This window comes from Exophiala oligosperma (genome assembly GCF_000835515.1).
Source record: "Exophiala oligosperma strain CBS 72588 unplaced genomic scaffold supercont1.12, whole genome shotgun sequence".
NCBI classification, from domain to species: Eukaryota; Fungi; Ascomycota; class Eurotiomycetes; order Chaetothyriales; family Herpotrichiellaceae; genus Exophiala; species Exophiala oligosperma.
In genome coordinates, this window is record NW_015622829.1 from 568379 (window position 1) to 637053 (window position 68675).

General features: G+C 49.7%; 12 protein-coding genes across 12 annotated transcripts; 7 read left to right on the forward strand and 5 right to left on the reverse strand.

The window, feature by feature from the left end:
- Positions 1 to 7352: 7352 nt before the first annotated feature.
- On the forward strand, positions 7353 to 9461 carry PV06_10346 (uncharacterized protein; the record flags this gene model as incomplete). The annotated part of the gene is made up of 1 exon (XM_016411890.1): positions 7353 to 9461. The coding sequence occupies one exon, from the start codon at positions 7353 to 7355 to the stop codon at positions 9459 to 9461; it is 2109 nt and encodes a 702-aa protein (XP_016257931.1).
- A 70-nt stretch (positions 9462 to 9531) lies between these two features.
- PV06_10347 (uncharacterized protein) lies at positions 9532 to 10507 on the reverse strand (the record flags this gene model as incomplete). The annotated part of the gene is made up of 4 exons (XM_016411891.1): positions 9532 to 9710; positions 9771 to 9996; positions 10061 to 10397; positions 10449 to 10507. 4 exons carry the CDS (start codon positions 10505 to 10507, stop codon positions 9532 to 9534), a joined length of 801 nt encoding a protein of 266 aa, XP_016257932.1.
- A 523-nt stretch (positions 10508 to 11030) lies between these two features.
- On the forward strand, positions 11031 to 14116 carry PV06_10348 (uncharacterized protein; the record flags this gene model as incomplete). Its single annotated transcript, XM_016411892.1, has 6 exons — positions 11031 to 11665; positions 12729 to 12916; positions 13057 to 13125; positions 13258 to 13462; positions 13513 to 13677; positions 13777 to 14116. The coding sequence occupies 6 exons, from the start codon at positions 11031 to 11033 to the stop codon at positions 14114 to 14116; spliced, it is 1602 nt and encodes a 533-aa protein (XP_016257933.1).
- A 567-nt stretch (positions 14117 to 14683) lies between these two features.
- PV06_10349 (uncharacterized protein) lies at positions 14684 to 16796 on the reverse strand. Its single transcript, XM_016411893.1, has 9 exons — positions 16615 to 16796; positions 16374 to 16560; positions 16301 to 16320; positions 16114 to 16250; positions 15672 to 16062; positions 15343 to 15621; positions 15216 to 15295; positions 15061 to 15167; positions 14684 to 15009 (listed from the first exon to the last, which is right to left on the reverse strand). Exons 1-9 carry the CDS (start codon positions 16744 to 16746, stop codon positions 14765 to 14767), a joined length of 1578 nt encoding a protein of 525 aa, XP_016257934.1. The 5' UTR covers positions 16747 to 16796; the 3' UTR covers positions 14684 to 14764.
- A 969-nt stretch (positions 16797 to 17765) lies between these two features.
- PV06_10350 (uncharacterized protein) lies at positions 17766 to 19710 on the forward strand. Its single transcript, XM_016411894.1, has 6 exons — positions 17766 to 18142; positions 18197 to 18384; positions 18434 to 18558; positions 18608 to 18919; positions 18964 to 19528; positions 19584 to 19710. Exons 1-6 carry the CDS (start codon positions 17944 to 17946, stop codon positions 19707 to 19709), a joined length of 1515 nt encoding a protein of 504 aa, XP_016257935.1. The 5' UTR covers positions 17766 to 17943; the 3' UTR covers position 19710.
- A 5698-nt stretch (positions 19711 to 25408) lies between these two features.
- On the forward strand, positions 25409 to 25698 carry PV06_10351 (uncharacterized protein; the record flags this gene model as incomplete). The annotated part of the gene is made up of 2 exons (XM_016411895.1): positions 25409 to 25509; positions 25560 to 25698. The coding sequence occupies 2 exons, from the start codon at positions 25409 to 25411 to the stop codon at positions 25696 to 25698; spliced, it is 240 nt and encodes a 79-aa protein (XP_016257936.1).
- Positions 25699 to 35160: 9462 nt separating this feature from the next.
- Positions 35161 to 36903, forward strand: PV06_10352 (uncharacterized protein; the record flags this gene model as incomplete). Its single annotated transcript, XM_016411896.1, has 5 exons — positions 35161 to 35232; positions 35292 to 35820; positions 35898 to 36084; positions 36139 to 36681; positions 36735 to 36903. The coding sequence occupies 5 exons, from the start codon at positions 35161 to 35163 to the stop codon at positions 36901 to 36903; spliced, it is 1500 nt and encodes a 499-aa protein (XP_016257937.1).
- An 8697-nt stretch (positions 36904 to 45600) lies between these two features.
- PV06_10353 (uncharacterized protein) lies at positions 45601 to 45984 on the reverse strand (the record flags this gene model as incomplete). Its single annotated transcript, XM_016411897.1, has 2 exons — positions 45601 to 45863; positions 45906 to 45984. 2 exons carry the CDS (start codon positions 45982 to 45984, stop codon positions 45601 to 45603), a joined length of 342 nt encoding a protein of 113 aa, XP_016257938.1.
- A 1192-nt stretch (positions 45985 to 47176) lies between these two features.
- On the forward strand, positions 47177 to 48580 carry PV06_10354 (uncharacterized protein). The gene has a single exon (XM_016411898.1). The coding sequence runs from the start codon at positions 47272 to 47274 to the stop codon at positions 48514 to 48516; it is 1245 nt and encodes a 414-aa protein (XP_016257939.1). The 5' UTR covers positions 47177 to 47271; the 3' UTR covers positions 48517 to 48580.
- Positions 48581 to 49219: 639 nt separating this feature from the next.
- Positions 49220 to 49975, forward strand: PV06_10355 (uncharacterized protein; the record flags this gene model as incomplete). The annotated part of the gene is made up of 1 exon (XM_016411899.1): positions 49220 to 49975. One exon carries the CDS (start codon positions 49220 to 49222, stop codon positions 49922 to 49924), a length of 705 nt encoding a protein of 234 aa, XP_016257940.1. The 3' UTR covers positions 49925 to 49975.
- A 1258-nt stretch (positions 49976 to 51233) lies between these two features.
- Positions 51234 to 52909, reverse strand: PV06_10356 (uncharacterized protein; the record flags this gene model as incomplete). Its single annotated transcript, XM_016411900.1, has 4 exons — positions 51234 to 51876; positions 51956 to 52151; positions 52212 to 52666; positions 52722 to 52909. 4 exons carry the CDS (start codon positions 52907 to 52909, stop codon positions 51234 to 51236), a joined length of 1482 nt encoding a protein of 493 aa, XP_016257941.1.
- Positions 52910 to 56379: 3470 nt separating this feature from the next.
- Positions 56380 to 58482, reverse strand: PV06_10357 (uncharacterized protein; the record flags this gene model as incomplete). Its single annotated transcript, XM_016411901.1, has 3 exons — positions 56380 to 56620; positions 56716 to 57123; positions 57173 to 58482. 3 exons carry the CDS (start codon positions 58480 to 58482, stop codon positions 56380 to 56382), a joined length of 1959 nt encoding a protein of 652 aa, XP_016257942.1.
- Positions 58483 to 68675: the final 10193 nt, after the last annotated feature.

Here is a 68675-nt window from a genome sequence, read left to right on the forward strand (position 1 = left end):
CAAGAAGGATTTCACGTCATCCTCCCTGACTACTTCGAAGGTGAAGAATAAAACGCCCCTATAACAGAGCTATGCTTGACTTACTCATAATAGGGGATGCATTACCAATTCAGATATTGAAACAAGACCGCAGGCTGTCCGTAGAGGAACAGCCGTGGACTGAAGAGGACAAGCAAAAGCTGCGAGATCTTGACTTTGGCGCCTGGCATAGGCGACACAGTCCGGCGCGTGTATCATGGCTCCTTGATGAACTAGTGATTGCACTGCACAGTCTGTACAAGGACAATCCAATATTTGGAGTTGGCTATTGCTTTGGAGGGAAGCATGTTTTGAGAATGGCCAAACAATCAATACGAGCCGCAGCAGCTTTCCATCCAAGTTTTGTTGAGTGCGCTGACCTGTCCAATATCAAGGCTCCTTTGTACATTGGCTTAGCAGAACACGATGACATGGTACCTGCTACGCTCCCGGATGATCTCAATCTCTGGGCATCTAAAGGATTGGTGGAGGGCGTCTCTTTCGATTTAACCATTTACCCGGGAATGGGACATGGATTCGCTGCGAGGCCCAATACACAAGATTACGGCATACGACAACAATACGAGAGGGCATTCAGAGAAACTATAGTACACTTCAACAAATACTAGTGAGAATATGCTGCGTGAGGAAACTTGGGCAGCGTCCTCAAGTAGAGCATCTCAATAGCCCAATTTTCGAGAATTCAACCATGGGGTGATGACCGGCAAGGAAAAACTACCATAGGTGACTGCGAAATGGGTCAATGTAGTGATATATGTAGGGGAGTTTTATCCCAGAGGGTGACGGTGTAATATTGCTGTATGTGGGTAATTATATAGAGATGAGATGTCATGTGTAGAGACAGATCTGCCTCATACACGGTTTGCGACTAATCATGGCAAAGATCTAGTCCTCTTGGGCATTCACCTTAGCAAGCGGGGCCTTGATAACCTCCCACTGCTCCCATCGAATTTTGCTCAACATCCTCCTAAATTGCCACCAAGTCCACGGCATAGTATAAGTGTTCCATCCCGCATCGTTCTTGTAATATGTAACGCAGTCAGGCCGCGCCCAAACGAAAGTTCCTGACTGACCACGTTGCACCTCATCGTTGTACTGTCGCTCAATCTCCAGCTTTGGATGTACTGCGAGCTTTATGCCTTTTCGAGCTTGCAACACCGCTTCTTTGATGAACTTTGCAGCCAGTCGTCCTTGTTGCTCCCAATTATCCTGCTGTGAGGACCAGACATGAGCTGAATTGGGTCCGAAGCAATAGAACATATTCGGAAATTGGTTGGATGCTAGACCGTACAAAGCCTCAGGGTGGGCATTCCACTTCTTCTGTAGGTCTAGGCCATTTAGCCCTATAACCTTCTCGTGCTCAAGAAATTGTGCAACGTTGAAGCCTGTTCCGAAGATAATAACATCGTACTTGCGCTCAACCTCTTCTCCCGTCTCTTTGTCAGTAGACACGACACCATCCTCACTGTAGCGAACCAGGTTCTCTCTGAGGACTGTACAATTAGTTTTTGCCAGGGAGGAGTAGAAATTATCTAGCCTCAAAGGTCTCTTGCAATAATCTATGAGCGGTGTGTCAGTATTCAATTGCGAACATTGTGATCAAGCATCTCACATTTAGAATAGGGACGGACTTTCTCACGAAGCACTGGATCCGCGATTTGAGATTCCATAAACTTGACGGCTTGTTTGGTCATTGCATCGTTTAGTGGATCTCCGTCTGTGGCCATTTTACGGCCATATCTCATCATTCGAAGGTTCATGCGCATACGGATGAACCAAGCGAAAAGCGGAATCCATTTGATGGCGAACTGAAACAACCTACAGCAACATCAGCATTATCCCCTACAACTGTCAATGGAACATACCATGAGTAAGCAAAATCGTTTCTGGCAACACAAACCGGGGGAGTGCGCATATATACAGTGAGACTTTTGGTTTTGTCAACGATCTCGGGGATGATTTGGGCTGCACTAGGTCCACAGCCGATGATTGCCACCTTCTTCCCGGTTAAGTCGTAGTTTTGGTTCCAGTGTGCAGTATGCCAGATGATGCCCTTGTAATTCTCTCGCCCTGGTGTATTTCCCCATTTGGGTCTGTCCAAGGAACCAATGCATTGGCAGACGAAGTCGGCCGTCCAGTGCTCGTTCTCCCCAGTACTCTTGTTCAGCACACCAAGATGCCATATCATGTGTTCTGCATCCCAAGTGCAATACTTGACTAGACTTTGAAACCGAGTACAGTTGTCAAGATGATATTTGAGCGCAAAGCGAGTGTAATAGTCCTCGATTTCCGCTCTCTTCGCGTAAAAATGAGTGTAATCTAGATATGTTAGCTTACACAGCAGACATGCACCGTTAGAACACTTACTCCTATTGATATAGTACGAAGTAGTGTAGATCATAGCAGGTACATCACATGCGCATCCCGGATATTTATTTTTTTGCCATACACCCCCGTATCCCCCAAGTGCGTCAAAGATCTGTATGTCTTGATGGCCGACGTAACCATCTTGAATCAGAATAGACGCTTGTTGGATGCCATTGATACCTGCCCCAACGATGACAACCTTCTTGCGTCTTTCGAGGGGCACCGATGCGGCTGGAGCAAACTGTGCTTCCTTCTGTCCATCTTGGCTAAAACCCGTGAAGGCACCATATTCGTCTCCATCTACTGTTCCAGAGTCGAAAGTTTTTACTGGTTGTGGCACAGTTGCTGTACTTGCTGTGCCAGTCACAGCTTCTGCATCTTCCGCGTGCATAATCAGGTCGTCTTGTCTTCAGGAATGAGTTTATTTCTTTCTAAAGCCTTCCGCACTGGCTGCTTCAGACACTAGGCCGGCAGTCGTGAAGTATTCGGTCTTCGTCTTGATCGTCTGAGTTGCCCAACTATATTCAAATAATCGCTCCTAACAAAAGTGGTAAGCATGAGTCTCATTCTAGTATGTCAGTGGCTTTTGCTGTAAATTAACGGCCAGCACCAACGCTGTCTCCACAGTATCGATTCACTAGTGTCCGGAGCGCATCTTGAAAAGTTACAGAGCGGAGTACACGTAGCGTGGCAAGTCCGAGTCCGAGACCACTTTCTTCCCGGATAACGTCCGCATTCCCGAGGTTACTTCCCCAGACCTTCAATGCAACGAATTATGGTGCTCAACTGCTTCGGAGTGGTTGTTTCCTTAGTACTCAAAGTTGGCACAGCACGCTGGGGCCCCGGATTCCCCAGGAGAGCCCCTGGTCTACAAAAGGAGGGAGAGTGCTCTATGAGAAGAGCTTTCAGGAGATTCTTTGAGCATATTCTTAATATTAGAAAACCTAACTTGAAAATGAAGCTACTGGCTCTCCACGAAATTGAGTACAGCCATGGCACCGTACACCTGATATCCGGTATGACAACACCCTGGGAATAATTTCGTTCTTCTCACCATACAACAGGCAGTACGAATGCGAAGCATAAGAAAGGTACATCTATCGTGTTAGTGCCTCAACCTACGAACGACCCAAATGACCCTCTGGTACGTCTTCTCGTTGGCTAGGGTGTGTGCCAATCTGAGTAAACATATAGAACTGGCCATATGCCAAACGAGTGGCTGCTTTCTGGTCTGTACTGTGGTTGTCAGGCCTGTGCAACTTCTGCATCACTGGCCTGGCTCCAGGCTTTGAACAAATCATACCTGAGTTCAACATCAGTGTTACGCAGGCTACCTGGCTAATCTCGGCATGTCTGCTGGGCGAATTCATGGGCTGCTACACTATAGCGCCTTTTGCGACTAAGTTCGGGAAGCGCCCGGTATGGTTAATCATCGGAGTCGTCTTCTTCTTTTGCAACCTGTGGGCATCTGTTGCAAAATCCTATGTTTCCCTACTGCTGGCGAGGTTTTTTGCGTCTTGGGCAAGTAAGTCACATTGCATAATCACAACCTGAAATCCCTGTTTGAAATGATTTAGTCTAAGTTCTCATCTAGGCGGGACTAGCGAGCCTCTCAGCGTAGATACTCTTCACGATCTCTTTTTCTTGCATGAGAGAGGGACACACGCAGGCGTCCAAGGTATCTGGCTCAGCTGGGGTAGCTCATTGGCTCCAGTCATCTGTGGCTATTTGATCGAGCGAAAAGGATGGCGTTGGTATCATTGGCTGACTACCATCATGGCTGGAGTTGATCTCATACTAATCTTCTGCCTCACCCCAGAGACGCAATATACTCGGGATCTACATACAGCTCTTGACTCGGTTGGTCCTAATGATGAAGATCCCGATCAGATGCCCCCGGAAGTTGATCGAACAGATGACATGAAGCCAGAATCTAACCTCGAGAATGCGGAAATCTGCGCGAATGAAACTATATCTCCTCAAAAGAAGACATGGGTGCAAGAATTGAAGCCATGGTCTCCGGTTCAGAAAGATGTAAACTTGATCGGCTCATTCGTACGGCCTTGGGCAACTTGGTGCTACCCAAGTGTCGTCTGGTCCGTTTTATCTTTCTCGATCCATGTGACTGCGTATGTATACCATCGAAATCGAGTTTAGGATATCCACACCTTGTCTGAGAATGTGGCTAACTCTGCACAGAGTGGTGGTTTTGATTACTACAGTCCCCGTCTACTTCAGTGCTCCTCCCTACAATTTTGGAGCAGGACAGCAAGGTTTAGTCTTCCTTAGCTCCTGCATTGGGAATGCTTTCGGTTCAATATTCTGCGGCTACGTCAATGACAAGGTTAGTCAATGGTCGACCCGTCGAAACAATGGTGTGTTCGAGCCAGAAATGCGACTACCTCCTGTTATTTTCCCAGCCGTACTTGTGCCTGTTGGGCTCATAATGTTCGGGGTTGGGGTCAACAATGGTATTCACTGGATTGTGCCGGTGATTGGAGTGGGCCTTGTCGGCATTGCACTCACTGGAATCGGCTCGATAATCCAACCTTATCTCATGGACAGCTACACGCCCGTACTCTTTGATTGTCTGGTGGTGAGTACCTTCAGTATCAATAGCTTGTCATGCGACAGCCTACTAATGCCTCTGGTAGACTTTCAACGGTTTCAAGAACCTTGTGTCGTTTGCGATAGGATTCGCAGTTGTTCCCTGGCTGGAACAGAATGGTGTTGTCACCGTGTTCTGTATTCTTGCTGCGCTGGTGTTGGCCATTGACGCAGCAGTTGTCACTATATACCTTTACGGGAAGAAACTCCGACAACGCGATTCTCGACTGAAGATATTCCTTTTCTGACAAGGTCACGATAATTTGTCATGATTACCGACATGATCACAGTATACAAAGGCGCTATCTCAGAAACTATAAGCAATTGAGGATAATCTGCAGTTGATCACAACTGATAGTCGAACAAGGCATTGAAGGACCGTGCGTTCAAGAATGTTAAATTTTGATCATTTCTGTCATTTCTAATTCATACCATACCAAAAGGACCTCGCTTTGCGATGGTGTAAGATTCTCTTGGAAGAAGTAATGCCAGGGAATCCAATGGATGCTCGAGGACTCTATTGAAAATCTCAGTTATCTTGCAACGTGAATCAGAGACGCAATTCAAGGCATCACAAATCCTCCGTTGACAGGAATGCAAGCACCTGTTATCCATCCACTCCTTTTCTCACACAGAAAAGCAATTAGATATGCAATTTCCGAGGGCTCAGCCATCCTTGGTCCCATCGGTGTCGCGTCAAGCATAGGTTGAATCTTTTCCAAAAACTTTGGGCCAGCATGATTAAAGCCATGTGTATTCGTGGGCCCTGGCTGTACCGCGTTTACAGTGCAGCGAAATCGTGGCCCCATCTCCCTGTAAGATAATTAGTCGTGACTGATTATAAGAGCTTCGACCACGCAACTGTTACTCACAATGCCCAGCATCGAGTAAAAGATTCCACCATAGATTTCGTACCGTTGTAAATGGTCGACCCTACGTATCCCTGGCGAGCGCCAACACTGCTCACGTTGACTATCCGACTCTCTTGGGCCAGGTGAGGCAACACTGCTTTAGTGAGGATCAACATACCCCTGACATTGAGGTTCACTTGGGAATCCCATTGATCCATTTCAACGTCGCCCAGAGGTCGCATTATAGCGATGCCGGCATTGTTAATTAAAATGTCCACTTTCCGGCCAGTCAGACGAAGAGTCTCATCCACGAGAACTTGAGGCCCATCGAGGGTAGATAGATCGGCCTCGATTGCTAAACACTGTTCAGCTGCCACGGCTTTGGTACTTTTAATTTGTGCTAGCACGTTCTCCGCATCACTCTTCTGATCAGGCCAGGGATAGTTTACAACGACAAGAGCTCCCCTGCGCAAATACTTTTAGTCTTTGTTTTGCAGTGCACGGGTAGTATTCACCTAGAAGCCAGCTCTATGCAAGTTGCAGCGCCAATCCCCCTGGCACTTCCACTCACGACTGCCAACTTTCCTTGCAAAGTTTGCTCGACTGCCATCTTACAAAATGCAATCTCTACCTTACTCCCATGCAGATGTTGCTCACACAGCGATTCATATACGTGGAGCGAATCTTTTAACGATGATTTTCGCCAAGCACCACCCAAACTCCGTATTGCTGTCGCCAGGATTCCCGAAAGCCATGTTCAAGCTTTCTCAATGAACTTCTATTGCCGGAGTCCGGGAAGACCACACTAGGCGCTGGAGCGGCCACCTTCAAGACCCGAAGTTCCTGGGGTGTTGGGAGTCGCCGGATACTCGGGTGCTGGTTACGGGACAGGCGGGGGATTTGAAGCTAGAAAGGCACTAACCCCAAGCCTTGGCGATGCCGGACGGCCCCCCGGTCGTGGCACATCTCAGACATCTTCTTGATTATCGCTTCGAGTCATGCGTGTCATGCGTGCATCGTACTCGAGAACGCGGGACTGCCATTTCACGTTGTTCACTCGAGCATCTGCCTAAAGATTCATCTGTTAAAGTCATCACGGCGGACCCCGGAGCCATGAATTTCACTGAGGATTCGTCCTGGCGGTATGCGCGGTATCATTGCTCAACATGCTCGCGCCCGTTTGACCGCAAAGACACTCTTGCAAGGCATATGCAGGTCCACAACCGACGAGACAATGCAGAGAAAACCCGGCGAAAAGCCTGTATCTCGTGTTGCCGATCAAAGACTCGTTGCAGTGGTGAGCGACCTAAGTGTGCATCATGTGCACGGCGCGGCATAGACTGCGTTTACGAAGGTCGCGCAAGAAATCAGCAACAGGCGGAAAGAAATCAGTTTTCACCGCCAACTAGGCAGCCTGACGAGGCTAGATCACTCTCTTGTGAGGGCGACTGCGCTAAGAATGTATCAATATTGAATTCCAACTCACCCATGCCACCTTCTCAATCCCCAGACAGCAGCCTTGCCCAAGTCTGTATACCTGCAGTCAGTGGCTCCTGTTATGTTGCAAACGAGGCTGCGACCTTGGATGCAACACCAGGTCTACAACCTCAAGCTCCCTTGGAGAACTTATTGTACACGACTTTTGATGACATGGATTTCAATTCGAATCTTGATTGGATGCTGGATGAGAGCGACACCGGCAATAACCTTTTCAGTCCATCCGACATTTTTGGTTACTCTGCTTCCAGTGACACCCAATGTTTTCAGTCATTCCTGATCTCGGCATCCCAGACAGCAGTCTCATCACCGAGGCACTTTGACGTTGTCGACAGTCATATGAACACTCCAGATCAAGCCCTGGGAGGGCTTCTAACACCTCAACCACAAGAGACTTGCTACACAGGGGACCCATGGCCCGTGGAAACACCGAGACCGCCGCAAAGACAGATTTCACTTCCGGCGCTGGGACCGCAGGGTTTTGCAAATCGCGCAATCACTCGCTTCTCATCAATAACGGCTGTGGACACAAGAACCTGGCATGGACTCCAAAAATGCCTCATGCTGCCATTTGAGCACAACAGGTTCCAATCCCTTGATATTGCGCAGTTCCCTGCGAAAGAAATGCTTGATGACTGTATTGACCTTTTTTTCGCACACTTTCATCCAATGCTCGATGTTGTCCACCAGCCCACATTCGATCCTTCAAAAGACTTGGTGGTCACATTGTCCATTATCAGTGTTGGTGCTTGCTACTCAGATTTTAGTGGTGCCAAACTGTTCTCCATTGCGCTATCGGAGTTGGTCCGAAAACTACTGGTCTTTATGGCTGAGTCAGACCGCCGATTTGTCCGAACTCGATCTTATGTTACTGCTCAACTCTTGCAAGGAACTCATGGTTACTGTAGTGGGAGCGAGCGGCTTTTTGAACTCAGCGAGTCATGCCGTGGTACCATCACTCATCATGCCAAGTGTATGGGGCTCTTTCGAGCTGATAATCCTGAGAATCCAAAGCCTGGAAAAACTCTTGACGAAACATGGAGAGCCTGGGTTGACGCGGAGGGTCTTCGCCGATTGGGCTGGGCCGTGTACAAATATGATGCTTCAGTAGCCTATCTACACAACAATCGGCCATTCTTGAGCACAGGCGATGTAAACCTGCCGCTACCAGCATCAGTTGAACACTGGGGTGCCGAGTCGGGTCAAGCATGGGCAGCACTCCACCCCTGGTCACAGGTGTGTCCTTCCAGCCCACGACTGCGTCCTACCATTCGATCCTTTTTCGACAACACGCAAAGGCCATTAGAGAATATTGTAGTTGAAGAACATATCTTCCTGATTACCCTGACTTTGGTTCGGATGCTGTGGACACTTAAGGAGATCCGCTCATCCCCTATTAACGACCTTGTGTCGCCTCCAGTGTACGACAATGGCCGTCAGACCCTTCTGCAAGCGCTTGACGGCATGATGGTGTCCGTTGTGCCTTTCTCAAAGCTCCATACCAAAGCGGAGATTGATCGTGTGGTGCATCGAATGCAACTCATCCATGTGGCTCATCTATATGGGGCAGGAGACTTGATGAACTGGCTCTGGCCATCCCTTCGGGACGGCCCGGAAGCAGAAAATGCCAGAGAGCGCATGAGACAATGGAGCAATGAAGACATGCAAAGAAGTCGAAATGTGGTATACCATTGTGCTCAGTTGCTGGGGTTGATCCGGCATTACCCGAATAATATGCCATTCGAGGTGTTCTTGATATTTCATGCCGGCGTGGTGCTTTCATGCATAGTGCCGCTACTCGAAGCCGAAATGTTTCGAGAACGAACAACTGTTCTGCATCTTGATCAACTTGACTCCGGAGATGAGCTTTTGTTCAAACGGCACGATGATTGGGTCAAAAACGGCGGCAATACTCAGCTATGCCTGACTGGTGTTCCTTCCTTATGCTCTGCAGGCGCTCGGCGAGCTATCCTCGATCAAACAGCTTTACTGCTGCGGCGCCAGAAGGTGTGGGGCATGGCACGTAATTTAACGAAGGTAGTCCTTTCTCTAGGAGCCCGAAGTGCAGAGATGCAAGCTCCAGAGGAGCAGTTGATTTGATGAAAGCTCTTCCTGTGGGATTTTGTTGCTCATCTGCAACCCCCACAATGCTTAAATTCATGCTACAGCCTTATTCATCGTCTATTCTTGGATCGTTCCAGGATATCACCATTCCATTCAGTACCTTTGGAATACCTCGTAGGGCGAGCTTTGCAAACGAGTTGGCGGGCTGTTGTGGCCTGAGCAGTTCTCCTTTGGTATGCAGAGAACTCAACCACTCGTGCTGTTGTGGGGTCATATTCGACTTGTCTACACTTAGTGTCACAATGATGCTCACTTCCATACAACTTCGCAAAAAGGCGTTCTTACGTTCTTCCCTTGCCTGGCCTTGCATTCCCGAGTCGACAATCCCTGGGGTCACGCAAAGGAATCTCACCTGGTCTTCCTCGGTGGGAAGACAACTGCATAAGCAATTCATGGCCGCCTTTGAGCATGCATACGGAACCCAGGATGGAAACGGCCGCAATGATACACCCGAAGATGTCATCAAAACCTGACCATTTACTCTTCGTAGGTACGGGAGAGCGAGCTGGATCTGGAAATTTCAATCATTAGCAAAGCTCTTTAAGTAGTGCTGAGCACTGGCTTCTACTACTCACAGCATGCACAAGTGCAAAAAAGTTTATGTCGAAGAGATTCTTCCATTCTGCTACTGCTGTTGCCTCGACACGACCAACCGGGCTCAACACGCCAGCATTTAGAATGAGGCAGTCAACTTTTCCCCTCCGGTTAAGAGCTGTTTCGACCGCCCTTTGACTCACTGATCGGTCCGAAACATCACCTTGGATGACTGTAAGCCTTTCCGAATGCAAGTCTATCAAGGCCTTGAGTTTTTCCGTGTTGACATCTATGGTAATGACCAGAGAAGTCGCTTCATCATCCAATAAGGTATTGGCAATAGCAAAGCCTATTCCGGCACCTGCACCTGTAACTATGCTAATCAATCGGTTGTGAGATACTTTCCTAGAAGTGCCAGGAGATACTCACATTACTTTGCCATTTGCACTATTGAAGCTGCCCAATGGCATTGAGGAGGAGGAGGCCATATTTCATCAGAAGGAGCAAAGAATCTTCTGTGAGCTCATTCAAGTATCTGCAGTATTAAAGAATCAATTCTGATCTTGCCTCAGTTAATCAAATACTGCCAGATGAAAAGTCGCCAGAGGCAAAATTATTGTAGCTTTATGTGTGAAGATAGTGCGGTCTAGAATGTGGAAACATATGCTTGTTTTTATTCCTAGTAAGCATCGCTGAAACGGAGTTGAGATCGAGTCAGTGGCTGCATGGGGACTCGTTCTGTGACAGGAGAGGTTACCGGACCTTCGAGCGGGACCTCCGTGCAATACTACGCGAGTGTTGAATTCAAGAGAGTACAACGTACGAAAAGAATGTGGAGCTAGAACCGTGAGCGGACTTCCATGCGGTGGTATCGGGCAAGAGACATGCTCCATATGAGCCCCAAACGAGAGCACAGGTTCTTTGTGATGGTTGGGAGACATTTTAGCACTCTCAAGACTGTGCCCTCTTGGAATGTCACATATACCATAATATGATCAAGAAGTAACCAGGATGGAACAAGATACGAACGGACTTGAAGTAGCCCAGGCCAGGGGATCCGATCAGCATCAGCCGAAACAACACCTATCCCAACACGAATCATTATTGGAGTTGCCACCGGCCCCAGAGCCAGGCACACCTTATATATCACAAACAATCTTGTGCCGGGTACCAGCTACCAAAGACTACGTATTGAATCATGTCGCTCTTCAGATCGAGTCTCCGGCGTCTTCATTGGCCTTCTACATCGACTTTCTCGGGATGAGCCTGATATTTGTTGTCAATACTGGACCATTTACTGCTTATTATCTTGGTTATCCCCAGAAGTCCGACGTGTCTCCAGCGGATATGGCTGCAGAAACAGGTGTAAGGTCAGGACTACTCGAACTCATTTCACTGCATGATAAAGTCGACGACACTCCGGAAACATCGCCGAGCAAGCGACGTGGTTTCGCCCATCTCGGCATCCGTGTGCCCGACGTGAGTGAGACCTTGAAGCTGGCCAAGGAGAAAGGTTGGAAGGTTATCAAGCATTTAGACAATGTCGAACCTTACGACATGCCTTTACCCGGAAAGATTCACGGAGCCTGGCAGGCCGGCTTTGACCAGACATTTGCGCAGATAGGATTTCTCGAAGATCCGGATGGGTGAGCATGCTAGTACGCCCCAATATGCAAAACTGAATGACTGACTCGTAGTAGGAATTCGATTGAGATTCTACCTAGGCAGCTCAAAAGATAAGCCAGACTTGCCATATTCTATAGATAGACAGTGCCTAGCTCGAACGACATAAGAAGGATGCATAGCAACAAGACTTACACCGCAACTTTGGAGAGCTAAAATGCTCTCTTGTACTTGAGACGAGTACACCGAAAATGGTACCAATCACGAAGCACTTCGAAACCCTTGTCGATGAGTCAGAATAGAACTATGTTAGTAGCCGCATGCCGAAGGAGGTATGGTAGATATTATGGAATAACTAGTTGTAAATCTCTAGTCTGGCGCCTTCTAGAGCAACGAGAGGGTCTCGGGGCTAATAATATCGAGCCACCACTCGGAATACCACAACCGCCTTGCTGCGTGTGATCGTAAACCACCTAGGGTCCGAGGGAAGTAGCGTGTCACAATGGGCGTACTATCACTCTCATAATTACCCTCCATCACTCCCACAATTACTCTACATCGACACTGCAAGCATTGTGACTACCGGATATCACTATGGGCAAGAAAGACAAGATCTTCTGGGAGGAAGATACTGTCATGGATATAGTGGTGACCAATAGGAAGGTTACATCTCGTGTGGGTTTGGAGTCCTTATAAAGACTAGGAGCTCGTCCACAAGAGTAGCGCACCGTTGAACCGCCTCGACACCACTAGCTTGAGCTCCTATAACAGCAACTCTCTTGCCGCTTGCGTTGATGCCTTTGTTCCGGAAGCTAGAATGGATAAGCTAGGCCTTGCAGGTGCTCAAGCCCTTGAACTCCGGAGTATAGCGTTTGGCAGCAGGTCCTGTACCACAACCTGCTTGTCTGATCTCGAACACTCTACCATCATCACAGGTGACGACCAAAAGGGCTCTGACTTCGAGATGTGGCCGAAGTGACAGTTGTGTCAAGCAGCATATCGTTGCGAAGGTCGAATGTTTTCGCAACGTGGTGCAAAGTATGCATGTAGCTCTGGTCCAGGGGGATACTCATCATCCATTCCCAGACTTCCAACCCTCTGGGGTGGAAAGATTGTAAACGGGGTATTGACTATCGACTTCGATACCAGGATATCGATTCCAGTGCCAGACACCACCAACATCGGATACAGGTTCGACCACTCTGGCCTTGCCACTCTTCAAGCTCTTCTCATTCTGTCACACTACGAGGCAGCAGAAGCACATGATTCTCGAGGTAAGCCGTAGCGGTATATCAAAGCTATTGGTGAGGCAGGTAAACACCCATGCTCTCGGCTTTCCAGGGTGGATATATTCAGGCAAGCATTTTCCAGAAATGATGTCCAAAAGCACAACATTCAGCTAACACTGCTGCAGGTATGGCAGTTCAGTTGGCACACGATCTCGCTCTCGAGGTTGATATTCAACTTGAGGCGTGGGCGGAGGGTGTATCTTCCATCTCGATAGCACGTCGATCCATCCTGTGCGCTACTACATCGTCATAAATGTACGCTGGCCACGTTCTTGTCCTTCCAGATTGTGTTATTGGCATTGCTAACAACTGTTGGACACCAACAGATTCTGGAGCTGGTCTCACCGGACGACCCTCGCATTTAAATAATCAATGGCTCGCCGAGTTATCTCCTGTCTTCAACCTGGGGACGTCTCGGGATAGTCACAGAGATGACTGGCCCAGTATAACAAACACTGGCAGTACAGTCTCCTCCACGGTCCCGTATTCTCATAGCCCTATGAAACATGCATGCAGCATTTTGACTCGCTTGTATGTTCGAGATACATTCTGCCTTGAGTGTGACTGACCTTTTTGATCAGCTACGACTACACAAAAATCACTGGTTTCCAAGAAATCTCGGTGATTGAAGACATGCTCGAAACCCTCGAAACGTGGTTCGAGTCCCTACAAGGACTCTTTAAGATTTCCATAGCCAAAAGCCAATCTACCGGTAGGCAAGTGAGCCCTTGGATACTTGACTTGCTGTAAGTGTCGCACAATCAGCCTCCATTTCAGCAACATAGTCTCAATTGCTGAGCGTTCTTCTATCTTGAAAGATTCGTCTTCTGATAATTTTGATCTAGTATGCTATCTGACACAGCAATTATCTTGCTTCTACGTCCGCTTCTACAGTATCAACCGAACGGGTCAACCGATCACACCTTGAGCAAAGGCCGAGATCCGCGGAAAATGTGCACAGCCGCAGCTGCCTCTATCCGCCATGAGCTAGAGCTTGATCGATCTAATTTTGGGCTTCGGCGACCGAGCGTCAACAGGGACTTTTATACTATCACAGCTGGGGCATTGCACTTGGAGAGCTTAAGCCTGGGCATGATCGACAGCCAAGCAGAGTCTCAGGCGCACTGTCTAGCTTGTATGCGCGCTCTCGGAGAGATGAGCCAAACCTTGACTTGTGCAGTCTGAGGCATCAATTTGCTCAATACCCTGCAGCGAGATTGGCGGAAGACTAGGTTTGAGCAATCACGACTAGAACAAAAGCATTAAACAATTCTAGAAACTGGATTATTATAGTTATGAGAGAGACATTTAACCTTTCATCTTTTGTGATAAACGAAAATTATATTTAGCGATATGGTACAATGTTAGGACATTAGAACGACATTAGAGTAGGACTACTTAACGTTTGCACGGTGGGTTCGAAGTTCGTCACAGCTTCTAACGACCAACACTTCGCCGATATCAATTTAGAGGTCAATCTGAAGCTTGTGGGCAAGAAGTCAGTAAGGACTAATAAGTCCCAAACCTCGTGTCTCTTCATCAGCAACACAGTGGATACTTACATCCCTAGTACAATGGCAATGAGACTTTGATGTATATTGCGCAGAGCCACCGCAGTCGTGTACTTGATCAGTCTAGCACGAACCTTGTAAAGGTAGCCGGAAATTCTTTCACTGGCTAACCTCCTTCCATTGAAATAATCATTTTGTATACATTTCATCTATTAAATGATTATGCTATAATACATTAGATAGTTGATGGTTGTTCTAACTGCTTGTATTCCAACCAGTTACCTCGGGCCTTGCCATTTCTCTCTCACGGCCAATTCAACATTTAGGAGGAAGACTCTGGTGCCTCCTTTGGCGCCTCCATATCAGCAGACTTCGCAACGTCTACTCCTTGCTCTTGAGTCTGGATGGTCTTCTCGTTGACACTGTCAAGTTCAGATGTTAGTTCAGACTCGTGACCTTCATGCTCCAACGTCTTCGCGGCGGTTGTATCTTTCAAGGTGTCCGTGATGAAGATCAGGTCAATCTCTTCTAGGGTTCGACCACGAGTCTCGGGACAGCAGAAATACACTGTCGTCAGGTCAGCACGCTGGCTTTCTACCATTTGAAGATAACGCTCACCGTAGGGTATGGCAATGAAGTTAAAGACCAAGAACCAAATCCAAGTCTTCCATCCAACACTCTTATCAGCAATTGCGATAGGTCCGGCAAAGACGGTGGTAAAAGCCCTGTGAATGTAAGCATAGGAAGCAAGCGCGCAGATTGGTAGCACTTACATGAGCCACTGGGACGACACGCTGAGAGCAAATCCAATATGACGGTATCGAAGGGGCATAATCTCAGAGGCATATACGTACTATCATAGTCAGTGTCTATCGCCGTGGTAGGAAAACTTGTACTTACGGTGACAGGACCCCAAGTCGGACCGAACACGGCGATCCAGATAAAAAGCATGGCGGCGGCGGCGGCACCAGTCTTTGTGCCTGGAGACGACAAGAGACCTGTAAAAGTCGCCATGAAAATGGTCTGGACTACAGCCCCGGTGATCAGCCATGTGCGGCGGCCAAATTTCTCCATGTAGTAGACGCCAAGGTAGTTGGTGATGGCAAGGACCGTGGTTGCTGTTCCGGCAAGCCCAGAAGATGTCAAGGGTTCCAGCCCGATGTAGACTTGGAAGATTGTCTGATAGGGTTCGTTAGTGTCCATCTCATGCGAACTCGTTCTCATCTTACTGTCATGTAGTAGAATATCATGTCGATACCCATGAGGTAAGCAATACCGATCAGGAGAACACCTGTGCGGATTCGGCGGGCCACTTGCATGCTGGAGCTGTCCCAGAAGAAGTCCATTACTTTCAAACTGGGAGCCGCAGCAAGTTCTAGTTCCAGGGCAGCAAGAATTTCCGCTTTGGCTTGTTGAACACGACCCTCGGTCAAGTCCATACCATAAACTTGCTCGAGAGTAGAATCGGCTTTCTCGACCTGACCTTTGGCGTAATAGTATCGAGGAGTTTCGGGCAGGCGCATGAAGGCTATCATGGTGGAGACACCCCAGAACGCTTGGAAAGCGACAGGAAACCTCCAAACTGCCTGAGTTCCATGGGCAAACACCATGCCAAAGTCACTGAAGTTGTCAGGCATCAGTGTCCAGCTTTGATATACGTAGGTCACTTACACCCAGTATGCCAGGGCAGTCCCAAGACTAGCAGCTGCAATCATTGCGTTGACACCTCTTCCACGAAGCTTTTTCTCAGTGGCAATCTCGGCCATGTAGACCGGAATCATCGAAGTAAGGAATCCGTTGCCAATGCCCTTGGACACGTTAGTTAATGCTCTGCCATGGTGAAGCCCTAACAACATACGATGAAGACTCTACCGGCGACTGCAGAGAAGTGTTAGCAAGACATTACAATGGAAGAAGATCGTAGCTCTTACTCAACTGTCCGTAGCTGTATGAAGATGCTGAGATAATGGTTCCAACAAGCTCGACAGCGTTGCCTAGCAAGATCCAGTTCTTCCGGCCGAGGTGAATACCGAAGAATGTAATGACCATGCAGCCAAACCACGAAGCAAGCAGGAATGTCGAAGTAATCATCGATATCTTGTACGTGTCTGTCGGATTCTGCGCAAGATTGTCAATCGACGATGCTTCCTTCAGCACGAGATTGCAACTTACCCCGACAGCGGACATGAATTCTGGTGTCAACAACACCCCCCCTAAAACACCAGCATCCCATCCGAATGTAATGAAACCTAAACTTCCCGCGAAGAGGGCATTGTAGTACAGTTTGGTTCCTTGGAGCACCATCTTGCCAGTAGCTGCATGCAAGATCTATTCGCGAGGAAAGCTGTTGTTTCACAGACGCAGACACGAGAGAGAAAAAACAGAAGTGAAAGAAAAGGTCAGGAAGGAATGTACTTGTGCAGATCTTTACTAGAGGAAGCTATTTCGATTGAATACTAGTGCTCAACGTTCCTTGACTACGAGGCCATGAGATCCTTTCCACGAAGAGGAAGCTATCTCGGTTGAATGCTAGTGCTCAAGACTATGAGGGGATGCCAGAAAGGGCCAGGTTCGCCTGATTCGCAATTCATTATGTTGATCTGGCTTGGGTGTTTGATATTAAGAAGCGGTGAAGACCTTACAGCTGTCGCTTCTCCACTAGCATGTCAATAGTGCTGTGTGCATAAGGGGTCTCCCGAGGTAGAGCGTGTCCTGGCGAAACGACGCGTGGCAGCTAGCAGTCTAGGACTGAAAACTTCGTGTGAAAACTCTGTGAAAGCATGTGCTCGAGTATAGTGGGCCAGGTACTTTACAATACCTGGCGGTGTCGGAGACTCGTGGTCTAACAGCTCATGTCGATCAGGGCTAACCGCGGGGACGCTTATTTCCGAGCCAACTGGATGCATCTCGGCATCGTTTGGGCACATCGTCGAAGCGAGTCAATGGGAAATTAGGAGAACCTGTACGGATACGAGTACGGGACTTCGTTCGGCGAAGCTCACAACGAGTCGCCACGACTGCTCCACAGTGCAGCGAGTGCTATTTATCAGTATAGCGAGCTAGTACATATGCTGGGCGATCGACAGGAGCCGTTCCGCGGATCCACATGCCGACTCTTCGTGCTTAAATGCCTAACTCGGGCGTTCCGGGATTCTTAAACTTTACAAGAGAAAGTGAATCGCGGCACTTGCATTAGCCAAGCAAGTGTGCTGTCCTAGAGTATTCCCGAGTCCTCCGTAACGTGATCAACATTCATGTTTCTCGAAGGTCCAAGAAAATGGTTCCCAGAGTATGTACTCCGTACGATCGCCTATCCCCCAAGGTGAACCCTTCCGACTTTTTGGGGTGAGCAAAAACAACCTGAAACAGCCCAAGAGTCGTTGATTTTTCTGAGATAAAACTTGGGCAAAGTGCGGAATTTCTACCACTTGTGCAAACTTCCCTCCTCATACGTAAACTGTGGGCAGTCAGGCCGCGAGAAGCGAGATCGCATCGATCGCCATGTTGGCAGTGTTGGTTCTGGGCTTGGTTTCCCTCGTTGCCTTTCCGTTCCTCTACCAGATCTTTCGATACCGATTTCTCCATCCGCTGTCAAAATTTCCCGGACCGTTTTGGGCCAGTGTGACGAGATTGTACACGTCGTACTACAATGTCAAAGGCATTGAGCACGACCACCTGCTTGATCTACACCGACAATATGGTAAGCATTATGGCTAAGGTGAAATCCAATCGCTAACATGTGGACTTCCTAAAGGCCCTGTGGTTAGACTCACGCCCACGCTGCTGTCAATCAGTGATGCCACAATGCTTCCTAAGGTATACAGCCGCTACGCCGACAAGAGCCAACATTACATAACTGGGAGCTTTGGAAAGACGGAAAGCGTATTCAACATGCAAAATCACAAGCAGCATGCTCAATTCCGCAAAGTGATCGCTGGCCCGGTATGTTTGGGAACTTTAAGGATTCTCGCAGACGCTAAACCAGTAATAGTACAGTTTCTCAAATGTCAAGAGGATGGAGCCTCTTGTCGATGCTAGAATAGAGGACTGGACTGAAAGAATGGTCGAGAAATTCGCCAATACCGGTTCCAAATTCGACTTTGCTCCTTGGGCTGTGTAAGATTAGCTTGACTTCGTGCTCGAGGGTGCCTGCTTACACTTGTAGTTACATGGCATACGATATCATCTCCGAGATAGGATTTGGTGCACCGTTTGGATTCATCGAGAAAGGAGAGGATGTTGCTGGCCTGATTAAAGGTTTTCATGATGGACTGCCCGCCTTTGGTATGATGGCTAGGTTGTATCCTTTCACGAACTGGGTCAAGTCAACCTGGGTAGGAGAGAAGTATCTCGTCGCAAAACCTGAGGACGAGAGCGGCATAGGAATTCTCATGCGCTTCCGGGACAAGTTGATCACTGAAAGGCTGGACATGATTTCCAAAGGAAAGGCACAGGGTCGAATTGATCTTCTACAAACGTGAGTTAGGACCTGTTCGGGCAGAGCATTCTGACGAAAACCAGATTCCTTGACGCGCGAGACGAAGACGGGAAGCCGATGGATATGAGTTGGATCAAGGCCGAGGTACTTCTGGTGCTCCTTGCTGGAGCTGATACCACCGGCACGGCATTTCAAGGTCTGATGCGAATGGTCATGTCTAACCCAGAAGTTTACAAGAAGATGATGGCGGAGATCGACGAGGCTACCAAAGCAGGACATCTCTCGAAGATGCCGCAGTACGAAGAAGTGACCAAGCACTGCCCGTACTACGTTGCTTGTGTGAAAGAAACCATGCGTCTCTATCCATCGGCGCCGAACATCTTCCCTCGATTGGTAGGTGCTGGTGGCTTGGAGATAGATGGCAAGTATATTCCTGAGGGAACAGAAGTCACGTGCAACCCATGGGTCGTTCACCGCGATACAAAAGTCTTCTCCCAGGACGCTAACGAGTTTCGTCCGGAACGCTGGCTCGAAGGCGCGGAGCGTGCTAAGGACTACGATAAGTATAACATGGGATTTGGCTATGGCCCCAGAGTGTGCCTTGGAAGAGACATTGCTCTCATGGAACTCTACAAAGCTCCTATTCATGTTAAACCCCCAACAAAACCCCCTCTTACGTGGACGAGACTGACCTTGGACACAGTTCTTCAGAACGTTTCAACCGGAAGTGCTGGATCCCGAAAACATGGGACAGTTTGTTGTAAGAGGTGGAGTGGCCTACTGGACAAATATGTGGTTGAAACTATCTCAACGCCTAAGTACTCTGTAAAGTATGCAGCTCCATACTCTCGATAGCTTTCTCATTCACATGTGCCTGAGCCCCTCGACGACCATAGTGGGAGGCCCGATCCTAACTTCGCATTAAAGATACGAGGATCTTCGCAATCACCGAATCGCTACATAAATTTTGGGCCCATGCTGGTTAGGAATGCCACCGATCCAAGGGCGCAGTGCACTGTGTCTCAAGTTCTTCGTATTTCGCCAGCTAAGCCTATATTGGAGCCCGAAAGAAATGGTTCGAATCGTTAAGGATCTACTGACCCGCCCATCGCAACGAACATGAACATGAAGAGATGAAGAAGTACTGTATGGAGGACAAAATGACATTCAACACTGATCGACAGGAGAAGGCGTTTTTTGGAGTGTAGTCCGATTTGATGGATACAACGCAGACTGACTCCACTACTGGTCGACGGTGCAGAACGGAATATTATTACGCAAACCGACTTGAAGGCCTGCTGGATTATGTAGAAGCACCCGCCCCAAGATCGACCGGATTGCTGTTACAGAATTTCACTATCATCATGTTCCATGCCTTAGCTTAACGGCGATTGGCAAAACCATTACTTCATTCGTAGACCCAATTCGCCCGGTTGCCCGCTTTCTGCTTAGCTTCTCAGCCTCTATTATACTAGCCGTTCGATCATGGCTCCTTTGCAATGGATTGCGACCTGACCCTAGCAGGGGTCGTTTGCAGGATCCAGACGGATCTTCTACCCGCGCCGACCCGAAAGGTGGCGCCTCAAAGCCTGGTCCAAAATACTCATTGTACCATACTACCATGCGTAATTAGTGGCACTCACTACTGGAACTGCATGAGCGGGGCAGGAAATGCGAGCCTTTCGACGCTTCACCCAGCAGTAAGACCTTGACTTTTCCAGGTAGCCCTGGAGACTCTTTCTCTGGACCCATGCCATTCAGGGACAAGCACCGCCCCTATGACGAGGGTAACCCTGCGCCTAATCTCCAGACGATGCGTCCAGTACGAATACTTGTGACACCGTAAGTCAAGAACGAGAGTCTCCAGCGTTCGGCACGCGTAGCCTTGCTTCGTCAAACTCCCTCCGAGCACTGGTACATACAGTTGCAAGGATGTTAAAACCCTCGTCGTCAAATAGCATGGAAAATCTCTTCGGCAATTGGTAAGGACGAGATGCACTGTAACTTGTAAGTCGCTCCGATGGATCTCATATGGAGAGACGAATATTGTACGGAATTGTCGTCGTCTGCATGCGAGGTTAGTTCGTGATATCCCCTGTGGTGTTTCCCCATATACAGGATACGATAGCTAACGTTTTGCCACGTCCTGAAGCAAAAGCGACAGGGTCCTAGAGAAGTAGATATAGCCAGAATCCTTCAGGACTGACTCTTTCTTACCTTTTCTTTTCTTTGTCTTGATCAGAGTTGCTTGTACACAGATATTTGCACAGAACGCGGATCCCAAGTGCCATCCGCTTGCAAAATGTCGGTCGTCCCCATCACACCACTGGGCCACACGGTCATCAACCTGGGCATCGCGTTCGGGATTTTGACTTTTATAGTCATTTCTCTCCGACTTCTCTCCAGAGCGTGGTGTAGCGGACGTATCTGGGTCGATGATGGTAAGTCGTCACATTGGTGTTTCGAGATCCGCCGCTGACCTTGTTTAGTACTCATCACCTGCGCTGCTGTGTGTCACAGCTCACTCTGCTCTTGTGGACTCACAACTGACTGGTTATATAGTTTTTGACATGGGCGTTCATGGTCACCAATATCCTAGGTATGGTCTTGATCCCGGAGTCGCCAACTAAATAGATACTAAGCTCAGACGCAGCCGTCAACCGTGGGGCCGGCCAACATCTTGATATTGTGCTCCAGGCAGGAGCCGAGAATTTGCTCATCTATTCAAAGGTACGCATCTATATATGTCCTGCTAGCAGGTTTTGACTCATGTATGCTAGATTGTCTATGTCTCGTCGATCTTCTATAACGCAAGTCTCGGTTTCATCAAAGCCTCCGTCTTGACACTATACGCACGATTAGGCGACAAACAACTGCGGTTGTTTTCTTTCATTGTCTTGGGCATCTGCGTTTGTTCAGCAACCGCCAATGTCCTCATCTGTATATTTCAATGTGCTCCGATCAAGGCCGCATGGGACACGTCGATTGTCAGCAAGACCTGTGTCAACATCAATGCCTTCTATCTAGCCAACGCAGCAACGAATATCTTCACTGATCTCTTGACCTATTTTCTGCCTGTCAGATTGGTCATGAAACTTCAGGTGCCGAGAAATCAGAAGATTGCCGTTGGTGTGATGCTGAGTTTGGGTCTTCTGTGAGTTCTCCCCCGAACCCTCCGAGGTTTCCTAGTCTTCCATGTCTTGCGTCAAGCATCAACAGGGTTTAGCCGCCTCAAAATCCGTCTGCTTCTAACATGTCGTCAGTGCTTGCATCTCATCCATTGTCCGCATCACTTTCCTACCAAACATGCTCAGTTCTCCCGACCCGACGTCCGTGATCGCCAAACCATACTACTGGTCCATCATTGAGATCAATGTCGGAGTTCTTGCTGCCTCACTCCCATCACTCAAGCCTCTCGCCAGGAGAGTCCTTCCGCGCCTGCTTGGTGACACCTCCATGAAGCCTACATACGGCCGTGAGAACAGCGACAGAAGCCGCGGCAACAGCTTCAACAAATTGGGCGGCGGGGATCAGAATGCATCTCAAACTTCCAGAGACATGTACGCCGAAAAAAGGGACATGAAAAGCCCCACCGCAGCTCACAATGGACGTGATGTCGAAATGTCCTACTTGGATACCTTGAGTGCTAGGAGCGGGGATGGACAGGCACAGCCAAGGCACAGCCACGAAAGTCAAGAATACATTGTCAAGAAGGCGGATAACGGTCAGATTGTTCGAACAGTAGAAATCAGCAGATCTGTCGAAGCCAAGGGCGGCTTCAATAGCCATTCTACGCGTCTTCACTCAGAGGTCTACCCTGGACAAGCTTGTTGAGTTGAACAGCATTGTCGACAACGCCTATAGTTCTGCCAGCTCGCAGACCGACCACACACCGGTACAGTAGTTTACGGGGCCAGCGAATGCATATAGGACTAAATCACTGTTGTTGGAAAGGAAAGCCACGAAAGTGCAGGCAACTGCACGAGGGAGGTTCGATGACACCGAAGTAATGAGAATATATCGGTGTTATCGTTGAGAAGGACGGAGCTCCGAAGACGGGTCATGGTCAAGTGTCCACAAACACAAAATGTATATATATTATTTGAAAAGGCAAATCATGTCATTCGTCAGAACGGCAATGAAATTGACGTGAATCTTCAGTCTCGGCTTTGACGAGCCATCTCACTGCTCGTTTTCATTCCTGTTGGCCATGCTGTCAGCCCTCAGGGTATAGCCAGCGATCTGAGTACCAACTCGGCATAGGCGGTATGCACGACTGAAACTTGCGTGCTGCAACAACGCAACGTTCACTATTCCAACATTGACGATCTCAATGCCCAACGGGAACATCCATTTACTTAGTACGGAGGTACAAGAGAGGTAATGCTGTACTTAGTTCGGGCCGATCTCGGTCTTTGAGAGCCAAATATCTAATTAGCACTCAACCCAGGCAAGAAGGGTCGAAGGCGACTCAGTTGGTTGGCTGGTACTGTATCAACACGCTGGGAAGCGAAACCCCTGCCTCGCTGGACTTTAAGCATTCATACCTCACCGGTTCTGCGGACTGACCACTTGTCTGGTTAAACTCCTGATGTCTCTCATCGCAAAGGATTCCACACCTTGCTCTTATTATCGTTGAGGCTTACATGAATAGGATTACTTCATGGGTCGGAGGTGGTGAAGATCCTCGGCCGGTTTTATCGGTGGAGTTCATTAACCTAAAATCAGACGGTCCCGAAGGCCGCTCCGTCGGGAAAGATTCAGCTTTTGTCCCTTCAGGACTGCCTTCATTTATTCCGGGCCACGTTTGCTGTTAATGAGGGAAAGAGCAGACACTTTTGGACCGTGTTGCGAGCATTACTATGAAGAGCAAGGCGGACATACTCTTCTCCTACGTGAGCTCTCCCCGACGTCGTTGTCAAATATCGACGAGCCCTTGAACAACCACCACGGGCAAGCGCAGCACCAGGATAGATTGAAATGTTTGAGCGTGCAACGTAGGACAGCGGCTGACCCCGCCTTCATGACCGCCATCATCGCCAGTCCGGCGGATCTATTCACGCCTTCCACTCACCTGCGGTCTGGGCCGTCGGTTTTGTGTTCAACCGGACAACCTGGCTAATATCGTTCTTAAGCCACTGGCTGACCGTTGCTGGCTCCTCATAGCCACAATATCGCGACATGCTATCAATATCGATAATCTGAGACGAGACGAGCTAGGGGGAGAGGAGGATGTTCACCGATCTAGACACGAGTCGCTACGTCTGCCACAGCGAAAGTGAAACGGACTCCCGGCCAACGAAGCGAGTCCATTGGGCAGGAGATGAAAATAACAACTTGACGGAATGGATGCGCCTGAGAAAGACGTGGTCGTGGGACTTTGAACAATTTCCCAAACGATCGGCAGCTGCGCTGGAATCGCGTTGATTTGTAGTCCTAACACCACAAGCAAAACTTTCCTGAAAATCTAGATCCGGGAAAAGGAGCCTAATTCAGAGGGCGTTGTGGAGTCTTAAGAGTCAAGGAACATTTATCTTTTTGATATTTATTTGTTTTTAACTGTCATAAAACGCCACATGGATTTTAACTTGTAGGCTTACGGTAGTTTTAAAAGGCTCACAAGCGGTCCAAGATCTTATGGTTCACCCTCAGTAGCTAGTCTTTATTGAATTATAAGGAAAAATTGGTCTAGATTCCTCAGTTTAAGGTCAAGTGCTCTGATCACTTCCCAAACTCGATCGAAGTCCTTCCTGTAGTCTTCCCATACGCCAGGTATTTGCGGGCTTAAGAGCCATACACAGGATCTGGCCTGTTCGGACGCATGCCGAGGACATGTTCAGCAAAAGGATGAGGTTATCATCATTGTGGTTGAATTGACAACCCGTCGTTATCAAATTTGGATTGCTGCAACGCCATAAGATGTAATGACGAAACTACCCAGCGCGTCTGGCCCGATTGACCGCTGGATATGACGAGAAATGCCTTGTCAGATAATCAGAATCCGTCTGTACCCGAGGTCGCTGCTTTATGAGTGCTTATTTGCTCCTCATACGTACATGACTTGATAAACGCTATAGGTATATATGTCAGGACTCACATCGCTTTGCATTGGCTACTCCCACTGTACGAGATTCAGAGCCTCCCTTCAATGTGCCCCGCTTTTGGAAAGCAGGGCTTAGAACGCTGATATCTGCCGCGAATCGCGGCATCATTGGGGGTTCGCCTCAAGACTCGGGAATGGACGAGCACTATATGATGTCTTTAAAAGCCGATACGGCATTGCAGAGCATCCAAGAGTATCATTTGTGTAGGTAAAGCTCGACACCTCAATCCTGCCGGCCGCGGAAATTCGATACGAAATCTTACGGTGATTTTGCGGGACATATGGGGCTCGTACCATCGACCGACGGCCAAGAGTAATTTCTTGTTACGCCACCCTCACGGTTGTGCAAACTTTGGCTGATGGCAACAACATTCCTACAGCCTTGCCACAGCAGCCGTGGCCACTCTGCTTCCACGGCTGGACTGATGGCCGCTTTATCATCGCTCAAGTTGCAGTCGGGGTCTCGGCTCACCGCCGGCTCTGATCGTTTCCAGCGGTCGAGCGCACCTTGGCAACCTTACGGAACGTGAGTTCGGGTATATCGCGATCCATAACAGCATGCTGAAGTTGCCTCAGACACAAGACAGAGACGGGGATGGCTCGTCAAGAGCTCAATGCCGCTGACAAAGCTGTTCGAAAGTCGTTCGTGCCAGAAGCAGAATCACTGGGTTGCAAGACCAAAGTTGACCAAATGGACAATATCCTCGCTGTCTGACCTGGGAAGAATTCAAGAGCACCTCCTATCGTGATAGGTTTGCACTTAGATGCCCAGCCCACCGACGGACAGTACGACGGGATACTTGGTGTGCTGTCGGGATTGGAGGTTCTACGCACCCTCCATGAAAATGCCCATCAAAGTGAAGGAAGTATTGGAGTCGTCAATTGGACCAAGTACGCGCCAACGTCCAGAAGTGAGTGCTCAAGCTAACCTTGTGGCTGTTCAGGTGAGGAAGGTGCTCGGTTCCCAATCGTAACCGTCTCTTCTGGTGTATGGTCTGGTACTGTTCCACTGGAAACCGCATGAGCCTGCCAGGAAGTGAGCTCAAGCCAGGATGACAACCGATACTTGCTTTCGTTACGGGTTGGCTCTCGGTCATCGCCTATTGCCTCTTCACGGCCAGCGCCACCGTGGTTTGTGCGCAGATTACGCCCGCAATCGCAGGGTTCTAGCATGATAACTATGTCGCATTGCAGTGGCAGATATACCTGATGTACATCTTGTGCCAGGCTCTAGCGACTGCTGTTGTCGTGCTCTTCCCCCGACAGCTGCAGAAGACGGAGATTGGACCCTTCCCGGTCAGCTTTTTTGGCTGCATAGTCTTCTTCATCACTGTACTCCGGCCAGTAACACCAAACAGCCAGCCAAAGTCGTGTTCACCGAGGTTACCAACGTTACTGGGTGGAGTGACGGCGTATCTTTCATCTTGGGGGTTGGGACGTGCATGTATGCGTACATTGCCACGGAGGGTGCATCCCATATCGCAGAAGTAGGTTTCGGTGGCCGCCAGAGGGCCAAGGGTTCCAAGCTGACAAGAAACAGGAAATTCCGAATCCGGGCAAAGGTGTCCCCAGAACAATGATGCTCAGTCTGGGAATATCAGCGGTTAGCGTCATCCCCTGGACTCTGGCGTTCCTCTTCTCGACCAATGATCTCGACGCTGTCGCATCTTCCACCTTCCCCATTTTCGAAGTCTATCAACAAGCGTTGAACAACCGCTCAGGTGCCACGTTCCTTGCCGTATGGCTTCTGGTCATCTACTTTGGTTCGGTTGTCAGTGTCGTCGCAGCCACAGGCCGTCTGACTTGGGCTTTTGCTCGCGACAACGGACTTCCATACTCACCTACCTTTGCAAGGCTCCACCCCACCCTCCAAATGTCCGTCAATGCGACGATTGCTTCGAGTATAGTCGTTGCCTGTTACGGTGCCATCTACGTTGGGTCCACAACAGCCTTTAACAGTTTCATTTCGATGTCGATCCTCTCACTCAATGTCACATATGCGATTCCGCAAGGCATCGTTGTCTTCCGGGGTCGAGATATGGTCCTTCCGCATGCAAGGCAGTTCAATCTGGGCAAGATTTTTGGGCCCTTCTGCAACATCTTCTGTGTGTGCTGGGTCTGCTTGTACACAGCATTGTTCTGCTTGCCAACATTTTTGCCCGCTGAGGTCGAGGACATGAATTATGTTTCTGTCGTTGTCGCCGGTTGTGCCCTAATCATTGTTATCATGTGGTTCTCTGGCAAGAGAAAGACATTTGTGGGACCGGTAAGTCAGATCCAGAATGATGAATCTTCATCCCTGTTGTGCGACCGTGAGAAGTGATACTAATGCACTTGACACAGATCATCAATATGGAACTCCTGGAGGCGGCTAAGATTCAACATGTTGACGCCGAAACTCAGGCAACAGTCTTGGCAGGTGAGAAAGAGCTCGAGAATTGATGATCACGGGCTGGAACAACTGTGCTATCGTATATTTTCATATCAACTCGACCTGCGAATAAAGGTGTTTTTCTCCAGACTAAGAAGGTTCTTAGTATTATCCTCGAATGCCATGCGTGAGGTTTTCAGACACTAAGTCTGGGTGGTGAAATGAAGAGTAAATGCCTCCTATCAAAGGTACAGCGGACTGGCTAATACGAGATTTGTTTCTTTTGCGTCGGTATTCAAGACAGAGATCGAAAACATGAACAATCCAATCAAATTGCAATGCTCCTATAGCATTACTAAAGTATGTCGTTGTTGTGTCTCTTGATATTCCTAGCACCGACGTTGATATCCAATTGCAAGCCTCTTCATTTGTTGTGCGGAGAGCGTTCGACAGTAGTCTTGGTCTAGTAGCACTGTAAGCCGTCAGCATACATACATAAATACCTCGAGGTGCTGGGGATATCATGGCCATTTGATCACCACCGGGCATAGTATTCATAAATGGACCGAGAAGAACACGAACATAAGCTCACAAGGAGAAATAATTAGATTTCAGTATGCCGAACGCCTGAAACAACAGTGAAGATGTCATCATATCCTCTGAATGTACCACATGAATTGAAGGAACCAATCATATCGAAGAATAGTGAAAGAATATACTGTTGATTAATACGGGAGATATTGACACTGACTTCCAATAAATCCCAATCATCAGCCTGGACCGATGTACGGTTTGACAAACCATGCCAATATTCGTGCGGCAACCAGGACCCAAATGGCTTCTCCTGTTTAGGGACAAGATCCCAATATGCTACCTAGACGAGAGAATGGTCGATTCATGTTTAATGAGTCGCCTATATCTTTGTATCAGAACGATTAAATTTCACCCGAGAATCGCGTAAGCCGTACTACAAAGACGCCACCTGGTGTTGGCCGGTCGATGTTTCGCGGACAAGGCCCGCCATGAGCCATGTAGCGAGCTCGGAGCCTTCCACTCGACGTTCAAAGACCACTTGGGCTGGAACAAGTGCCTCGACACGACCCCAATTGGCCGTTGCAACAACAGCCATCGTGTCAACAATCCATGGCCCCACGTCTGGCAGGTGTTCCTAGGGATATGCCAGGGCCTCCAGACACGCAACAATCTCCAATGCCAGGCTAACAAGCACAGTCTCCACAGGACCGCCCACAGCAACCAGCTCAGCGCAAGAACACGGGCGATCGGTCCTCAGCACCAGCGTCGGGAACGCCCAACATACCCCCTGATATGTTTCGTCCACCAGGATCATTGGACGCCAGCCCTTCGCCCGGGTTTCCTAGATCCACGGCTGGTCCCCCAGGCAGATTCTAGGTATTGTAAATGTAGTATCGATTCTTGATAGGCGTGAGCGATATCATATAACCAAGCGACCTTGCACTTTTCCCAGCTGTTCCACTCTCTAAAATCTGATATTGACACAGTAGTCTCAGGAATTGCCGACGCAGGTAAGGAAGTTATCACAGCTAGGCAGGGTTAGCTCCGAGCAGATCGGCCCGAAGAAATCACCCCGAGCGAGCATGGATAAGAGAGTCAAATAGGGTGAGGATGTGGGACATCGGAGAAAGTATGATGCCTTCCCTCCGAAGTACAGAAGGCCGAAATAAAAAAGAGCTTTTAGCGGGACTTGGTCAGTTCAGGCTTATTGGAGGGCATGGTACAATTCAGATATCCTATGCGCGAGAATTGTCATAGCATTCAAGTCAAGTCAGTTCGTTCGGGTTTTTCGTCTCATCTCCTCAGTCTTCTCACCTCTCTTGACCTCGACCAGATTATCCCATCAAACTCCTACTCTAAGCAGCAGACATGGATCACAGCGCTAGCCAGACTCTGGCCGAAACCGAGATTCGAATCACCCTAATTCGAGAGCGCTTCTACCGGGATTCCAGTCAGTGGACCAAGATGAGAGAATGTTATCACCCGAATCCTTTGGTCACCCTGATTGATATTTCTTGGTAGCTCTCTCTCTGACATGATATGTGTATCTCCCATGATATTTGGATCTAAAAGGTTTGCAGGTACAAAGGCGACGCGGAAGGATTCATCTTGGGCTCGCAGAAGATGGCCAACAAGGGACAATTAGCCATGCACACGATACAGCCGGTCGATATCGTCGTGAATGGACCCAAAGCATTCGCGCAGTCGGTGGGTACAATTTCGACACGGTTCACTAGGGAGGGGCTCGACTACGACTTGGTTTCGCATTGCCGACTCTTGTCACGATTGGAATGTGTTGGAGTCGCAGAAGAAATGACTGGCGAGGGTTTAGAGTCAGACTCGGGTTCATCATCGCCGTCAGCAGAGAGCATCAACGAAAAGAGAACGTCCAGAGACGGAAAATGGAAAATGCTGTCCCTAGAAATCATCTATTTACAGGACAACATTATCCCCGTCATCCCCACGGCGATTGCGGCCGACGGAGAGATCTTGAAATCGATTGCAAAGAACAGGAAATCCTATCAATTGCTGTCCTGGGTCATGCAGGCCAAGGGATATGCGATCAACGGCCAATTGCCGGGTGTCGACAGACCGGAGACGACGAGGGAGCTGCTGGAGAGGAATGAAGAGTGGGTGTCTACATAACATTGTCCTTTACACAAGTCCTATGAAAGAATGGATTAAGACCCAAGATCCAGGCAGATGAGGGCCACCTCGACATACTTTCCTAGTTTCATCACTATGATTCTACGTAGACGGCTTTGAAGTGGGTATGAATTAGATTAATGCCGCACAAAAACAGTAATTTCCTGTGCTGTGTATGCCTCGTCACACTTCTGCTCGAAGGAATACATGGATTACGGTTGTCCTGCTCTGGAATGCTCAAGCGGGTGTCGTAGGGGCCCGAAGGCTGACACCCAGAAGCCGTCAGGAACCTTCTTCGCCTCGGCCTATCTTCTCGGTCATCTACATCCCCACTCCGCTTCAACACTAGGGTCTCCGACTTTCGTCTCGGTAGGTCAGAACGGTGCTGGTAAGGAATCATTTATCTCCATGTCTCTCATTGATACAGGTGGGGAGTGTTGCGGGAAGAACTAGTCAACCGTCGGGATCCCTCTGCCCACCGACGGACACCAGGCGATATATACCACGGCCTTCACTAGAAGTGCACAAATTCCCCCTATCCGGCAACTACCCTCAAATCACAATGGCCACCCGCTCGAGCCTCGAGTACACGCCACTCCCACCCCGGGCACAAGAGGTGGTCAGCACCCAACTCTTTCTCTCTGAGGACTCGATCAAGGATGAAATCGCCCGCTTTGCCGACGTGAAACCACGACCAACAGACCACGACGGGGACACTGAGGTCCTTGAGGGCGTCACCTTTACTCATAATTTCATTCTTGGGCCAGGGGATGGCGAGGTGATCCAGTGGCACTATGTCGAGGCTGGTCGTGCTCAAGAACAACAACAGCAAACCATCGTCTTCCTTCATGGAATCCCCGACGCTTGGTACCAATGGCACATGCAGATGGCCTACCTCTCCCAAAAAGGGTTTCGCTGCATCGCCCCGGATCTCAAAGGATACGGTCAATCCGACAAATCGCCGGGGGACTACCGACATGAAGGGGTAGGCGAGCAACTGCACGCCATGCTTGAATTGATCCAGCCGCCACTAGGACCATTTAACATTGTCACTCATGACCGAGGCACCTGTCAGGCCGACCATATCGTGGCCAATCATCCGGGGTCTGTTCTGCGCTACGCCCGAGGAGAACAGCATCTATATCATTTCCACCCTTCTCTAGCTCCCCAAGGGGATCTCTTCATGAACGCACCTTATAACGGGATTCTGGACGATGCTCGGAAGCTCATTGTCTGGGCACACCTAAGTTTGGGCACCCGCCCTATCCCGGAGGATAAACTGATTCGGTCGATTCAAGAATTCTCTTATGCCGACATCAACAAAGCCGTGCCCCGGTACTTTAACTCGTCAAGTTTTCGAAGTGAATGGTTGATTCGAAGAAATGTATTGTTGGCCAAATGGAAATGTCCCGTTTTGATCCTTCAGGGCTATGACAGCAAGACCCAGCCGAGGGAGTTTTACGGGGGGGTCTCCAAAAAGGAGATGCCCAATGCAAAAAGTGTCGACGTTCAGTTTGTTAAGGCCGGACATTTCTGGGCCCTAGAAGCCCCCCAGGAGACGGCCGAACTCCTGGAGAGGTTCTTCCAGTGTCCTCTTTAATCAGAGATATAAGAGATATCTATCATTTATATACATGTCTGTGCTTGGGCCGTTGTCGCTAAAGTCGGAGTCCACGAAGAATGCACAAGCGCCATATATCATTTCAAGACGGATTTCTAGATGTGCTACAAAAGGTGTATACATATATCATTGGATTGTCTCAATCACATTCGATTTCCATCATCCCTAACCATAGATATAGACATCAAAAGGCAGGGAGCATGTCAAGCCAAAAAGGTCCCCGAAAAAATGTCTACATAGTCCAACAAATCGCCGCTGAGCTCGAGGTTGGACGACATGGAGAACCAATCCACGCTATTCAAGGGGTCGGCCACGCCCACTTCTGCCATTGCTTCCGCTGTGACCGCAGTTTCCGATGGGTTCATGATTGATAGATGCTGCTGCTGCCCGGTTCCAGCCTGGCCCTCGGTTGTATTTGCAGCGAAAAGATACTGGTCGCCCTCGATTTGGCTGCGATTGTCAATGTTGAGACTCAGCGATGTACTGTCTTGTACAGTTCTCTCTTGACCATGACCATGACTACGACCCTGAGGCTGAGGCTGGCCGCCTGGCCCAGCTGCAGCACCATAGCTCCTGTACCTCGGAATCCACGGCGTCAATCCAGCAGTCGAAGAGTGAGAAAAGACCTTCTCGTTCAGGCCTGACCCATCAGCCAACCAGGTCTGATCTGGTCTGTTCTGAGACGACGCATCTTCCCTCCGCTCCTTCGCTTTCGAGTTCGAGCTAGCCGCAAACTGCTGCAACCTCTCGGCCAGGGCGTCGAGGTTCTGTTTTGGTACGATGGACATTTCCCAGTGCTGGATGAAGCGGTCGACGGTGGCCTTAAGCAACTCAAACTTGGCCCGGATCACCGGCTTCTCCGAGTCATCCTCGGCTAAGTCCTCGATCAACAAGAACGCCGTCGCGGCCAGCCACGAGGCGCAGGCTGTGTACGGGTTGACGTTCTGGTAGTGGCTCTCGTGGCAGTTGACGACAATGTTGATCACGGCGTCGGCGGCATCGAAACATTGCTTAATCTCGCGCGAGAAGGACCCCGTTAGCGGTTGTCGATGTGCTTGGTAGTGGTCGTCCAAATTCGACATCTTGCGCGCGTACGCCTCAAAGACATACGGCCGCAGGGCCAGCAGTCTCGCAATCTCCGGCATCATGGCTAATTGATAGATATAGCTCTGTATGTGTAACGTCTCCAGACTGGTGCTGTTGCTGTTGCTGATGATAATGCTGCTGCTTCTGTTGCTACCGCGACCAAAAGTCCGCGTGCCAAAATCCAGACTCTGGCCATAGAATTTCAAGTTGGCCGGTAAGAGCATGATGCATAGCTGGATGGCGTGGAACAAAATCGAGCGACTCGCCTCTCGCGATATCTCGGGCTCTTTCTTGGATGCTATATTTCTCTTGCTTATGGACGGACGAAGCATGCTCTCGCTTGGATAGGCGAAATCATGAGCGTGCGGGTTCAGCGAGGCCAAGACAATATACCAAGCCCGCATAGACTTGCTGCTGGTAGCATGCAAGGCTTTGGACCGCGCAATCAGGTCTGATTCCAAGAAACAACTCGGCTGAGGCTGGCCGCGAAACCAGCGATCGTCCTCGGCCGGCAGGAGGACGTGGTTTTGGGTCCAATCCATGATAATGGGCACGTGTTTGAGATGGTTAGCAAACTGGTCCATCTCCCAGACAGCCCAATAGGCCCGCCGTTTCTCTTCGTCCTCACACCACTGCTCCGGATTGCTCTTGTTGGCCATCGCCTCGCCATCTTGGTCGGCATCGAGAGCGTACAGTCCCAGCTCGAGGACGATGCGAATACAGAGGCCGAGATACCTCCACGCCCGACCACGGACGCCCTTGATCAACAGCCAGTGCGTCACTAGGATAAGGGCTTGCAAAAGACATAGTGAAGGGGGCTCGTCGCCACATTCGGCCATGGCCGCGTCGACCTCGTGGAGGGCCAGAAATGCAAAGTCGGAGGATGACGAGGAGGGAAAGCCTTGGACCTGTGTCTCTTGTCCACGGGTGCTCTTGCATGCAAACGCGATCATGATGGCCAACAGAGCCTTGATAGATCTTTCGTAAGATCCTTGGGTCAGTCTCGCAAAGAAGATGGGTTCTCTAAACAGCCTGAAGGAGGTAAAGGTCGTGAAGAAGATGTGGACCCTAGTGAAGAGAGAGTCAAAGATTAGACGAGAAGTGGAAAGACGCCAGAGAAACTGCCTACAGGTGATGCATCGTCTTTACAGGGATGGCTAAGTCACGACAGACATGTAGCACCGGGTCTTGTCGGCCCACGCCGTACTCGGACGGCGACGTTGCCAGTCCTGTACTTTTGGGCGACAGGGGTTCTTCATTCGATACCCGACAGAGGAATGACACGGTTTGGATGTGCTGCGACCGGAGCAGGGCGTCGCCTTCAGGGATCGTGGCCGGGTCGGAGGTTGTGGTGTCCTCCTCCTCCCCATTATTGCCAGTTGCACTTCTTGATACTGCAGGTCTTTCTTTCAATCCAATTGTTGCTTCTGGTACCACCGTACTGACCGCCACCGGCGTGGGAACCTGGTTCTGGTTGTCCAGTCGACGTCTCTTGTGGATGCTGCCTACTTTGGGCCCTGGCTTCAACACCGCCGGGGGATAATGGCATACTTGCAGGATGGCTCGACAGTTAGAACAGCAGGGCACTTCCTTGCTGCATCGGACCTTGCGGTTTCGACAGGCCTGACAGGCGACATTAGTCCGCCGATTGTCCAGAATGGGGGCTGCCTGTACTGGTGCTGATGCTGACATGCTTGGATTTCTCGACTACGTTGCACAGACAGACCTTGATACCAGCCTCAACAAAGTGGGTGGGAATAGAGAAAGCCTAATCCGAGTCCGAGAAGTCTGGGGTCTCGCGGTTGACCAGTCTGTCGCCGTGCTAGCCTGGAAGTCTGGGGCGAGGGACAAGGCCGGGCCCATCCTTACGGTGTCCCACTACGGTGGAATAATCAGTACTGATGTAGCAATTGGGGCAGGCATATTACAAGTCACGCTAAACGATATCGAGTCTGCCGGTCTTCGCCTTCATGCATAATTAGGAAAGAGGGAGAGAACACTAAAAAAAACACTAGTACTAAATGATAGCAGCATGACAGTAAATATGTGAGTGACAGTTGCTTTCATTTGTACTATTGTTCCGCCGTACTTCTCCCTCAAATCCATCCTCTCTCTTGTATCTCTCGCAACGCTTGCCCCGCAAACTTTCTGGGGCTTTTGGGACGAGACAGTCAATCAGACCGAGAAATTGGTCCGAGCATGGTCGTTCTTTTCGATGGCGGAATTCCCTCATTTGCGACACTTCCAGCCGATCAGACAGGGAGACGACTACTTTGTCGGCAGTGATGGAGCTTCATGGACGCAGTTTGATCTAGAAATGAGGTTCACCAGATGTTTCTGTCTATAAATCTGGTTCATCCGACTGCAGCCAGGCTTTACACAACCCACCAGGGCCAGCTAGAGCAATAGCAACACTTCAAATGGCCGTCTTCGACCCGTCAGGCCTAACCCCCGACAGCCTGGTGAGCCTTGGACTTTGGACTCTCGGATCTGTAAGTGACTCGTGACTTGACAAATCATATACAATGATATCCATGTCTAATTCGTATAGGCCGTCGTCTCCTCCCTAATCTTCTGCATCTACAATCTATGGCTACACCCATTGTCCAAATTCCCGGGGCCCAAAATCGCAGCGATTGCCCCTTTTTGGGCCATGCGCCACTGGCTCTCAGGTGACAATCTCTGGAGGATCAAAGAGCTGCACCAACGATACGGGCCGGTTGTGCGGATCTCGCCCAACCAACTGTCCTTCTGCAGCAGTGCCAGCTGGAAGGACATTCATGGCCACAAACCAGGCAGCGCCCACCACAAGACGTTCCTCAAGGGAAGCTTCTATGAGCCATTCCCCGAAGATCTGCACCAGATTGTCTCGGAGTCGGACCCGGGTCGGCACGCAGCCATGAGGAAGTCACTTAGCCACGGCTTTTCGGCCAGCGCGTTGGGATCCCAGGAAGACCGCGTTCAGTATTTTGTCAACCTCCTCATTACCCAGATTGGCCGGCGGTACACTCGGGCACCCGGGGACATGAGCAAATGGTACAACTATGCGACCTTTGACGTGATTGGTGAGCTGGCCTTTGGTGAGCCTTTTGGATGTTTGGAGTCTGGTTAGCATGACCTCCTCGTGGTAGTATCACTCCATGCTAAATTCTTCTAGGAGAATCACATTACTGGATTGACATCCTCTTTGCCTCGATCAAGAACATGAATTTTATGCGATCGTTCGAGTACTCACCCTTTTTGCGATCAATCCTCCGAGCCGCCCTTGATATGAAACTTTTGCCTGCCCGAGTATATGCCCTCCGGGCTAAGATGAACAACTATGCCAGCGAGAAGTTGACGCAGTAGGCCCTAATATTGTCTATTTATGAGAGCACTTCACTCACCTAGTTCCTCAGGAGACTTACAAGCCCACCTACCCGAGTCGACTTCCTCCAGCGGATGATTTCGGAGCGCAAAGAATGGACAGGCTTGGAGTTCGAAAAATTGCGGTCCCAAGCCATTCTTTTGACTGTTGCAGGCAGTGAGACAACGGCGACGGCGCTGTCGGGCATCACGTATTACCTCTGTCGAAATCCGAGAGTGTACTCCAAACTCACGACCGAGATCCGTACTGCTTTTACCGACTACGACCAAATCACTGGTCGAGCGACGGAAGTCAACCTTCCGTACCTAAAAGCCGTCATTGACGAAGGATTGCGATTGTATCCGCCCATCGCCGCCGGTCTGCCGAGGATCAGTCCCGGCGAGACGGTGGATGGCTGGTATGTTCCAAAGGGGACGATTGTCTCGGTCAACCCCTGGGTGGCTGGCCACATCGAGATGAATTTCCATGATCCCTTTGACTTTATTCCGGAGCGATGGCTCGACCCCGAATGTAAGGATGACCGGGCCGCCAGTCAGCCTTTTTTGTTAGGGAGTCGAGTTTGTTTGGGGCGGCAGTAAGTCACCTTTTCCAACTGGTCCCAAGGAATACTGAAGCTAACAAAGTTAGTCTCGCCCTATTGGAGCTCCGGCTGATCCTGGCCAAGATCCTCTGGTCTTTCGACATGGAGCTCCAAGACGACGATCTGGACTGGGATCAAGCGAATAAAAATTACGTCTTTTGGGAGAAGCCGGCGCTTCCGATTCTGTTCAAGAGGGCGAGGGATATCACTCAATAGGAAAAAAGTACTCTCAAGGTGAAAGTATTTGGCTCCATGGACGCTTCACTCGGGTCAAGGCAGACGTGCCCAAAAGACTCAGAGCCTACCACATCGAATCAGAAACAGAATCAGCATGTCCTGAATTTACTTCCCTAAATCCTGCTTTGCTATGTGAGGAGAAAATAGGCAAGGGCATTGTAGCATTGCTGGTGACCTACTTGCGCTCTGAGTATCCTAGTACAATGTGTGCGTGTATGTGTATGTGAGTCGTTGATCTCGGGGGCTGTATCGTGTCACGAAGACGGGGGGGAGGTGAGGTGCCAATGAACTAACTGGGTAGATACGGCCTAAGCAGATATTTAGGTTAGCTAGTATGGATGAAGTGCAGTCGTCTAGTCATGAGAGTCGCAGATATACTGATGCCACAAGTATCTGATTGTCCGAGTTACAATCTCTAGCTTGTTGTCTTTGTCTGTCTGTCACTCTTCAGCTCATTCCATGTCTCACCGATGTTACTATTTCAAGTTGCACACCTCGCCTTCTTGTCTTAAAGACTACACTCGTCTGAACGTGGGCTCTCAGTTCGCAATCTCCATCTCTTCGTGGGAAGACATGTGTACCTTGGCGTGTAAGTTCTCCACCGGAGCATCCACCCGATAGTTCATGGTCTTTTTGAAATCCATGATAAACAGACACGCAATACAGGCGACGGCGCCAAACGGGGCGGCAATCATGTACACCACCCGGAGAGAGTCGGCGTACGCCTGCTTCAATGCCGCCACCCCGGCGGCGACTATTGGAGAGGTCACTCCTGGGATCTTGGTCAATGCCGCATTGTCACCACCCGCCAATGCATCGACAAACAATTGGACCGACGCCACTGGTAAGCCGGCGGTAAGGGCGGCTTTGGCGACGTAGGCCGGGATCTTGGTCTCGAGTCTATTGTCCAGGGCGGCGGCATAGATGGCGATGAAAATAGAAGCCCCGACCCCTCTCGCCGACGTCATGACCGCCGTCGCCGTGACGAAGAGATCATGTGGCGAGCATAACTGCACCCCAGCAATTACCAGAATCAAGGGGGCACCAAAACCAATCCCTGTCAAGCCGGCAAAGATGACCAGATTGGTCGACGTGTTGGGCTGTGTGGTCGCGATGCCCACGATGCCGGCGGTAAAGATAAAGAAGCCAAAGAACAAGGGCACGCGGATGGTCCGGAACTTTGTTGCTATGTATCCCCAGAAGACGGTCGACAGGCCACAGGCAACCCAGAAGGGATTTCCACGGGCGGTCAGCAGGAGAGGGTCCGTTTCAAAGAGGACGGTAGTCCTAGACAGTTAGCAGCGATGTTCGCACCTTAGTAAAAAAGCGACAGGAACTCACAACGTAGGATAGAAAATGACAAAAGCAAATAATAACAACCCCTCGACCGCGATCAGGCCGATCAAGATGGAAAATGTGCGCCCGGCATGCCTCTCCCCTTTGAAGAGACCATGATGTAGGATCCCCGTACTAGTGCCCTTCCACTCGTACACTCCAAACGCAATCAATCCGACGATACCGATAATCAGCGTTGCCAGGACCCGGGCATTGGTCCATTTATACAGGCCACCGCCGAGATTGAGACCGGTCAACAGTAACGTGAGCCCGACAGTCAGAAGGAATGACCCCAGAATATCCAAACGGGCAATCTTTTGACCCAGCGAGAGCCCATCATACCGAGTGTGACGTTTGGGGGGCCGATAGCCCACCAAAACGCCGATCGTGCCCAAGCCGAACAGGCCCATTTCGATCCACTGTCAAAGTTAGATGTTTAAGAAACATACAAGAAGAGACGAAAGAGAAGCAAGACGAGTTAGTCATCATACGTAGAATTTTCGCCAGCCGCTCTTTTGATCCGCCTTGACCAGGGCTCCGATTGAGAGGGGCCCGGCTACCGCCCCAAGGCAAGCCCCAATGTTAACAATAGATTGGGCCACTGGCGAATAAGGTCAGTCAGTGTATTTCTCACAAGACAGATAGGGGCAATTACTTGGCCTCCATTTCCTTGGCAAAATTTCGCTGGGAATACAATAAATCAAAGGGACCGTCGCGAACCCGAACCCGATCAAGGTTTGCGCGGCGATCAACCTATAGATGTCCTTGGAGCCGGGGGCTATGGCGGCACCTATAAAGGAAACGACATTTGACCCCACAATCAAGGTCTTGCGGACCTGGAACGTGTCGGCCACCGATGACAGGACCGGGCACAGCACGACCTGGACAAGGTTGAGAGAATTGGATACCCACGTCTCGGCCGTGGCGCCGTCGAGATCTTTGCCAATGTATGAGAGCTTCTCATTCTTAGTACGAATAATAGTTCTTTTGGAGGAAGTCAGGAGACGAATTACCACGGCGGGAGGACCCTGAAGGGCCATGACCTGGACCAGATACAAGATAAAGATCGCCCCAACCGCGACATAGGTCCGGGCATGTAGCTCCGGCTCCTCATCGACATTGTCATAAACCATATTGGCTGTCTCAACGGTGTCGGAATTGTGATCAAGCTTGTCCACATGAAAGAAATTCTTCAAAGTGCCGTCGTGCTTGGGAATCGTCGTCGCTGTGCTGTCCGTGGGGATGGCACTCGTGGCGAGGTGGTCGACCTTTTCGGACTCCATGTTGAGGTTGCAAGCTCTCTCAGACGTGATGGAAGACATGAGATAGAGAGTTAAAATGCAAAGAAAGGAGTCGTCAACGTAATTCACCTTGTCTATCTATATGTACTCAGGATCTTAGCCTCACCTTTGATATATGGGTTCTTCAGGATGGACGACGAGCTTGGCTCTCCAGTAATACCCCGGCCGCCCACGCTGATCCATCACACAGACCAGTATCTCCTTGATTGCCCCAGATTCTGGATCTAAAGGACCCCAACAATGCATGAGAGATGCCCAGCTAGGGAGCGAGCATCTTGGCGTCAAAAAAATGGATATTACTGTCCCGAAAAATTACTCCTATTGGCTGATATGTTTGCAGTGGAGTTATGACCCGTCTTCTCAGCCTTGTCTCTTGTGCATTTGGGCTAATAAAGTTGTTGCTCTGCTACGTTTGAGTGCTCCAGAATCTAGTTTCCACAATCTTATGTGGGGAATTATTGGGATCGCTTCATTGCCGGCACGGTGGCTGTAAGGCGAGATTGGCTATGAGGCGTGATCGAACCGATATCAGCAAGAACAGCTGGGGATCCTTTAGCTTAGGCAGCCACATACAAAGGACTTATATTTGATGGTCATGGTGGCAAATCTTTCCCTAGCTGATAATGATTCAACAGGTGGCCATAGTTAATCTAGGAGACAGAACCAGATCCTGAGAAAAATCAGAAGAAGACAATAAAGGTTTCTGTTTCTTCTCCAGATGACGTACAGAGCCTGGCTAATCACTCATCTCTTTCCCTCTCCACGCAAATTTGACAATCACTCCAGTCTGCCGCCAGAACCAGGCTGCATTGGTCTTCCACTCGGGATCAGAAGAGGCCCATTGCACATCGAGATATCGAAGTACCTGCGGGATGAACTTGCCCATTTCCAGGATCGAAATGTTTTTCCCAATGCATGTACGGGAGCCATAGCCAAACTATCACACAATTAGTCAAAGTCTCAGTACATCATCACCATTCTAATGGGTGCATTGGGAGATAATAGTAATTAAAAGACCAACAGCAACTCACAGCTAGAAAGTTCCGATCCATTGTCTTCAACTCGCCCGGTGACGCCTCTAACCACCGCTCCGGTCGGAACTGGTCGGCGTCGTCGCCAAAGACGTCTTTATTCATGTGGATCACGGGCGCATTGACGCTAACATTGGTGCCTCCTGGGATCACCTGGCCGCAAATCGTCGCTCCTTCGGCGGGGACAAAGCGTTCCAGAGGGAATGCCACGCCAGGGTGCATTCTCAGTGCTTCTTTCATCACCGCTTGTCTAGATTCCGTTAATTCTGATCCTCTAAGCAGAGAACCGCTGGGTAGAAATTCCAAATGCTCACAAATATGGCAATTTCAAACACTCCTCGTAGGTGACAAACACAGACAGCTGGCCGTTCTTGTCCGCTTCGTCAATCTCAGAGACCAGAGTCTTATAGGCCGAGGGAGTTTTTATTAGGTAGTAAAACACGGCCCGTAAGGAAATCGCCGTCGTGTCAGATCCGGCCAAACTGTAGACAGACGTCAGCGTCAGACCCAAGCTCATTCACTCACAGGCCTCATGTTTTCCATGCTGGTACTGACATGTTATTGCCCAGGTGATTGACCATGTCCCGGTGCGAGATCTGACCGTCTTTGGCTTCCTTGGCGCGAAGCTGGGCCAGGAAGTCCATCCTCCCGTGGCCACTGCTACCTTTTTGTTCTTGGTCGTATCGTTTGATCTCTTCTTCGGTGATCTGTCATCCTCTGTTAGTGGAGTTCGGCGGGAGAGTCTTCTTGACATTGAGCTTTTGCCGCATAGCTAATATGAGAATGCATATCCATACCTTAAGAAATCTCTTCAATGGGTCCGGCGGCCCAACCTTCAGTCTCGCCAAGATATTCAGGAGAGTCTTGTTTCCCACGAGATACTTGTGCAACCCCGGGAACTGGCCAATAACTTTGGCATAATTAAACGCAAAGTCCAAGTCCCCAATCATGTGGTCGACATCCCGACGTTGCTCGAGAAAGCCGAACCGGCGCTGAAAAGTGATCGACGCGATCACGTCAAATGCGTACCACTGCAACCAGGCGCCAAAGTCGATAGGGGAGCCCGCGAGCTCCCGCATCCTGTCGATGAAGATCTTGGTGCACTCGTCCGCGTAGATCTCGTAGGTTTTCATGTTGGTCATCGAAAATAGTTGCGCCACGGGCCGCTTAAGGTTTTTGTGGTAGGTCGGATCGCGCGTCGAGAACAGACTGTCCATGGGCTGATCTTTGTAGTACGGAACGAAGACGACGTAGAAGTCAGTCTATTCCAAGGCTTAAAGAGTGGCCTCTATGATTAAAGACAAGGCCATACCTTAAGATAATTGCTCCCGATGCCATAGATTTGGGGAATCACCGCCGGATCAGAGATCGAGACATGGCTGGGACCAACTCGAACAATCCGGCCATATTTCTCGTGTATTCGTCGGTATTCCACCGGCGATTGTCCTCCATACACCATGGATAGACGGTACAGCCCCGAGAATCGAGCAAGGAATGGTCCTGGGAGATTTCGGAGCCCAGGCTTGAACCCCGTACGGATGGAAGTAGCCAAACCCAAAACCACCAGGGCGATGACAAGATAAAGAAGCAGGCTCAGGTTGTGATCCATTGAGATAGTCATGCTGAGCGTACTGTCACTTTTATTGACGAATGTCCAAGAGTCTCAACACCAAAGTAGGAGAGCCTTGTTACAGTGGCAGCAAGCCGGATGTAAAAAGGGCGATCAGATATGATTGAGATTTTCCAAGGACATAGTGACAAGACCGTGATCTGGTGTACAATTCGAATACTAGGGCCGGCCTTGGGCCATTCGCCGTGACCGCCAGATATATGGTCCCACGAGACGAACGATGGACAATTTGGGAGTATTGCGGGGCATTCCTGACGTTCGGCCCATGTTCGCAGCAAAGGTGCAATTCTGCCAGACCTTGGCATCGTTGAATTAGAATCTCCTCAAGGTTCACTTTAGCAAGACATTCAATGCTTCGGACCAATTTCTCGGCCCCGCTTAGAAAAACGTCTTCATCTCTGGAATAGCCCTGAATGTGGAGGTGATGGCGGAGGCCTGGAGCATTTGAGATTTCTCCAGCTTCTCGGTGTCCACGGTGCTTCTGAATCTGCTGGGTTGGCGTTTTGTGGGAGCGGGTTTCTTCTTTAGCTAAGTACCGTTTCACCCGGCCTGAACTGTCAGAGTATTCAGCTCTACAAGGATGTTCAGGGACGAGGGATGTGGAATTTACAAACTCTTGTCTCTCACAATCGACAGACGAGGCCTGTCGTCGGTTCCAAGCGGAAATATTACGCCTTATATTGATGGACTCGGAATGTCATCTGGGATTGAGTCGATAGAGATCTATTGACAAGTGCCATGATACTAACCCAGAAAATCTAAGAGTCGTGTCTAGCACAGCATCGGCAAATTGTCGACCACTTCCGGTGTAGGAGAAGCCTCGATTGCTAGTACACATGAAATGGGCATAAAGAATTAATAGTCTCTGAGTAGCCCATATATTCATATATACATAGAATCCCAAAAATCCGAGTTATGTCGTTGCCCCCACCCATCAACCATCCTGGGGACCGGGGTACAAAGCAACATTATATTGTCCTTTTCAGTATCATATGCTTTCCAAACAAGGTTCGTGGACGTCGAACCCTCAGTAATCGTCGGTCTTCCGTTCCGTGCAAACGTGGTCCAATACTCTACCATCCGCTTGGCCAGTTGCTGCTGTGCTCCGTTCAGGGTACGCGGGATCCCGCTGCCACCACAGAATCCAGGAAAGAGGAACTGCAATTCTTGTGCATGACCGGAATCATAAGGAAATGACGGCTCAGGCCAAGACACCGGTGAGTCGGGGACATCAAATTCGTAGGCATAGACGTGTGAGACGAATTGCCGGATGACTCTGGTCGTTCTCCGGCCACAAGTCGAAATGATGCTGGCGTCGCCAACGGCAGCGGAAAGTACTTTGGCGGGGTTGGAATCGATCTTGAGAGGATATCGCTGGAGAATCGACCGCATCTTCTCCGGAGAGATCTTGGCAGAGGAAATCCGAAGCTGGGCGGCTGCACTCAGAGTCATGGCCAGGGCGTGGGGATACATGTCTGCAGATACAGGATTGTTGGTTGCAAGCTCCATCATCCCTTGAAACCAGCTAAATTCGTCTCGATTCACCCCAATCAACAGAGGGACACGACTAAACTGCCCATGGTTGAATCTTTCTCGAAGGCCTTGCGGAACAATAACCCCGTCTTCCATCAGCCCAACGGTGTATTCGCCAACGCCAAAGGAGCCTGGAGGGACGGCATTGGCTGCCAAAATGGCCTCGGTACTCATCATCCTCAGGTTGATTGCTGTTGGCTCCTTGCATCCTGCAGCTAAAGCTAAGGCAACTCCCTTTCTTTCGAGGGATGGTAACGACGGATAGACCACCGAGGGCGGCGACCCACCACTTTGCACAATCGCTCTGTGGAACAAGCCCCGTGACTGCGGTGCAGCGAGATGAACCATGACGCTGATTCCTCCAGCAGATTCACCCATGATGGTAACATTCCGTGGATCCCCCCCAAAGGCCTCAATGTTGTGTTGAACCCAGTTGAGCGCAAACTGTTGGTCCATGATGCCATAATTCCCCACAGGGTGGTCTTCCGCGTTGATGGCAGGATGCGAGAAGAAGCCAAAAATGCCGAGTCGATAGTTGAGCGAGACAAAGATGATATCTCCTTGTTCGACAAGATTCCTGGGATCATAGTCATTACTGCCACCACAGAAGAGTCCTCCGCCGGGAAACAACACCATGACCGGGTGGGGAGCTTCATTTCCTTCTTCTTGTCGAGACTTCGGGACGTAGACATTGAGATAGAGGCAATCTTCTGTCGTACTTTTGGCTCCAAAACCAGGGAAACATGAGGTATCCTGTGCACAAATGCTGCCAAAATCGACGGCTTCGAGAGTCTCTGTCCATCGAGACGGCGAGATAGGTGGCCTCCATCGAAGGTCACCCACTGGGGGAGCCGCGTAAGGGATTCCAAGGAAACTTTTCATCCCGGAGCTCTCAAACCCTTGCACTGGTCCATGTGTTGTCTTCACCACTTCTGATCTTTCACGACGGGATATTTGCGACATTGTCTCTATTCCGGCGTCTTGATAGTCAGGGAAGCGTAACTACTCCGCTGGCCACCAAATAGAATGATTCAATATAAAGTAAGTATTCACGCCACCAAGACCATATTTGAGTGGTAGTAAAGGCGGGAAAAAGATAACAAGGCCATCCTATCGTCGTGGCGTAAAAGCGAGACTACAAGGTGAGCTAATGTCTACACTCTTTTCAGTTCGATAGAAGCCAAGAATAAGACAAAGTGTCGAATAATGACTAGACTTCATAACATAGCGAATACGCTATTTCCCGGCCTAATTTTTCGGTTAATTTAGTAATAACTCTCGAGGTGTGACATTTATCTTCTTGTCGCGAGACGGCCTATTCGTAGGTTGTAGACTAAGCTATGACGACAGTGATGAGTAAAAATGGTAAATTATGTGTCTTGACTATCATGGACAAAGAAGCTTCTGTCACTCTTACCCATTAGATAACGGACTGATAGGTCTCAAATTGACCCACAGCTTTTTGTTGATTGGAGTCATGAGCCCCTGATCCCTCTGCAGCATCAGATCCGAAGTCGTGCGTGCGTCAAGGGCGATGTCGAAACGTTGGTACGGGGAACACGCCGTCAATAACAATTGAACCTTGGCAAGATGAATGCCGATACACTTACAATTTCCAATAGAAAATGCTCTATTCATCGTCTTCATCTCGGCGGAGAAGAGCATTTGCTTTCCTCATTGCAGGTGCCAGACGTTAATGGATCTTGTAGATTACCCGAGCCTCGATCTCTGCATTTAATGGACATGCAACAGGGACTCTCGTCTCGTACGTACCTTGCGTGTGTTGTTCAGAAAGTAACTCGTCGTGGCTTTGGACCTCGTCAGGAGGGACAGCAATGGCGTATCTTCAAAGCGTGCGTTGCTCGACAATCGGCTTATCTAGCGGCGCGGTGATGCCCCAATAGTGGTCCGACAGAAAATAGTACGTGTGTTTTAGGGCCTGGGCTTTTCGTACGGCGGAATAAGAACCATCAGCGCCCACAAGATACTGTGCATGATAGGTCTTGGCCCTTTCGGATCGAAAGTTGCGGGCGAGTACAGTAACACCATCATGTTTGCTGTTCAGGAGGACCGAGACGAATTCCGTGTCAAAGTCAAACCGGACCAAGCCTGATTTTCACGCTCCCCGATAAAGGATCTTGTTCAATTCACCTTGAGCGAGGTTGATCAGACTTGCACCGACGTCCAGTTTCTCGTCATCCGATGCGTAAAGAGCCTGGTAGGCACTCATGTCACCAAATACCCCAAGAGGGGCATCGTCCTGAGGCAGTCCCCGCCAGCACAGGCCTCGTGTCATAAATCCATGTTCTCGAACGATGTCATAAAGTCCAAAAGTCCAAGCTCGTCCAATATGGGCTGTACTGCTTCATAGTATCCCACCGCACGAGGTGCGGTGCATCGCTTGTCCGGGCCAAGATCTCAATGATTTGAACGGAGATTCCCACTTTGGTCAGTTTGATCGCGATCAAACATCCTCACCGCCACCAACAATAAGCACAGAAGATTTGCGATTCTGGCTCGAATGGTCGTTCGAAGGTTTGCCCGTTGTAGCAGACGAATCATTCGTTGTATTTGCCATTGCTTGAGATTGATCGTTCCAGAAGCGTGAAGAGTGTTCAGGGATGGGCTTATGGCTTGATAGTCACAACTTATACTCCGTCTCTAACCCCTTTCACCTTGCAGCTATTCTCTTTGGCAAATCTAGAAGATGGCCTCGCCAGGATTCAACCTCGAGCGATAGACGCCATGCGATCCATCGCCGCACTATCTCCATCTCGGCATTGTCGTGGGGAAGGCAATAAAGGGAGAATCTCGGCCCTTCACTTTCGACCTCTTCATTCACTCGAAATAACGTTTATGGCCGTCACTCTGCTTGTGACTGAGGCAATCTTCACCTTAACATTATGGCATACTAATGGTGAGCAGAAAGGAGAATAGAACGCTCAACTGTGGAGTTCCGTATCTATAGAAGCACTAGACGCACCAGGCTGTACTTAGCCGGTGACTTTACAACTCACTGTTGTGGTCTTCCATTGGTGGTGGTCGTCTCTGGAGAGAGAGAAAAGAGATTTGGCGTCTATGAAAGTAAAGCAAGTAAAAGGCAACGAGCCGAGGGAGACAGGGTCACCTTCCGTCTTTGGTAACTCATCCGAGGCAACCACGTGACACGCTGAGGGAAGCTCGCTCTCGCTCTCGCATGCCGTAAACGGGCGGCGATCACCGAAGTCCTTGGGCTGGACCTCGCCGGCGAGTGGATCTTCGTACAATAAAAAAACCCTTTGCAATGTCCCTGCGTAGGTGAGTTCTTTATCTTGCTGGCGCGTCCTCTCACCATGCCCACTTGCTTTGTACGAACCCAAGAGCCAAGGCCCCCCAGAGAAGAAATTGTAAAGGTTATCGCTGCGAAGCGCGTCTGCGATGGCAGCCTCCGACGGCCTTGTTCGAGCTGTTGTCCGGCTACGTACATGTAAGTCAACACATGCGCCTGCGATTCCTGCGATAGGCGCCTGGCTGTCCGATGACAGAGTCTCTGCAGAATGTCTATAAAGACAGATGCCTCCATGTCCTTCCACCCTTCTTGGAAGCACAGGGTTACTTCAGTTCACAGCCATACAAACCTGAAAAGCGCAGCGAAGCATTCACAATGTCAAGTATCATTGTCCAACCCATCAACGCCTCCGACCTGGGTCTAGGAGCATTAGTCCAAAATATCGACCCAGCACACATGTCCGAGGAAGACTTTACCGTCCTCCGCAACGCCCTCTACACGCACAACGTTATCTGTGTCAAATCACAAGGCAAACTCACCCCAAAAGACCAAGCCGAATTGACCCGCCGCTTCGACCCGGCAGCCTTGTCATACGGACATGGCAAGACGATTGATGCCAAACGCTCCGTCCTCCATCCGGACCTCAAAACCATCCCTCACCAGCCCGAGGTCCAGGTCATCGGCAACGGTTTCTTACCTGAGTACGAGGGCCTGAAGAACATTACACTGCGACATCCCCACCATCGAACCTTCCACAAGACGGTGATCCCGGACGCACAGGATTTAGATTACACCCGCTTCTATCGATGGCACATTGACGCCGCACTTTACGGCGAGCTCAACCCGCCGCTCGTCACGTCTCTGTTGGCTGTCAAGGTGCCCGGCGGGAGGAGACAGACGGTCCTGTATGACGACGGGACCGACGACGTCCTCGACGTCCCCCTTGGCACCACCGCATTCGTGTCCGGGTACAAGATGTTCGACAACCTTACTCTTAAGCAAAAGGACTTTGCCCTGACGTCCAAAGTCGAGTACGCACCTCATCCGTACGTCTGGATCTCGACCACCAAGTCCCGTCCGGACGGTTTGGGCATGGTGTCGGAAGGGAAGGAGGTTCGAATCAACGAGCTGCCTCCCATAGAGAATGAGAACGATATTCAGATCCTTCCGATGGTGTGGAAGAACCCCGTAACGGGCCGGTTCGCTCTGCAGATCCACCCTTCCGTGGTCCGCAAGATCCATTTGGAAGACGGCACCGTGATCGACGACCTAGCAAAGGTTCGCGAGATAGTGCACGACATGCAACGGCCCGCGATCGCTCCCAAATACGTCTACGCGCATGACTGGGAAGAGGGCGACCTGGTCTTGTTCAACAACCATGGAGTCTTGCACACTGTTGTCGGGGCCTTTGCGGAGAACGAGGTCCGAGTGTTCCGCCAGTGTAACTTGGCCGCGAGTAGCCCTCCTCTAGGACCCATCGCATCGTCATCGTAATGGAAGGCTTCGGGTGAACGATGAAGGAGAACCAATATATAGAGAGAGAGACGGTCATAACGTGTGTACATATTACGTATATCTGTGTATAATTGATACAGCGAATGTTTCTCATGGACTGAAAAAGTAGACATATCGAGGCATTCTCGAATGTTGAACGGAACCTTTTAAACGACAGCCATTTTTTGAAGCAGGGGGGTTCACGAGTAAGTAGACAATTATGATGCGAAGACAGACTTTATTGTACCCTTTGGCTGAATCAATCAAATCTATGCTACATGTATTAGCCATTATCGTCACGTCAGCACCGAGTATGCCAAAAAGTAAACGTCTTCCTCATCATCGTTTCATAAAGAAGTAATTCACCTGCCTGATTGCGACAAGGGAAGCAGTTTTGGTGATCCACTATCGGGAGTGTCCTGGGTATATCTACACTCCCTCCCCTCGCACCTCCAATTTACAGGGGATCGCATTGTGGCGTCGCATCTTCTGTCAATCTGCACCCCTCGACCCCGCTCTCCGATTCCGGTAGTTCAACCCGAACATTACCGAAGAGATACTTGAACATCAAACCTCTCCTCAAGCCATCACCTTCTCTTGTCCACAGCCCTCACAGCAAAGCCACTATTCCACGCTGTTCTTGAAAGTCTGGATGCTATTTTCATACGCTTAAGCCCCCTCTCAAGGAATATCCTTTGCAACCATGACGGCGGACATGTCCACCTTGACCGAGCAGCAGCGTGCAAACCACCTCATGGAAGCACAGACGATGGCCCTCGAGCTCTTCCGTGAAATCGAACGAGACTTGATCCGTCCTGGGATAAGCGAAAAGACTTTGAGCAACGAGATCCACGAGCTCGGGTCTCGACGCCACAACGTCCGGACGCACTGGCACAAACGAGTTGTCCGCAGTGGTCCCAACACACTCATGCCGTATGCAGAGAATCCGCCCGACCGAATTATCCAGCCCGATGACATTCTATTCGTCGACCTGGGCCCCGTCTTTGAGGCGTGGGAGGCTGACTTTGGCCGGACCTTCGTCTTGGGCGATGATCCAGCGAAGAAGAAGCTGCGCGACACCCTGGATCCCGTCTGGAACACGGTCAAGGCACGCTACCGCGAGGACCCCGACATGACAGGGGCTCAACTGTATGAGATTGCGTGCAGTGAGGCACGGAATGCTGGGTGGGAATTCGGGGGTCAGATTGCCGGACATCTCGTTGGGTCGTTTCCGCATGAACGTATCCCCAACGACAAGATCACGCTGTACATTACCGAAGGAAACATGGAATCAATGGGTAAGACCGATGCCAAGGGGAATAAGAGACATTGGATTCTCGAGGTTCATTTGGTGGATCGTGAGCTACAGATTGGAGCCTTCATGGAGCAGCTTCTGACTGTCGACTGAGCGAGACCTTCGGGGGTTATGTGTATGGATGTAGGTACACATGGTAGTGACCAGAACCTTGCTCATCAAAAGGAGCAGAAGAAATTTCTGGGAACGTTGCGGAAGTAAAGAAATCGTGTCAAACCCTGTTTCACGTCAGTGTTTCTGCTACAAGAGTTCTAGTCGTCGTGAGTAAAAGGATGCAATATAATTATGTCGGGATCACCCGACAAGCGAGGTCTGCTTCAATACAGCTGTAGGCCGTACTCTCATTCAAGGTACGATAGATCCGGACACGGAGGTAAAGGTTGATGACTCCGTTCTAGTAATGCCAGTGGCTACTATCTACATCGCCTCCGGGAGAGTCGAGATTTTGCAATAACTCAATGTCGAGAATTCCCCTAATAAGGCAGTGACTGCAGCCAGAACATGTCTGGGGATGTCTAAATTCCGCAACGTTCCGACTTCATGGAAGTTGAAAATTTAAAGCATGTTCCAGATTCAGGAATGTTCATATTGTGATAGACATCGTAAAGGTATCGTAGAGATTGGAGCACAAGGTTGCTCGAATTGCTTATCCTTCAAGTCAGTCTTCCTCGCGGTGAGTTTGCGGATGCGGCGCTAATATGTTCACCACAACAATGCTTTCTGTTGTCTTGCACTCTATATCGAGAACTCTCGCCCTAAATCATAGCAGTCTGCCATTGATGGTTTTGCTCAACAACAGAAAACGTTACCGAGTCAGCGTTGATAACGATGGAGGATCGAGCCTCGTTCTATTTCATTATGTTATTGTTGGTCCCCACATGCAGCTGCTAGTGATTGTGTTAGTAACATTTCTAGCATCTTCGAATATCTCTCCCCTCATTATTCAAGGTGTCTCGTACCTGAAATAGTGTTAGGAACGGTCTATGGAATAGGTAGAGTCGAATAGATAGAGTGCTAACACATTTTAAATAGGTCTTTCTATCTAAGTACTCTAGTTACAGAACTCAAAGCATGAGGAAAGAAAGTTCCTTGTTCGTGAAGATGGTGTTAAGTGTGCACGTTTCCTAAGTGCTCTTGACGGTGTGCTTGGCTTGGATTTGGTGGTATTGCTTGTTCTTTGTTTTATTCACTTGTGGTAGCGTGTCCCGATGAAAATATACAATTAAAAGTAGACAAGAGCGCTGTTGTGGTAGTATCAGTATACTTCTTTCTGTGCTAGTGATTCTGTGATCCCCTGGAAATTCTTTAGCTGTGTTAACTCTCTCATACATACGCAGACTGGAATTTCACTTACGAGCTTGCGAAGCCCGGCGCGAAGAGCGGCTTCCTTTCATTCTTCCTCCTAGTAGGTAAACCTGAAAGCAGGATGATGATCACCCATATTCTGAATCTCGTCCTGGGACAACTCAAGTCTATAGTCTCTGTCACCTCTGTCACGCTTATGATTTTCGCAGTACAGCAACACCAACATGGCCATGGCAGAGACGCCACAGAGCCAAACAAGCCCGAAGCTAGTTCCATAACCAGCGGGATATTCGGGAGCTTCAGCGGGGAGGAAAATGTTGCTGGCGATCAAGCCGCTAGCGTTGCCCAGTCCGATCTGCAGGGCACTTCCTACAGCACGTTTGTAGTGACCGGCCAAGTTATTGCTCAGCCAAACAATGGTAATGGGCTGGGAGATGAAGCCTCCAGTCGCGATGGCAAATAAAGCAAAGTACCGTCCACCAACAGAGACGGTATGGTGTGACAGCATGATGGCATATCCGACTGTGGCCACAAGACAGCCCAGCATAATGAAGCCAAAACGATGCCTTACATGATCTGCCAGGAAACCAACCGAGATTGATATGACAGCAGCCACAACGAAGACCGGGACAGTCATCAATTGGGCATTTACTGCACTGTACCCAAGCTGGTGAATAACAGTGGGTGCGAAGAATGAAATCGAGTAAGAAGTGGTGGCGATTCCCATGTACATTAGGGCTCTAGGAAGTAGGATGTCAGTTTGATTGAACTTGAACTGATGGAAGGAGGGACGGTCTGGTAGAGGCTCAGGATACTAACCCAAGGTAAATCTTGACGTCGCCAAAGATCAAAAGAGCTGTCTTCTTGGTCCACACATTCATCGTTGCTGATGCTGCATCCACTGCAAGACTATGCAAAAGGTAAGTTCGCTCCTCTGACGTGAGAAACGATGCTTTTTCAGGCCAATCCGGGAGTACGATCAGGCTGACAAGGGCCATTACAGAGGTGAGAGCTCCTGCAGATAGATCAGTTTCTGAGACCGTGTCACACAACTTATGGTAGTTCAGAACTTTACCTTCAAGGATGAAAACCCATCGCCACCCTGAGTGACCAGCAATACCATGCATAAATGATATGCCGTATGCAAGCAGTCCGGAGAAAGCCCCTGCAAGGATACTGGCAGAAAAAAATATGTTCACCCTGAATTGCATCTGGTGGCGACGATAGTACATGGAGATGACATAGATGCAGCCTGGATAGAATCCTGCCTCAAAGACGCCAAGCAGCACTCGACAAGCTACGAGACTCCCGAAGCTTTTGCAAAAGCCTTGCCCAATGGTAACAATTCCCCAGAGGAATATGTTCAGACCTAGCCAAAGCTGCGGCTTAACGTGTCGTAAGATCAGGTTGCAAGGTGCGTCCAGAAGGACAAAGGGTACGAAAAGAACAAAGAGCGCAATGTTGAATTGGTTGCCATAGAGGCCCAATTCTTTCTCGATACCGAGCACTTTCGCATTGCCTATATTGACCCTAGAAGATGATGAGCCATGGTTTCAAAAGTGAGGGCTCCCAAATGTGTACAGACCGGTCGATAAATGCTAGTAGAAAGAGAATAAAGAGCATGGGAATCAAACGCAAGTCGATCTTGCGCATCAATCTGCTCTGTGCGGCCTGGTCAAGCTCTGGGACAGCTTCTGCATCATTTGTACCAATAATCTCAAGTTCACGAGCATCTCCTCGTTCTGGCTTGTGATCAGTACTCTGATTGTACATTTTGCTCGTGTAGACTTAGGTTGGTGAGGGTATGTTGTAAATTTGTCTCAGATGTGTCAACCTATGTGAGACAGCTCGATCGTTTGGTTCGTTCAATTGTTGCTCAACCTAGCTAGTGATGATACTGAGAAGAGACGAGAAGAATAGAGCTGAACCGGAGCTCCTGTAATTGTTGTAATCATGACTTGCTTGATATACCTCCTCCAGAAGTGTGTGGAGAGATTGGATCGGGAGCAGGTCGAGCCCCGTTAACCGAGACAAAGTTTTGATAGATACTGACCATTGAGCTTGGCACATCTGGGGAAGCCGACGATATGCGTGAGCCATATAGCACTTCTGTCATGGTGTTGGACTTTGAGGTGTTTGTTCTATCTTTGCCAAGTGGCGGATGTATCCCGCGCTCAGAATCTCATCACCCGGGCCATTCCCGACTCCAGATTCCGGATGCTAGCGATGGGAGGCTCCCGACACTCAAACAGCGATGACAATCAGCAGAGACGCGGCAAGACTATGTTTCTTGGGTGGGAGCTATCCTCGTAGTCTGCTCCACTCTGGCCTTCAAAAGGAACTAATCGAATTCAGATTATCATGGTCGCCGGTTGTGTTCATCATCCAGTGTCATCATTAAAATTCTCCGAAGGTCCTGACTTCTAGCTCCTTTGTCATAAATTATAGCATTCATCAGCTTAAAGACATAAAAAAATGGCAAGCTGTATACGAATTCCATGGAGATCTTCCAGACAAATGCCCTTCGGCAGGTCCATGCAACAGGGGGAGTCTGCTATACAGGAGAGACTCAGGGTCTCGAACAGACTTGGAACTCGAAACAGGACCAATTCTCGGTTCTTCCATGCCACTAAGCAAATGCCACATGCTATGAGATCCTCAGTCTCTACCATTTCTGTACTGGCTTTGACTTTAGGCCTAGCTACTCTGGTGTGGTGGAAGACTGGGCAGCCGTCTAAATCCGAGCTCGCTGCCACAGGAACCAGATACGCAGCGAAGGCAGACATGGAAAAAGTGAGTGATGATTTTTATGAAAAGGGATATCAGAATACTGAAAGTATTGGATGAGTCAGGCCATTGCAGAAATAGCCGCCAGACTAGGCAATGATAGCATTAGTATCGACGATGAGGTGCTGTTCAGCCACGGCTTCTCAGAGTGGTCCAACCACAATGCAGATCGGTTGCCCGTTGCCGTGGTCTTCCCTTCGAACACTGAAGCCGTAGCGCAGATAGTCAAGATATGCAAAATGTATAGGATCCCCCTGAGTAAGAGGATGACTTTGAACTATCTTTTGACTCGATAGGTGGATCTGACCGTTATTCAGTTCCCTACTCCGGAGGATCCAGCGTCGAAGGTGGCATCTCCGCGCCATATGGAGGCTTTAATATCGATTTTGTCAACATGAACAAAATAGTGGAACTTCATAGAGAAGAGTAAGTATCAGTTCAGATTTCCTGGGCAAGCTTTTAACACAGAAATCGCAGCATGGATGTGGTAGTGCAGCCCGCGGTTTCTTGGATGGATCTGAACGAGAAGATCAGTGAGAGCGGGCTCTTCTTTCCCATGGACCCTGGACCAACTGCACAGATCGGAGGTATGGTGGGAACAAACTGTAGTGGTACAAATGCGGTGAGATATGGGACCATGAGAGATTGGGTCTTGAACTTGACGGTTGTTCTATCTGATGGTAGCGTTGTAAAGACTCGCCGTCGCCCCCGGTAAGGACGCGAAGCCCTCAATCTGCTTTGCGCAACTTATATTGACCCCCTGGTTCAGGAAGTCTTCCGCTGGTTACAATCTCAATGGGCTATTTGTCGGTTCTGAAGGGACGCTGGGTATCGTTACCGAAATCACTCTGAAACTGGCTCCAGTACCAGAGGCAACAGCAGTAGCTGTGGTTTCGTTCCAATCTATGCGGTCTGCGGCTCAGGCTGCGGTCGCTGTTGTCCGAAAAGGCATTCCAATAAACTGTGTCGAGATCCTTGACGATGTACAAATGAGTGTTATCAACAGAGTTGGCAACACGGATCGGTTGTGGGAAGAAGCTCCAACCCTCTTCTTCAAATTTGCCGGGTCTGAAGGCATTGTCAAGGAGAGTATTGCTGAAGTGAGCAAAATCATCAAGGACCATGGTGGAAGTGACTTCCAATTCTCGAAAGACGAGAAGTCACAGAAACAATTGTGGTCTGCACGGAAAGAAGCTCTCTGGAGTATGCTTAGCCTACGGACTTCTGGGACTGGCGTTTGGTCGACAGACGTCGCGGTTCCATTATCCCGAGTTGCTGATCTCATAGGTGAGTATCACAAGAGATGCTAGCCATTCCCTTTCTGCTTCTAACAGATTGAAGAAACATGCAAGAAAGACCTTGACGAGACTGGTCTGTTTGGGGGAATGGTCGGCCACGTGGGAGATGGCAATTTCCATGAGACGATTCTGTTTGACGGTGAGGATGAGAAAGCCAAAGTCGAGAAATGCGTTCATGATATGGTTGAAAATGCGATTGATATGGATGGAACGTGCACTGTTCGTCTCAACCCTTTCAAAATTGAGGACTTCATGCTAACAAATTGGACATCTTAGGGAGAACATGGAGTCGGTATCGGGAAAAAGTCCTTTCTTGAAATCGAGCTAGGGGAGGGTCCATTGAAATTAATGAGATCAATTAAGCAGACTTTTGACCCAAGCTGTTTAATGAATCCTGGAAAAATTTTTGACGTTTGAAAAGGGCGACGAAATTATCCTTCTAGGTGATCCGTGTTGTCGCAATATAATGGCACTGTCATGTTTGCTAGGAACTACATATCAGTTATAGCTGCAAATTCATCTTCATTTTAGAAATCCTGGCATAGAAAAATCAAGATCAAATGCACTCCACATCGCTTCTGGGATGTCGAAGGCATCCAAAGAAAATGGAGGACTACTTTCTGAAAAAATCCCAATTGTGCCTCCCATGGAGTCCATCTGTGGGTGTACTCTCTGCGTTGCGTCAAACAAGTTATGGAGTTCTGGAGGCTGGAGCAAGTCTTCGAAGTGAACGCCAGGCCTGGCTTCGTTCATTCCCGCCAGTTCCAGATCAGCGATCTGAAGTTGCAGGGGCCCTTGTGGATATAGGTTTGCTGCTCTGTTCCGTGCGACTCCAGCCTCTGATGATGGGTACGTTTCAATTAGTAACAAATGATAGGCTGGGATATGAGGAATCACTGACTTTCTTTTGGATGGAGGGCCTTTCTCCTGATGATTTTTAAGGCCGTCGCACATTGGCTAGCCTCGGGGTGTTTCCGACTCAGGAATTTCAACGTGTCTTGGGACTTTTTCCATATCTCGTCGATTCTACGGGGACCAATCTCTGCCTGCATTGCAGAGTTCAGCTCCGATAAGATCAATATCATGGATCCTGTCACAAGATCTGGAGAAATCAGAAGAAACTCGTTGAAGAGAGAGCGGAGCAGCAGCGACCGCCAACTAGATACACGTACAGAATACACCGTACCACCAAGCGCCAAAGAGACCCTTTGGCCAGGCTTCATTGAGTAACTCCACAATTTTGCATGCATTTTCGAGACAAGCCGTGGCACACCGAGCTTTGAAGGAGGTTGAAATTGTGTCGGATCGTTCATCGTTTTGCACAGAAATGTAGCTATTGCCACTGTCTTCTCGCCGCTCCGTGACAGGACTGGACCTGCAGAAGTCGCAAAATGCTGGCCTATAGATCAATAATTTCGTGTGTAGAATACTACTCATTGTAACTGTAATTAGCGTCTAAATAGGTTAATCATGTCAAGGAAGAGTCCTTCTTACCGAGCACGAAGCACAAAGCTTTGACATTGCAAGATCCGAGCATCAGCATCTTCCGTATGATCGCCGCCCAGACTCCAGGCACCCTTCAGTTCGGGTGGGATGGTTCTTTCAAATCCGTAAATAGATGACTCGAGTTGCAGAATGGAATCAAAACTCAGCAAAGTGGCCGTAAGATCATCGGCGGAGTGGTTTGCTCGACGTCCACCATATATCTTCTTCAGGACTTGGCAAATTATCTCTCCCAACTTGACATTCTCGACAGCAAATGCTGACCGGGAGAATATACCATCCGGCTGAGTACTTCTTGCAGAGGAGGCCGAGAGAAACTTGTCATCGATCGGCAAGAAGAGGGGGACCTTGAACTCCGGGCGAGGCGTCGGCACACGTCCCAAAGTCATACTCACAAGGCTGTGACAAGTTAATATCAAAAGGAATCTTGACTGAAAGAGACACCCACGCATCTAGAAGCATACAGCCATGCCATGTCCGACGCCTCATCTCAACCTCGAGCGAAGAAAGGTGCGAATTGTTAAGAGTGCACTCCAATCCAATTTCCTGAGCAATTCGAAGAGCAATTCCAATGACTATCCAGCACCTCATGGGATACTGGGTTCTTTGCAGATGAGTAGCTAGAAGCAAAAGAGTCTGAACTCCAGATAGATCAGCATCATCAAGGGTGTCTAGTCTTAGCAGGTCGTATGCATGGTCCATGAATCCGGTGCTCAGATCCTTGTATTTGTCTTCGGTCGAGGCCGAAAACTCACATGCCAATGCAAATATCGTGTTGAGTGCGCAGTAGAAGACGGCTCTGGGACAGTTGCGGCCTCCAAGCCCTACTCGAGGAAGATGTGCATCTTCTCGTTGCTCGTCACCAGGTGTCCACAGTTGGTTGTATGAATGTAAGAAGCTCTGTGTATGTAGCCATGGATAATAGCAATGCACGCCAGTGAAGTACAGGTCGATCAGATGATCAGCAACATGTCGTGGTGGAAGCGAGAAAGAACGGATGCGGGATGCGGACATAGTGTCTCGGCATCCTATTGATACGGCACGACTATGTGCTGGCTGGGGTATGGTAAGGACATGTGCTTGACTGAGGCTACTCTTCCTGCTTTGGTCTGTGATTCGATGGATTTGTGCGAGGAGTGAACTTATGGAAGAAGATCCGTAGAAGGACTCTGTTGGGCTCTCTGGCGGGATGCCCGATATGTCGGCACCCATCGCTCTCAGATGGCTTTCGACGCCTGCTGTAGGGGAAGCTTCATCGCTTCGCGGGGACTCAGCATTTACGTTATGTTCTGTGGCTGCCGAGTAGGAAGGGGTCTCGAGTGTCAACATCGTCCGGAGCCCCGTTGATTCAGGCGATGTGGGAAGATCCTCGGTTCGAGCAATAGGTTTGGATGGAACTGATGGTGAGGGAAGACATTGCCCCTCGTATGTTGTTGCCTCATCTCGTCCGTTTGACGATCTGGGTTGATCTTTAGACCTCCCTTCGCTTTCGAGGCGACGAATGCGATTATGCAGGTGGGTTATATACCTAAAGAACGGTTTCAGCTTGCGGCCCAAGCGTTTTCCGTGAGAAACATACTCTTCCTGGCTCGCATTCCTGGAGCTACCGGGAATTGGGATATAGCTGCATTCAGTCTCTGTCAGACATCGCCGCTGGCACCTCCCACAGATTGGTTTGACACCGTTGCAGCGAGCTTTGCGCTCTCGACATGGATTACACGCCAGCGCGACTCGAGAGCGTTTCTGAGGCAGGACCATGGCTCGCGCGAGAGTGTCACTTGTAACCAAGTCAAGATATGGTCCGTTCCCCCATCCTAATGTCCAAAGAATAGGACAAGTGCTGGCCGAGTTATGTTAACGACTTGTCTTCCACCCAAGAAGACATCGGGGTACTCGGTACGACAGGAGCGGGCTACGCAAGAGGCGTCCGGAGCCCCCTCCCGATTATCATCTTTGAGTACCACGAGAAAATGCGGGGCCCCGAGTTTCGCTCGGTACGTGCTCAAGTCCTTTGGAAAAATGGCGGAATATGCCGCTCGGGTTTCATATGCGCCAAGCACTCTACTACTTATTGGGTAGTTGCACAATGCGGTCCGCGTACGGAGTACTCGTCGCGACTCGGTCGATCGCTCTCCGGACACCGTGTGGGCGAGTCCGTTGCTAACCGGCCATACTGATGCCAAATGGAATTCGGGTAATACCCGGCCTCGCCTAATAGTCCAGCCTTGCTACCACAGGTCGCGCCCTTCTTGACGTTGTTTTGTGGGATTATGCCTGCTCTTTTTCTTCGGCCTGCATGCTGCCATTGCCACCTCGCTGCTACACCGGACAGAAAAGACTCATATACTATTCGTGGTCTATCACCAGCATATGCCAGTCCAAGGGGCCCATCTAAGCCTCTCCTGAAAAGACCTCAGTCCTTGTTTTCCCAATCAGATGTCGAAAACTTCATTTCTTGCCCGATGCCGGCATGTTCTGCAGTACTATGTGCCAGCTATTGCGGCTCCTTTGGTCGCATACATCCTCCGTTTATCAAAAACTTCATCTGTTTGGAACTTTCGCACCGCAGTTCTGGTGGCAATAATTCGGGCAATCTTCAATGATCCCACCCCAAGATCCATGCTCGAAGAACAACAGGGAAGCTTGGTATATGGCCCCGCTCCTGACACGATGTGGGTGGTGGCAGATGCCCTGTCGGTCCCGACAGACAACAATTTGCTGGACGTTGTCTCTAAAGCCATCGTGGAGCTTGCCAACGGCCCAGTAGATGTGCCAGAGACAACACTGGACACGGTAAAGGGCGAATGGATTGGCTCTCGTCGCGGTACTGCAAATGTCCATAATAAGCCTGCTACAGCAGATCATGAAAAATTTCAAAGGTTGATTGCAGACACATCGTCGGACCTTGTTTTCATCTTCCTCCACGGGGGGCAATTCTAGTAAGACTCCGAGCCGATCGTGAGCCCTGCTTGGTTGCTCGGTAATGACTAACTTCATCTTAGTCTTCGTAATCCCGCGTCTCGACGGACAGTCGTCCACGAACTCGTAAAGCGTACAGGAGGCCGCTGCTTCTCCATTGCCTATCGTCTTTCCCCACAGCATATGTTTCCGGCGGCGTTGCTCGACCTTCTGATTGTTTATATGAATTTACTGCATCCTCTTTCTGGCAGCAACCATCCGGCATCAGTCTCCAAGTCAATATGCATATGTGGAGACAGCTCGGGTGGAAATATTGCACTTGCATTTCTGCAACTAGTACTCTGCTTGCAACGACAATCGCCGTCCGATACGGCCCATGTCGTCTGGAACGGCCGAAATGTTGTACTCCCGTGTCCGAGGGTAGTTGTCTCTCACTCTGGATACCTAGACTTGACCCGGTCGCTGCCATCCGAGGCGGAGAATCTCAAGTACGATATGATTCCTGCTGCGTCTACATCACCATTTCCTCGAGCATCCTACTTGCAAGATTGTATTTGGCCAGCACCATCACCTCGCAACCACGTTTATGCGCCAAATGAGTTGCTAACGCACCCTCTGGTATCACCTGTCGCAGCCTCTAACTGGGAAAATCATTCGACGGCAGTATTGCTGAGCGTTGGACAGGAGTGTTTAGCGGATGGAAGCATTGTGCTGGCAAAGAGAATGGCTAAACAGGCTGTCACGGTCAAGTTGGAGTTATATAATGGCATGCCACATGATTTTACCATTGCCATGACTTCCAGCAGGTATAGTCAAGAATGTCTCAACAGCTGGGCAATGTTTGCCAAACTGGCAACTACTACACATCCATTGACTTCGTTCGATCTGACATTGGGAAAACAGGCGGTTATTTGGGACGTATCTGGTCACAACCATGTCGAAGACATTGCTGCAGTGAGCGGCCCGGAAAGATCATTGGACGACCTGGTACAGGGCATGAAGGATACAATAGCGAGCTGGGACAACCCACCAGCACGGTCCTAGAGTCGTCATTATAGTAATGTATTGCAGAGTTGGTTGGCCTGTTAAACGCATGTGCTGGCTGAACATCTCATCACCGGCACTGCTCTTATATTTTAGTTCAGAGGCTTTTAACTACAGGGTACCACACTAAAAATAAACTAACACACTTCCTGTTGACAAATTCTAATCTTGACCTATTGTTTCATAAGGGACTTGTGGGACTTCTTTCACAAAGGTTAACAATACATTCTATAGATCAAGTGTCGATAGTATGTTCTTGAAGTCGGTCGTGTCGTACGAGTATATAGGCCCTGCGATACGACCGCTGGGTACAAAGCGGAGCGCAGCCCATAATACCCATTCCTTGATGACCTGTGCTATCGGAGAGCCACCAGGTTGACGCATCCGGCGATTTCGGTCCGTGAAATCTTGAATCAGTTTCAGCCTCACTTTTCGATGTGCTTCCCAGGCATCGAGAACTCGTCCAAGCCTCTTGTCTGTGAATCCCTTGCCAATAATCGAGCTCAAAGCAAGAGCTAGACACTCCGTATCCTCCAGCGCAAGAGAGGCCCCCAGTCCACCGGTGGGGATCATTGCATGTGCCGCATCGCCCAGTATCAGTGCTCGATTGCTCGCAGAAGACCAGGACGAGAGGGGTGGCGCAACGTAGAAACTATGAGTGAAAGGGAAGTCAGAATCAACTAGTTCGAGGGATAAATCTTGGACTTACGGCCATGTACAGAGCGTTTCGTCAGGCGCAGTCTTGCCGATTGACTCAATCAGCTGTGCCCAATCTTGCTCCATACCGAAGCGCTCCGTCAATATAGTCCGGATTTTGTTCTTGTCATGGAAAAGAGCGTTCCATTCTTCGCGAGACTTTTCTTCGGGAAATTCCATGGTAGAGAAGAACCCAATCTCATTTCCTGAGAGATCCGAGGGCATAACCGCCAAGAAGCCATTACGACCGATGAAGTGCGAGGGTAGTTCAATGCCATCTCCCTGATTGTAGAGGTCTTTCTTACTTAAGAAGCCAGTCACGCCCAGCATATGAGCATAGATTGAATCTGCTCCCGGCTGGACGTACTGCCTGACAGCAGAATGCAAGCCATCTGTACCCACCACCATATCGGCGCTTTCAGTTTGTCCATTTCCAAATAACAATTCTACCCCCTTATCTCGGGAGCGCTCAGTGACTTTGACCAGTTTCATGCCGTGAATAATCTGGACGCCACGTGCAATAGCTTCCTCACACAAAACACGCTGCACATGGCGTCGATGGATACGCATCGCTGCAAAGCCATAATCCCGTTTGTGTCCATTGTGGAAGGTGGCGATGTAACCACCAATGCTATTCCGTAGATGCAATTCCTCGTACGAGTTGCCGATAGCCGTGAGTTTCTCATATACACCGAGATTTCTAAGCACTCGTAACGCGTTAGGTGCGAGTGAAATGTGCTGGCCTTGTTCGTAGCCCTCGGGCCGCAGCTCGTAGATTCTGGTGGTGATCTCGGGAAATCTCAGTAACTCAAGTGCAAGGGCAGGACCTGCGAGCCCAGCGCCCACAATAGCAATATTGAATGGCATACTTGTAATGAGGCGCAGGGGCAATCGTACTAGTGTACTATTAGACGAAAACTTCTCTTACTAGTTATCGCGATTGAAGAGGATAAGATTTAATATCGCCTTTATACCTACCAGATGCTTCTCCGCAAATATAAATATTTAAGCCCTGGGAAACCCCACTAAGACACTAGGTGTATTCGTCTGCAACCGTATCCCCATAACCAACAGAGATTAATCGGGCCATACCCGTGCTCTATCTCGGGTATTTTCCGCATACTTATAGTCTTACCCAAATTGCTAAGAGCGTTCGCAAGAATCTCTGTACAGGCTTTCATAACATACACAGGGTGTTAGGTCGATTAAGTAACTGGGTCTTCATTGTACACTTATCACTCACGCTACGCGGGTAATAGCGCTACTATTTTTCAAGTGTTAGAGGGAAGGTTGTGGTACCACGCCTCGAGTTTATAGTGGCAAACCAACACCGCGGCTAGATCTACGGGTGAAGAATCTGGTTGGAGACGGACACTTGTTCTATCCTTGACAAGGCAAGGCAGATCTGGTAGAATCATGTATCGTACTTTGAGCACCTCAGTGATGCACACACAGAGCTTGGTGAGCTCGATGAACGCCTTGGTCAATATATATCATCATGGTGCAGACGTCTCGATCCTTCGGTCCGCCACCAATCATCTTAGTGAGTCTTTCAGGGAGAAGAGCGGCATCCAGATCCTCTACTCTCAAAGGAACGTCAGAATGGCGCTCGATAATTTGGATTGGTCACCGCATTCCTATTGCGATGAGTCCGTCATGAGTGTAACACGACCCCCAAATTCTCTTCCAAAGTCTTACCTTACTCGGTGCGCAGATCCTCGGCATGGTGTTCGCATGTTTCGCTTGCACAACTTGGGTGATGGAGCACGCAGATATCCTTTAACCAAGGACGAGCTGTGAGCACCCACGACTTTCTGTTTGGTAAATAGATCATAGTGCTGGAGTCTTAACGACAATCAAGAAACTCAAAGAGATCGACGAAGGTCGTCTTGAAATAGGCAGTTATACATTGGAATCTCGACATGGGCACTTTCCATTTCCTTCTTTGGACCTAAGCACGACCTAAAGCTCGCCGCTTAAACTGTATTATGATTTTTACGGAGGACTTACGAAGCGGATGTCTTCACTTTCTGTGCTTTCCGGCTCGTAGAGCTTCTAACCCTTAGCCTAAAGAATACACGTTGGCTGGGTGTCTTTACCAATCCAGTACTAGAAATCTGACACCGACACTCCGACACCTCGTTCCCTGGCCAGTGACAGGACAGCCGTTCCCGCGGCAAGATCCGTAGCGCTTACGCCGACACTCTTGTAGATGACGAATCCATCGGCCAGCCATGGACTGGAGCTTTGGTCTTTGGAAGTGGTAGTTTTCGAGGAAAGGACCTCGCCTACCTCGACCAACTGCTCTGCTCGGAGCTGGCTGTTGATAATTTCCCCAGAGCTCCTCAAGCTTTCTTCGCGGTCGTCAACAAGGATAGCACCACCTTCATCTCCCAGCGGGTGCTGCCCACGGCTCAAATCTAGTCCGTGCTGCAGCAACTGAGGGTCCAACTCCATCATGTCAGGCTGCCAGGAACCGATACTCGATATGTAGCAACCCGTGCTACTGGCTTGCTGGACTTTCAGATACCGGGCTGGAAACAGTGGCTTTGTAGAAGGAGTCGTGCAGAAGACCACGTCCGCAGTCGCCATAAGGCTTTCCAGCTTCTGCTCATAGTCTGGTCGGGTTGATGAGACACATACCATCTCAACTGATGATCTCCAGCGCTGTTCGTTTTCGCTCCTCACCTGAGACAGTAGGGACTCGCCTCTTGCCGCGGACCGGTTGACAATGGCGATATGCTCGATCTCATCCCCTCTCAGAGCCAATGCCAGCCGGATGTGCCACAACGCCTGCTTGCCGGCACCAAACACAACGATCCGGGTGGTCCGTGTTCGCCAAGCATATGGGACCATTACGGATAGTGATGTCCGATACCCTGTAATCTCATCTGCATTGATGATGCCAAGGGGCAGGCCGTCCCTATCACACAGTGCCAGTACCCCGTGCAAGGTTGCGTTGCTGCTGGCACTGGATGCTTGCGCTTCGGCCCCTGCGGAGGGGTCGACGATTATCTTGATTCCAACATTTTCGGACGATGTGAACGGTCGGAACAATGTCTTTGCATGGGGCCGGGTAACAACGACTGAATCTGGCGCGAAGTTACGCTCTTCTGGCGTTGAAAACTCTTCCAGGGACTTTGCAAGTCGGTCACGGACTTGATGAATTTCGTCTCTGGAGAGCGAGATGAGAATTTCATGCACAGCTGCATCACTGAGAACGATGAGACTACTCATGGCCGGTTTTCTATATCGTCGCCCGACCATGTGATACGGTCGTAGTCGGATTGGAGTCGAGGCAGAGTGATACAGTATCTAGTCATTAGTGTACGCCTCAGAGCACTAACCGAGCCGAGGTATAAGCTATTGGAGAAAATGGACCGTCGGTTTTGCGCCCGAACGCCTCATACTTTTGAGACATTACAAGGAGATGCATGATAACCACGCGAGGCGGTATCATTTGGGTGCTCGGATCTCGATCTCGGCCAACCCCCGAAAACCGGGTTCTATGTCCGAGGGTTCGGCATTCCTTATGGATTTCTCGTATCTTCATCCGAGCACACACACTACCCTTCTCGTCAAAAGTTAAAGAAGCAGATACAAGTACTGTGGAGTGTGCTTTGATAAGGGTGATCAGATAGATGAGGTCACTGTTATCTTTGTGATGGGCAGTTGTACTCTCATCGTGGGCTCGAGATGTGGCATATCAGCTCCTCGTGATCACATTGCTTGTTATGGAGTTTCACGGCCTGGCCTTCATTTCATTTGCCAACACCAAATTCTGTATGTATGTATTCATGTGTTATACCAGAGCCCTGGTGTGCGTCTCGGGATGGTGCGAAGGGTCCAGATCTGGAGACGATTCAGCCTTAGGAAGGGCGCAAAGAATGGGCTAAGTGGCTGATCCGTTGCAGAACTGCAATTACAGAGATTGGATGGTACGGAAGTCGATGTCATTATGACCATGCGCACGGCACTGGTGCAGATATATCCGCGCGAGCAACACACCAATGTTGTGTTGGCATTTTTTACGACTAACCAATCCTAATATTCCTGCGCCTTTCAGCCAGCAACCAGAGATTTCTTGGGAATCAAGTTTTCGACCATCTGAGAAATGCCCTACCACCATCGGTATGCTTCAGGAAACCCCTGTTAGAGGTTGTTGGCGTCAGTCCCGTTAGCGTGATACTTACACGGCCGTCAAGATTGCTGGTAAACTGAACCTACATTCATGTGGGATTACTGATGTTGTTTACAGATCCTATTGGCTTGTGGTTAGTTCAAATATTCTACCGATGCTGAGTAGCGTGAATCTCGTGTGTTGTCATAGACAAGCTTTCTCGAAATGGCTATGGTGTTCTCACTTTCAGTTGTCCCATATGTACACTCGGGCGCAAGATGCACAGAAGATCCCATTCTTTGTCGCAGAAAGACTCCACGTACATAGCCTCTCGTCTTCAACTATACGAAATCTAGCCCCCTGTCTCAAGTCTTTGAGCGCCTACCACTAATGGTGTACAGAGTTCGAGTTGTCAGCACAGGAAAATGCGGCCGAGCCTCCGGATACTTTGTAGGAGTCGATAATGCCGACGATGGATCCGTAAGTGCCACCAACCATGAGAAAAGTACCAGAGATAATAACGAAGGCGCTCCAGCCAATCATAAACGTCCACCAGCGTCCGCGTTCGGACTTTGGTAAACTCCAGTTATCGTAGAGCCACATGAAACCCATTGGCTGGAAGGACATCAGTGTCCCGAGGAGAGCACCGATCAACGACACAAGACCACCGAACACGGGGATCGCACTGGCTATAATATAAGAAATCACAGTCACACCCAAAGTGCACCCGATCCAACCTATCCAGTGAATCATGGTATTGGATGAGAGGTGTTTGGATCTTCGGAAGATGCGGATGAAGATGTACTTGCCGGCCAGCTAGAAAAATCTCAGTAATCTTCAATAGCCATTCTGCGAGGTCACACCTACATGAATAAAAAGCGTCGTAGAGACCAGCAATCCCGGAAGTGCAAGGCCATAACAAACTTTCTTCATGAGCACACCGGCAGAGCCCAGCGCTGGGGAAGCGACATAAGATCCGCAGTAATAGTATACTACAATCCCAATGGTAATATAAGTTGCTGTCACGCCACCCTGGCAAATCAACAGCGACCGCGTATAGTGTTTGGGATCGCGCATCTCTGCCACAATGGCAAAGAAAGCAGGAGTGCCGGCGTAGGCGAACACAAGGGAAGAGACCGCAGAGATAGCCTCAGTGAAGCTCGGGTTCTTGAAGAGCTCATAGTCTGAAGACCAAGGCCCCACTTGAGGAGCATCCGTTGGTCGACTTTGCACGCCGACAGCGACTGTCACAGTCAAAACTGGAGATGTCATTAGACCGGATCAAGTGATAAATTATCTGGAAAAACCTACTCGCAGTGACGATAGAGGTAAGGCCAACCCAGGCCAGCCATGAGATACGACCAAGCGTTTGTATGCTTCCACAGAGGAAACCTGCGATAGCTGCCACCAAGACAAAAACAGCAGTGCAGGCGCCATGAGCCGACACCGCGTTCAGGCCGATGGAGATACCGAGCATTCCAGAGCCGCCGACAAAGATCCAATCTAGGTAAGGTTTAGAAGGTGTTCGCTGCAGGAAGGACAACAACACTAACACAAACAGAACGCGAGTCCGAGGATTTCTCGACCTGGACGTCCAAAGATCAATCCGCCGGCATCGTCAATGCCGTAGACGGCCGGATGTTGAAGTTTAAAGACTCCGACTATGTAGTCGGACCACGTCGTGATGCCAGCGATGCACAGCAAGCAGATGATGCCCGGGATCAAACCCAGCGTATCAAAGACAGCTGGAATGGAAAGCACACCAAGGCCGATTTGAGTCTTCATCATCAGTGCAACTGTACCCAACCAACCAACCTAGGCAGATTTAGTCCTACACTATCTTATTGTCCTCCAAATATGGGTTTCATGATGCTCACATTGCGATAATTTGGTCCATGCTCCGTCATCTCTCCGAATACCGCGTCGTGCGTGCTTGCGGCGCTGCCGCGGCGCCGTACAACCACTTCGCCCTCGTCCGTAGTCTGGACAGGGCGTAAGTCTTCAACATCTTTGTACTCCTTGGACATTTTCGTTGTTCCCTTGTAGAAGGAAATCGGGGAGCTTCTTAGGTGCTTGCAGGACCAGGTGGAATACAGGAAAAGAATGGGAGGCAGAGCAGATGATGGGAAGCAACTCCACCTTATCTACCTGAAGCTCCTCTTGCACGTAACTCCACACGACATGAAGCGGTGGCCGGGGTGACCCTTGCTGCAGTCATAATGATCTTTTGTCACCGGCATAACTCTGTAGGCCACAAAGTACTCGAGTTATCATTGGCAAGCACCTCCCTAGAAATACTGCGAATGATACTGCGCGAATTGGCGGCCAGCAAAATCCGGCCCTGGGCTAAGTCGCTTGCTCCTGTGCAATTTGATCGAGAGAACGAGCGGCGCGGGACCCTTGTCTCGGAAACGTACCCGACAGTAAGCTTTGTAGGGGCCTTTCGACCGGGGCTCACTGCCGATCACGTGAGTGGTATCTCGTACTGCACAAAGTCTGTGCAAGGTGCAATTTGGATAGGTGGAGGTGCCAGGTCGGCCTCGGCAACGTCACGTCCATGCGATGTAAACCCTGTTGTGATAGAAAAAGGTGATATACTCACATGGTTGGCCCAGCCATCACAACTCGCTTGAGAGCATTCAACGCTATTGGCACTAACATCTAGCAGACCGACTACTGTTGAACGTCATGCCGATCGCTCGAAGTTTCAATGTCGTGGGCATTCACACGGCCGGTGAGGTTTGTGATGTTGTTACAGGCGGCGTGCTTGACGTCCCTGGCAAGACCATGTTCGAGAAGATGATGCACATGTGGCAGAAAGCCGACAGTCTACGACTGCTGCTCATGCACGAACCCCGTGGCAGCTCCGCCATGTGCGCCAACATCATTCTACCGCCTTGCAACGCAGAAGCGCATGCTGGCTTCCTCACCATGGAACACGAAGAATACCCACCAATGTCAGGCGCCAACACAATTGCGGTTGCTACGGTACTGCTCGAAACTGGGATGGTACCGATGCAGGAGCCTATCACCAGGATAGGTCTCGATGCCGCAGCAGGTTTGGTCACCGTGACAGCTGAATGCGAAGGCGGTAAGTGCAAGAGCGTGGCATTTGACAATGTCCCGGCTTTCGTGTTTGCGCTGGACCTCGAGATACCGGTGCCAGGGCTTG

Excerpts from the sequence above, each read along its gene's own strand:
- PV06_10354 (XM_016411898.1), top strand. The coding sequence starts at position 47,272 with ATGACAGAGTCTCTGCAGAATGTCTATAAAGACAGATGCCTCCATGTC.
- PV06_10350 (XM_016411894.1), top strand. The coding sequence starts at position 17,944 with ATGTTGGCAGTGTTGGTTCTGGGCTTGGTTTCCCTCGTTGCCTTTCCG. Across the intron at positions 18,559-18,607 it reads GACTTTGCTCCTTGGGCTGT|TTACATGGCATACGATATCA; the intron begins GTAAGATTAGCT and ends TTACACTTGTAG. Across the intron at positions 18,920-18,963 it reads CGAATTGATCTTCTACAAAC|ATTCCTTGACGCGCGAGACG; the intron begins GTGAGTTAGGAC and ends GACGAAAACCAG.
- PV06_10349 (XM_016411893.1), bottom strand. The coding sequence starts at position 16,746 with ATGGTGCTCCAAGGAACCAAACTGTACTACAATGCCCTCTTCGCGGGA. Across the intron at positions 16,251-16,300 it reads TCGCCGGTAGAGTCTTCATC|GGCATTGGCAACGGATTCCT; the intron begins GTATGTTGTTAG and ends AACGTGTCCAAG. Across the intron at positions 15,296-15,342 it reads CGACTTGGGGTCCTGTCACC|TACGTATATGCCTCTGAGAT; the intron begins GTAAGTACAAGT and ends TGACTATGATAG.